Source organism: Mya arenaria, chromosome 17, assembly GCF_026914265.1.
Source record: "Mya arenaria isolate MELC-2E11 chromosome 17, ASM2691426v1".
NCBI classification, from domain to species: domain Eukaryota; kingdom Metazoa; phylum Mollusca; class Bivalvia; order Myida; family Myidae; genus Mya; species Mya arenaria.
Genome location: NC_069138.1, coordinates 24,640,425 through 24,712,513, shown reverse-complemented (window position 1 = coordinate 24,712,513; position 72,089 = coordinate 24,640,425). Strand labels below are relative to the sequence as shown.

Below are 72,089 nucleotides of genomic sequence, written 5' to 3'. Positions count from 1 at the left end.
CTACATTGTTCCTTTTTGTCCTGATCCAGCTCAGTTTGTAAAGAGAGTTCTATAGACGATACATTACCAACATTTTAGCATTATATTTTTTAATACACATTTTTTCCAAACCTATCAAAACGTATTATTGTAGTCAGGATTTGTCCCATCCCGGGCCTCCATATTCTATATCCAACTCTTCTGTTGACTGAAGCCAGACGGCACAGAAGTCTAAGGTAGTTTGTGTATTGTTTCCGCTCTTCTTTCAAAAGAAGGGATAGCCATACTTTTTTTTTTTTTTTTTTTTTTTTTTTTTTAGTGTGTTAAAGGGTCCCCGTACATTTATGTTATGCGTGGTTCGGGGCACACCACAGGAACATACCTCACAACACATTTCATAAAGATAGGGAATTTTATACATACTAGTGTATTAAATTTTAGTTATATCAATAATGATACCATCTTAAACAAAACATCATCTATAATTTGAATTTATATATTACATCCTTGTCTTTTTATTTCTATTTCAGATGTTAAAACAAGTATGACATAACTAAAAGGGTGAACACACATCTAAGTATATATATATATATACATATATATATATATATATATATATACATATATATATATATATATATATATATATATATATATATATATATATATATATATATATATATATATATATATATATATATATATATATATATATATATATACATACATATACATACACATACACATACATACACAAACACATATATACATATACACATATACATACATATATATACATACACATACACACACATAAACATATATCTATATATATATAAACAAAGCAAAGAGGTGAAAAAAGTAAAGAAAATATAAACACTATGCTCTTGTACAAAGTATATAAGTTTTTACTGTTTTTAAAACGTATGTGGTCTAGATAAACAATTTTACAACTGACCAATTTTTAAGTTCTGTTTCATTAATATTTGATTTTTCATAAATATTCCAAGCAAATTTTAAACTACTCTTTAAACCAATAAAGGATGGTCTTATTTTTCTCCTTTTACAGAGATATATGTATTTTTTAATTTCATAACTAAGTATATTATATTTAATTGATTTTTTACAAGTGGTTCCCAACAAAAATGTCTGGCAATTTAATGGGAAAAAAACATTTATGGCTGATAAAAACTCTTTAACACAGTTTATTAAGGTTTGAATAATCTCACAATTCCAGAATATATGAATCAAGGTTTCCTCTTCAGACAAACAAAATGTACATAATCTATCATTAACAATATTCATTTTAAACAAAAGTTAGTTTGTAGCTAAAATCCTATGTATGATTCTTGTTTGAAACCATTGAATATATGTATCTCTTGTAATACTAAATACCAATCCATAGATCTTTTTCCAATTTACATCCTGGAAAACAATGTCCCATTTAGCCTGACATGTTGGAGTATCCTTATTTTTTATCAATTCATTATAAACTTTTTTTACTTCCTTTGGTTTCAAGCAAAATATCCTTAACATAACATGACATTGATGGGTTTTGAGTTCTATCATTATTACTAAATGTAATTTTACATGTTTTAATGTAGTTCTTAACAACTCTAATTAAACCTTCAAACAATATGAAATTTATATTTGTCCCTGTACAATTCTCTAAGTATCTCTTTGTTACAAATTTGCCTGTATCATCAACAATATTTTTAATAAAACGTATTCCTCTATTATAAAGACTTTTGACAAAAATACCTTTATTACCAATCTTCAAATGATGGTTGTAAAACAAAGGTGTATCTAGTATATTCTCAACAGTATCAGTGGATAATTTATCAATGTAGCTATTAAATATGTTTAGTACATCAATCCAAAAATTATTTTTTAATTTCTTTATTATACTTTCAGCAAACAATTTTCCTGTATTAAATACTTTACAGACATCAAACAATGAGTTCATTAGCACATAACATTTTCCTTCACTATTCACAAATTTTCTAAGCCAACAGAGTTTTAAGCTATTACAATATGCTACGACATCTATCATATTTAGACCTCCATTACTGTACTCTTTTACTAAAACAGAGTTTTTTATCTTATGGGGTCCATCCCAAATGAAATCATAGAACATATTTATGATTTTATTGAACACATGTGTACTAGGGTTTGGCAATGACATAAAAATATGTGTAAAAATGGGTAATAACAATGATTTTACAACAGTGATCTTTCCAATTGGAGTTAACTTCCTTCTTTTCCAATAACTGATACATATCTTCACCTTTTCTAGTTTGCTAGTAAAATTTAATTCTATCATTTTTCTAAGATCTACATCAAAAATCAAACCTAATAATTTAAACTGTGTAGCTCCCCAGATCAATTTATATTTTGTTTTAATTGACCTTGTGCTATATTTTAGGGAACCAATCCATATTAAATGTGTCTTATCAAAGTTAATTTTCAAGCCAGAATATAAAGAAAAATCATGTAATAATTTTAAGGTAGCATTCAATGATAAATCTGATCCATCAAGTAACAGAGATGTATCATCTGCAAATTGAGATATTTTGTATTCAACACCGTCCACTGAAATGCCCTTGATAGATTTACAATTTCTTATTTTTATTGATAAAATTTCAGCACACAAAATAAAAATATAAGGGCTTATCGGGTCTCCCTGTCTACACCCTCTCCCAATTTTAAAGAAATTTGACAGAAAACCATTCATTTGAACAGCAGTTTCAGTATTATTCAGAAACAAAGAAATCCACTGTATAAACATTGGTCCAAAATTAAAGAAAGAAAAAGTTTTTTTAATAAAACTAAAAGACAAAGTATCGAACGCTTTCTCAAAATCTATCATCATTAACAGACCAGGTATATTATTATCCTCAGTGAATTTCATCAAGTCATATAGTAGCCTAGTATTTTCACCAATGTGTCTTCCTTTTATAAAACCAGTTTGGTCTTTTGCAACTAAAAAATCTAATACAGTCTTTAATCTGTTTGCAATGGAACCAGATGCAATTTTATAAACTGTATTGAGCAAGGTAATAGGTCTAAGGTTTTTAAGAAACTTCCTTGGTTTATTATCTTTTGGGATACATGTAATGATACCTTGTTTTTGTGTAATAGACATTGATCCATTTTCTAAAGCAAAATTTACAGCTCTAACTACAAAATATCCAATACGAGACCAAAAAGCCTTAAATTTTTTTGCAGTGAATCCATCCGAACCCGGGCTTTTATCATTTTTCATATTTTTTAAGGAAGAAGAGGCTTCTTCAAAAGTTATAAGACCTTCTAAAGACTGTGCCTGATCAATTGACAGTTTAGGAACAGAACATTCATTCAAGACATTTTCAATATTATAGTCAACTTCTGAAGTACTCTTAGAGTATAATTTTTCATAAAACAAGGATGTTTCTTTTAAAATATCATTTTGCTCATATACAAAACAGCCATCTTCCTTCTCAATAAAAGGAATGCATTTACTGATAGAGTAATTTTTTTCAAGCCGACAAAAAAACCTGTTGGCTTTTCACCATTATTAATAAATTCTGCTCTTGATCGGATAATATGTCCTCTTATTTTCTCTGTTCTTAATGTACTTAATTCATTCTGTAAAGCCTCTAATCTATCCTTATTTTCATCATTCATTTTTTTTCTATATTTATATATATTTGTTAAAATATCATTTTCCTGAGTATTTTTACTTTTAGCTTTATAACTTGAATAGGAAATACTTTTACCCCTAATTTCCATTAACAATGTTTCTAAAAAAAGCTGATCATTTATCACAAATTGAATTTCATTATTATTGATTTCGGACAATTTATCCAAGCGATATACAGGTAAACAGTACTGTTGTTTGATTCCTTCAATCTTTTGGTTAATACTATTTAAATATTCTATATCACTTAACAACGAATTATTAAATTTCCAGAGGCCCTTCCCATGCTTAACTTCTTGTAGTTTTAAATCAAGACTAACTATAGAATGATCAGATCTGTAACTTATATGTATATCACAATTTCTAATATTTGGCAATAAAGCATCAGAAACAAGAAAAAAATCCAGTCTGGCCTGCTGTAGAGGGGTAGGTCGTCTCCATGTAAACTGACTAATATCTCCTTTCAATGCTCTAAAACAATCAGTAAGATGCCTATCCGAAATAATTGTTTGTAGTGTCTGACATGCATGTTTATTATTATGCCCCCCTTCGAAGAAGAGGGGTATATTGCTTTGCACAGGCATGTCGGTATGTCGGTCGGTCGGTCGGTCGGTCGGTCCGTCGGTAGACCAAAGCTTGTCCAAGGGATAACTCAACAATCCCTGGATGTATGGTCATCAAACTTCACATGAAGGTTGGGGCTGACCAGTAGATGACCCCTATTGATTTTGGGGGTCATCGGGTCAAAGGTCAAGGTCACAGTGACCTTTAATGGTAAAATAATTTTAAAGCTTGTCCGAGTGATAACTCAACAATGCCTGCACCAATGGCCCTCAAACTTGACATGGAGGTTGGGCCTGACCAGTAGTTGACCCCTATTGTTTTTGGGGGTCATCATGCCAAAGGTCAAGGTCACAGTGACCTTGAATGGTAAAAGGTTGTCCGAGTGATAACGTGACAATGCCTGCACCCATGGCCCTCAAACTTGACATGGAGGTTGGGCCTGACCAGTAGTTGACCCCTATTGTTTTTGGGGGTCATCAGGCCAAAGGTCAAGGTCACAGTGACCTTGAATGGTAAAAGGTTGTCCGAGTGATAACGTGACAATGCCTGCACCCATGGCCCTCAAACTTGACTTGGAGGTTGGGACTGACCAGTAGTTGACCCCTATTGATTTGGGGGTCATCAGGCCAAAGGTCAAGGTCACAGTGACCTTGAATGGTAAAAGGTTGTCCGAGTGATAACGTGACAATGCCTGCACCCATGGCCCTCAAACTTGACTTGGAGGTTGGGCCTGACCAGTATTTGACCCCTATTGTTTTTTGGCTCAATGGGTCAAAGGTCAAGGTCACAGTGACCTTTAATGGTAAAAGGTTGTTCATGTGATAACTCAACAATGCCTGCACCCATGGCCCTCAAACTTGACTTGGAGGTTGGGCCTGACCAGTAGATGACCCCTATTGTTTTTGGGGGTCATTGGGCCAAAGGTCAAGGTCACAGTGACCTTGAATGGTAAAAGGTTGTCCGAGTGATAACTCAACAATGCTGGCACCCATGGCCCTCAAACTTGACTTGGAGGTTGGGCCTGACCAGTAGATGACCCCTATTGTTTTTGGGGGTCATTGGGCCAAAGGTCAAGGTCACAGTGACCTTGAATGGTAAAAGGTTGTCCGAGTGATAACGTGACAATGCCTGCACCCATGGCCCTCAAACTTGACTTGGAGGTTGGGCCTGACCAGTATTTGACCCCTATTGTTTTTTGGCTCAATGGGTCAAAGGTCAAGGTCACAGTGACCTTTAATGGTAAAAGGTTGTTCATGTGATAACTCAACAATGCCTGCACCCATGGCCCTCAAACTTGACTTGGAGGTTGGGCCTGACCAGTAGATGACCCCTATTGTTTTTGGGGGTCATTGGGCCAAAGGTCAAGGTCACAGTGACCTTGAATGGTAAAAGGTTGTCCGATTGATAACTCAACAATGCCTGCACCCATGGCCCTCAAATTTGACTTGGAGAATTGGCCTGAGCAGGAGATGACACCTATGGTTTTTGGGGGTAATCTGGCCAAAGGTCAAGGTCACAGTGACCTGGAATGGTAGAAGGTTGTCCAAGTGATAACTCAACAATGCCTTCACCCATGGCCCTCAAACTTGATTTGGAGATTGAGCCTGGCCAGAAGATTATCCCTATTAATTTTAGGGGTCATTGGGCCAAAGGTCAAGGTCACAGTGACCTTGAATGATAAAAGGTTGTCCAAGTGATAACTCAACAATGCCTGCACCCATGACCCTCAAACTTGACATGGAGGTTGGGCCTGACCAGTAGATGACCCCTATTGATTTTAGGGGTCAAAGGTCAAGGTCACAGTGACCTTGAAAGCAAACTCGACAATTCTTGGACCTATGGTCATCAAACTTGACATGAAGGTTGGGCCTGCCCAGTAGATGACCCCTATCGACTTTGGGGGTCATCAGGCCAAGGTCAATGTCACAGTAACCTTTAACGCAAAAAAGTTAACAAATCTTCCCCCACTGATTTCTCAACAATGCCTGAACCTATGATCATTAAACTTGACATGGATGTTAAGCCTGACCAGTAGATCACCCTTATTGATTTTAGGATTCATAGAGCCAAAGGTCAAGGTCACAGTGATTTTGAATGGTAAAAGGTGGTCCGAGTGATAACTCAACAATGCCTGAACCCATGGTCTTCAAACTTGACTTGGAGTTGCATCTGACTTGTAGATGACCCCTTATGATTTAATGGGTCATCAGGTCAAAGGTCAAGGTCACAGTGACCTTGAACGAAAAAAAACTTGTCTTGTGATAACTTGACAATGCCTGCACCCATGGCCCTCAAACTTGACATTTAGGTTTCTGGTGACCAGCTGATGACTCTGGATTTTGAGTTCATAGAGTCAAAGGTCATGACGGTCATAACACACTTTATCCTCACACTTTAATGGTCATAATCTTAAAACAGTAACAAATCAGCTGTCATTTCGGTCCATGCATATTTCATTCAATTGTCCATTTAATCCTGACAACATGGCGCTCAGGGGGTCATAATGTTTGACAAACATCTCTTGTTATCATAAGTTTTATAATTTTTGTAATCTAACTGAACATCAAGTACTAGGTTAAAATCACCACAAACAATATAAGAATCATTTTCAAACTTGTCAATTAATTTGAAAATATCTGTATAAAAACTTGGCCTATCTGAATTTGGGCCATAAAGCGCACACAATGTAAACCTTTTTAATCCATAGGTCAAATCAAGCACTACATAATTTCCATGTGGATCACATTCAATCCTATGTACTTTACAGTCAATATTTTTTGTAAATAAAATAGAAACTCCTCTGGAGTTTGACGTACCAAAACTATGATAACAGGATTGACCATCCCACTGTGAGTAAATTTGTTTTTCCATATTTGGTATAAAATGACAGTCTTGTAAGCAATAAATATGTGCCTTTTGGGCTTTTAGAAAATTAAAAACCATTTCTTTTATTGTTGTCTTTTAGACCTCGACAGTTGTAAGTAATAATTTTTAAATCAGTCATTACAAATATCGCCCACAGAAACTTTATTATTTATCATTTTCCTAACAGTGAATGACCACAGTTTAATGTTACATACATCAGAGTAAAAGGTAAATACTGAGTATAGACAAAAATGCATGAACAACTTATACCTCAATATACAAGAACATAAAAATAAGTGCAAAGAGAAAATGAACATGTCGAAAAGACAGAAAAAAATGCAATTTTTCCAAAAACACAATCCCAAGTATAATAAAATCTTATTACAATAATTGATAAGATAAAACTCTCTTATCAGCGAAATAACCTGAATAGATATTAAGTAAAGCTTAACAGCAAAGGTTTAGTAGTACCTGTATGACTACAATTATTGATCAATGAAGCATTTATATAACAGTGAATGACATATTGATATAATCATATTGACAGATCAGTGAGCACATAATAATTGTAACTTGACATGACCAATGACCTCTGCCGCTCTATTTTTATCACTAGTAAAAACCCATAATTATGTAGTATACAGTCCAATGAGTACATACTAACAGTGACTTATAGGTGGCGCTCTTGTGAAAATACAAACATAAGGAGCACATGGTTACTCTTTATGCACATGTAAACTTGTTTCAAATACTATGCAAATAAAATAAAAAAAATAAAAAATATATGACTTTAACATGAATTGAAGTCAATTTAGTTTAAAAAACAGGTTTCAAAGGAAATGCAAATGCTAATTGCTTACTGGTTAAATTTTAAATCCATGCACATATTAGGTAATTTATCCAGTCACATTGAATGTAAATAGTTTATGATGTCACTGTTTTCCGTTCTCGGTGAGCTCTCATAACAGCATCAATATTGTCATACACATCAAACTTTATTCTTTCCTTCCTGCCAGTAAGTCCGTAAACTGCACCATTAAAATACCAGGCACTGTCAATGGCTGGATGAAGGGTTAGTCTGCTAATCAGACCCGTGTTCATCTTGGTCACGTCGTCAACGAGGCGATGACCCGCAGTCTTCATTTCCCGTCTCTTCCTCATCACCATGGCCTTGTCATTGTTGTTACGGAGCTTCATCAAAACAGGTTTGGCATGCCCACGTCCGCCCGGAATTCGGTGGATAGCAACAAACTGATGGCTCTCAAGTTTGATACCCTGGTCCCCGAGAATGTAAATCACCTTCGTTGACAATAATGCTTCCGTCTCATTACCATCTTCTTTAATGTCCATGATTTTGATAATATATTTTCTTGAATACTGTTCATTATAATTTGCTTTCTTACTGGCTTCCCGACTGATACGTCCATTTTCATTTGCCTTGTCTTTTAGCCTGTCAATTTCTTTAGTGTAATAACTCTTAGACCTGTCCAGCTTTTCCTTAAGAGCATTATTGTCAAATTCCAAACTATTAATTTTGTCCTCCAGGCCCTTGGTTTTTAAATTAACCAGTTTCTCAATGTCTGTATCAATCTTTGCCTTCATATCCTCTTCAATATCCTTCTTCATCCTCATGATCCTATCTTCAGTCTTTTGTTTCAACTCTTTTAAAATGTTTGATATAGTACTGGTGATTAAGTTTTCTACCTCATCTTTTTTAAGCATATGTTTGAGATCACCCCTAAGTTCTAATAGGTTTTCATTCACCACATCTAACTGTCTCTGTATTGCCCCATTGTCCATGCTATCATTGCTGACTTCAGAATTTGTCCGTTTGGCAGTTGGTTTTTCATCACCTTTTGCTGATATTTTGCCCGGGGGCTAATATTTTGAATTGGTCTTTTTGTCCCTTTGTTCTTTTGAACTCATGATTTATATATTTTAGGGTAAGTGTCAACAGTGTCAGAATTTAATCCAATAAATAGATAATATCCAATATTCAATATCCAGGTTAAATCCAGACAACAAAGAAAAATCTTTTCATTCCTATTTTCTTCAAAAGTATTTTAGTAATTCCAAAATTAAATCCATCATCCTGTTCGTCTTAAGTTAATGAACATCCTGATACTAAAATTTCATTTTTTCACCCCTAATTTGATTGTGAATTTGTCAAAAAAGCTAGAGATGATCTTAAGCACAACATTTCAGCTAAAATGCCCTCCTAGCCATACTTGACCCAGCATCTGCAAAAATGACAATATGAGCTTAAATGAACGTTTCATCCCGTATGGACTCTTGACATAGCAAAGATCACTATATGGGCTTTACTGAACAATTCCTCTCGTTTGGAGTCTTAATTCAGCATCTACATAGAGCACTACATGGGCTATACCGAACAATTCCTATCGTTTGGACTCTTGACACAGAGCATCTGCAAAGAGAACTATATGGGCTTAACAGACCAATTCCTCTCGTTCGGACTCTTGGCAAACGTGGACACCCGTACAATGAAACAAGCAAACGCCATTCTTACTCATCATATTAGATCCATACATTCGTAGTAACAATATGATACAATAATATTTGAAACATCATATTATTCTGATTGAAATATTGTGCTCTTATTAACTTACACACACAGGCGATTGAAACATGACAACGTAATGATAACTTTCACAATATACGGTTTATCTAAAACGGATCCATTTCTCCTGTCATTTAATTTCAGCCCGACAGCTTTTTAGAAGATTAAGACTTTAATAGTGAGATGTTTATTCATGGCTTTTATTGTTTTCATTTAATTATAATCAACTATCAGATGCAAAGAGGGATACGTATTTTCTACAACACAAACAGGTACTATGTGTAAGTTTATACAAGTTTCGTCCTTGGTAGACAAGGCCTTTCATACTGATACAGAAATTCATGATATAATCTCAAACTTGTACATCAGAGCATTTTAAAATCAATTGTCCCGAAACAATCATGATCTACAACGCTTTTATAATCGGGTTCTTTATCGAGTGCGTCTTTGTTGATATAATGATACGAAAATTACGTGAGGTGTCAAGTGTCAGTTTGACATCAAGTTTCGAATATCCTTGAATACGTTTTTGTACTTTTATTGCCGCCAATTCAAACCATTATCAATACAGTTGACCTGATTTGGTAATTATAAAGAAAATCGCATGATATCATTGAAAATCAGAGTAGAACTTTTTGCTAAATCGATACATTCAAACACGTTTATTTCATTCAATGAAATGTATTCGTATATTATGAAAACACATGAAACTTAAGAGACAAGTTCAGAAGCCTAAACGTAGCCAACGTCCTGTTATCAAAGCAAAGCAAACATCAAACTAGAAGACATATAACGATACAACTATTGAACTATCGTCATTAAGACATCACATTTCTCTTGATATGTAGCCAAAAATGCAGCAGGTAACTTTGACATCCAATCTTTGTAAAGATAAGGTTTCTTTTTTCCCTTTGAGCAAGACTACTTAATAAATTAAATATACCACATTTAAACGGATAAGCCAAATCATCTCTGCACTCCAGTAAAACGTTACCTCAACTAATCTGCTTTGTATCTTTGTACAAGTAAGTATATCGGCTCCTTACTTTAATCATATCAATCTAAAAGGTATTATAAACGATGATAGATAGTTTGTACCTCTTTCTTCAACCTAAATTGTGACAAAAGTGGATAGCTTTAAGAAGCTTCTGAGGTTAGAAGCGTACTCCCTTACAACTATATCTCTTTACGAAAATGATTAAACACTACGTGATGTTTTGTTTGATATGTCTCAACAATGGAGTAGAAGCGTCGTGAGTGATAGTCGGGAAGCTTAGATTGTTGGGATATAATATCAAGGTTCATGGCAAATTGTTCGCACGGACTCAAACAAATATTTTGCTTATTGCTAATGTTAGGTTAATGAACGGTATTTTTTAAAATACATAAGTTCACCTTAGATCATTTATGTCAATTAATATTGATAAGGAGCCAATTTTAAATTGTGTATGTGAAGTGATGTTCAGGGCTTTACAACTGAATGTTTCAGTGATTTAAAACGCGGAATGAATTTTGCTGTACCAGGACAATTTCGTTCTGCTGGTAATATCGCAGGAATGTTCACCCACAAACATCTTCATAGTATTGTCGAAGTTTTGTCAACATCAAACATCGACTACAACGTTGACGTAGAAGTTATTCATATTACCTGGAGATGAAAAAGGAGCGATCTTCTACGATGGGAAACGAAAACACTAACGAAGAATGTGTAAATTATACTCTATTCTAGAATTTCTTCTGAAGATATAGCCTTATCCCAGATCTCACTTTATTATGTTTGCATAAACATATTTGACCTTTTTCTACATTTTAAGAAACAAACAAACAAAAAACCGCATTTATTCTTGCCTTTTATCATGATCGTTGTGATCATGATGGCTGCGTGGCTTGTCCGTTTTGTTTCCATTTTCGTTTTGAAGACATCTTGATGTAATGCAATATATATTAAACCTTTGTTTAACTTACCGATCTTTAATTGAAGGGTCATAAACGTTTAGTTTAAACACTATATATGTAATACGTACATTTTATAACAATTTGAAAAAGTTAAATTATAACTTAAGCTAAGTCACTCGTTTTGGCACGATGTTGAGCGAGAGGTTGATCTTCAGATGAGGGAAAACCGGAGTACCCGGAGAAAACTCACTTTTTCGGCTTGGTGACCACTTACCAAAATCACATGCGCCCAGGCCGGGAATCGAACCCTGGTCTCCACTGCGCTATCCGGACAACTAATCATCAACGTGTCTGTTCTTATTAAGATATAATAAATCCAAAATTTAGATTTTGCTTTTTATCATCCACTTTATTTCTTGCAAACCTCTGAAAGTGTCTCATCAACTATATAGTATTATTTATAGACACACACGCAATAATATGCAATATGCCAGTACATAGTTAGCCTAAGGAATAACGTGAGTGCATTATAAACATCGTCTTTCCGACCGGAAATTACTGAAAATCCGTGATGGGTTGTGTTAAGAAACTAAATTACCACAACGATGTTGTCAAAATATTCTAAAATCTGAGGTTGTGGTCTTGAAGTTAAGCACAGTATACAAGCGAACACACGATATATGAAATGATAAAGTAAACTGGCTTGTGTTTCTATCATTGATAGCAAAGAAGTCTTGTATTTTGTCCACATGAAAATATCCAGATTTTAAAATTTGATAATCTCTCTGATTGGAAATTCTCAAGAAAAACTATAAAAAGTAAAATTTGGGCTAAATATATGAAATAATGATCGTAGATGCATGGAATAATTAGGAAATATTACGACCATAATTAAATTTTACGAAAGGAAAAGGCAATCTGATTTAAGTCCTAGATCGTGATAAAAGCTTTATATCATGATCAAAGCTTTTAACTATTAAGATAAGATCCTAATTAGATTGGAACTAGATTGGTACAATGGTGGAAGAATTTGACAGGCGTGAAAAACAGCAATCATTTGTAAAGCAAATGATTACGTTTATGATAATAACAATGTAAAATAGAAGAAAAAAAACTTTCAAACTAAACCCACCAATGCGCTATTATGCGTTTTATTGTTAAACTGTAACATGAGTATTAGAATGCACCAATAGCATGAATACGATCTATGAAATTAAGACGATAGCGTTATTTGCCAGTCCATTTTCGTGGTTAAACTTCAAACATTTAGTGTTCAAATCTCCGTATTCTTTAAAAATATTGAACTGTGTGTGATTTAACATCATTCAGTAAGTATTAGATATTTATATATTACAAATATATTAATCCAATTGCTATACCCTTGTTCATTTTATGTAGGTTTTGTTCAATGACAAACGTTTAAATATATGTTCATAGTTCAAAGTAGGGCAATAGGAAAGAGAAATGCACGTAATGGTAACTATTCACCCGGCGGAACAATCATACCATGCCCATATAGCAAATATATAGCAAATAAATCTAAGCGCGTTATTGTATTACAGAAAATTAAGTTGTAAAAATTGCTGTTTGGAATTATAAAAGGAAGGGTGAGGTCACACCAAATGGATATTGCATTCCTCGGATATACCGTAACTAATTTTCAGAATTAGCCAATAAAGTATGTTTTCCCTTTGATCAAACGAAACCTCATATCTTATTCAAAATCATTAGAAGCAATTAAATCGGAATACTTTGACGGCCTCAAATGCCTAATAATAATTATAAAGAAAATTATATTAATGTTGGCCAATGCAAAAAATGTTGTCTATGAACATTTCAGAACGACTGATATAGATATATACTTCAACACTTTACATTTAACATTTTTACTTTCGTGTTCGGTTATGTTTAGCAAACATTAGTTGTCCCTCACCTATTGTATGTATGGAATTCATACCAGAGAGACTATACATCGACCTGTTTTTATATTTTTGGATGACGAATTCCTGATTTGTTGGCTTATTTGATATGTACGTGTGATTATTAGCTCTTATGCACCAGTCAATTGTAACCACGGCCCCACCAGGTCCGGGGAATAGCGGGGACTTTGCCTTTCCGTCCAGCCAAGCCCGGGTAAAATCCCCGTCCTGCTATGACGAACTGCTGGTAAAATTCCCGCAAAATGCCCCCGCACCTCAGGGACCCTAGGTAAGGCCCATCAACCGCTATTTTTGGCGCGATGACAAAACCACCGCATTCACCCGGCACTGCGGGGCCACCTGGAAGGTTAAAACACGGCCCATTTCAACGGCTATACCCGGTATACCCCCGGACCTGGGGGACCGTGGTTACAATTGACTGGTACATTAGTTACTTGGAATTAAATTTCGTTTCCTGTTGTTCCGAATTATATTTTTGAAATTTTTCGGATGCTTCCTTAAAATGACGGTATCGTTATAGTAAACTTAAATATTTCAATACTAATATTATTCACCAGAACAACAGTCGTGTTTATAACCACACCAATACATGACGTCTGCTGTAACTTGTGTATTGCATGCACACTGTTATTCAATGGGTTCAGAGTGTAAGGTGTTTATTTACAATTAATACACGAGAAATACACTTTTTATCTTAATTTAAACTTAACTTAAATTCGCGACTATCCGAGAACATACTCCTTCAAAGCGTTTCTTGGCCTTGCAATCGGGGCATTCCAAATGTTATTCAATTCAAGCAATATAATGTACCAGTGCTATCAGTAACTCTTCCAAATTTAAGAAATGCTATTCGAGGGATTATTCCAATTTTTTAAGAAAAATAACTGAGTAATGGTCGTATTAAAATTGATTTTCAGAAACTTGACAAGGACATCAGAGCAAAGCCATTTAAAACCTGGACTTTTGTTACAATTTCTTCAACTCGATGCTTAAAAGTACTGGAATTTGCGCCTTTCATAGCCGACCCCACCCGAGGCCCAAATGTTAAAAACTATCGTAAGCTCCTTTTTTCAACCGTTTGCTACATCACCAAAACCTCTGAGTGTATTATATACAGAAAAGGTGGGAACATGGGATGATAAAATAAATTTGAATGAAGCGTTTGGTATTTATGAAAAGTTATTCAAACTTATCACGAACATTCATCAAGGCATAGATGATGTAAAGCCTGCAGACGCCACTCAATTAAAAAGAGGACAACACATTTCCGTTCCAGGAGGAGTTAGATTGTGTGGCCGTTGCCCTTATAGACACCATGCTATAATCGTAGAGGTAAAGAAAAACCCCAGTCCCGGAAAAGCAACACTTGTTGTAATACACACTCCTGATAAGCACCACGATCATGGGGAACGTATTCAACGAGAAGAACAGGTATACGATCTGGACACGATTTTGATCAGACAATATGCTACTTCTGAATATACATTGGAAGACGTTGCTGAAAACGCGGAAAAGCAACGTAAAACAAACCGTGAGGCGCAATATAACTTGTGTCATTTAAACTGTGAACATTTTTGTACCGAATGTGCCATTGGTATACTGAGGAGCTGTCAGGTTCTCACCGCCACAGTGCTGATACAAATATATCAAAGCTTGGTTGTAGACATATATAAAATAGTAAAATTGTGTACTTCTTACGAAGAAGAACATGGATGGAAGATGGCTGCTATTATGTGGGCATTCTTCTTATTTCCTTTTCTGTTAATCAAAAAGCTGGGTGGATCACTAAGCAACCTTCTCTGGGACGTTTTTGCAGAAGCTGGCCGTCACACAGCAATTACTATGCTTTAATAAAAACCTCAATCAAAACCACTAGATAAATAAATCAAACGATCAAGGCAATAAACCGGGACCGAGAATAAAATGAGAATATCCATCCAATCACACTCACACAAGAACGATTGGTGTCACCAAAATTCTTACTACAAAGATGGAAACTACAGAGACAAGCCTTGTAGTAAACACCTTCACGAATATGTTTTGAGGCACATGGTTAAGGCCTCAGACTGAACGAGAAAACATCACTGCACATTCATCAAAATGTCTTCATATATGGATGTAGCTTCTGACTTGGAACAGTCGGCAACTAAATTAATGTGTCTTAGATACCTTTTATTACGGAAGATTGATTGAAATATAACCCCCGCCACATGGAACAGTATATAATTACATAATAATTCATTGTTCAGACGGGTTCTTGTATCATTATTAAATTCTCTGTATGATTTAATGCCTTTACAAAAACTTAGTTATTTCAAAAGTGTTGACACAAAAGTTGTACCTATATTACTGTACGGGTCTGAAATTTGGGGATTACATAGACATGAAGGTGTCGAAAGAGTGCACAACTATGCCTGTAAAAGGTTTCTTTCTGTACCTCTTTTCACATGTGATGCTCCAATTTTAGGAAACTGTGGTCGATTCCCGTTGTATATTTTTTTCTTGTAAGCGTGTTATATGCTATTGGTTAATTTTTTTAAGTATGCCAAAACATAGATATGTGTACAAATGTTATACGATGTTGAAATCTTTGGATACTGTTGGTTAAGTGAATTTGGTAACCCACTTAAGAAAAAAATAATTTTCAAATGGCTTTGGTTATGTTTTGGAAGCCCAGTGTATTACCAATAAAATGCTTTATAGCAACATACTTACAACGACTTAAAGATCAATATGTTCAGTCATGGCGTAGCAGTTGTATAAATAGTGCCAAATTACAAGCTTATATCGGCTTTAAATCCAATTTTGAGACTGAAGCGTATGTAAATTGTCTTTGTGTGTATGCTCGTTTTCGAGCTTCAGCTCATACGCTAGCAATTGAACGTGGCCGTTATACGAATGTTGAAAGATGGTTAAGGTTTTGTCCTCATTGTTAAGATGTATAGACAGAATATCATTTTCTTTTGGTGTGTACTTTATTTGATACTACTAGACAAGAATATATATAAAAAAAATATTATGAGAACCCAAATATAATTAAGTTCAATATATTGATGTCTTGTAATATTGATAAAGTTGTGAAAAAAACTGCACACTATTTATACTCAGCTTTTGAAAAGAGAAATTCACTTTTCCAGGAATAAACATTACATACTTGTTACAAGTTTCGACTGTTAGTATATCGTATTGTATATATAAGTTATCAATGCCTTTGTATCAAAATGTACTTTATCTATGTTTTGACAGATGCTTTTATTTAATCCATGCTCACTAATTTGCATAAGTAGTTTTCGTGTATGTATTGTGTGACGTTTGCATGGGCTGGTGGCTTTATAGCAAATAAACTGTTAGTTTGTTTGTTCATTTGTTTCACATGATACGAGTTTTTTTATTTAACACAAGCCAATTTCATCGAATAGTACTGGTAAGACACTCTCTTAATTCTTATATTTGTCGCTAACCGTGCAAAGGCTTTAATCTTGTTTTGTTTCTTGTGCCATATATGATATAGTGATTTGTTGTTGTTTTTTGCATTCGTTCAGTAACTCTCATGAAAGAACTGTAAACATTTGCTAAGCTCTTCTCACTGTAATAAGTACCTTGCGGATGAATAAGAAGACTTTGTCAATTTAAGATATAAGTATGCCGTATTTAAATTTGTACTCATTCGAATGCTTTATACTTTTATATTGTTGTAATAGTTTGCTTAGGCCAATAAACTCGTTTAGTATAAACAGTAAAAACGTTATATCGATATTTTAAACTATGCTTTGTACCATAGTGAAATGTTTGTCGATTGGTTATGTTGACCTTAAACAAAAATGCTCTTCTTCTTGTTCTAACTAAATAGTACGGGATAATATAATTGTCCAATTGGAAACACCTGATCCTGAACTTTAGACATGAATAAATCATTGAACAAATGACAAATTCGTGAGATACGTGCATTCTCGGTTACTTTTGAGGCATGTATTGTAATGGTCCTCGCTGTTCAATTATTCAATATATTTGTTCCATGATAAACACACACAAAAAGAACCCCATTGTTCTACGAACTACCACACTTAAAGGTGCATGCTTGATTATTGAATATTTGTTTTCGTTCTTCCGTTCCCGTTTATAAAACACATTGCCAATTTTAACATTATACCCAATGACCGGAGCTAATATATTTTGTCTATATATATTCATAATTAGTATATAAAATCTTAATTATATATAAATATAAACAAGCTGTTACTTTAAAAAAATGTTTTTCAACAATGATTGTAAATATCGATATCAGTTAAATGATTAAAGAAAACATAATCGTGTATTCACTTGATCCATTGATATATTTTGAGAAAATGGGAAAAAATACAGTCTTGTCAAACGAGCCAATTAGCCTTAGTTTTGTATTGAACTAGTGTTAATCGATCATCGATTGTCAGTATCGGTATCAATTACCTATTTTTGAAAACATACTCGATAGTTTGCCCACTATTTTCAGGAAATGATATTCAGCTTTGTTGAAAACGTGGGAGTAGTTTGAATACCAAGAAAGTCATTGTATTTTGTAACCGTGTCATGACTTTCGCAAAATGCTATTGTTCTCAGACCATTCGGATATATTTCTTCATATAGATGACTTTATTTAGCCTTTTTTTTAAACCAACTGAATTGAAAAATCATGTTTTCTATTTGGCTTTTAAATACGAAAATATGTTTATTAGTTTACAGACAATGCTACATATCAATTGATTGATTGATTGGTTGATTGATTTATTGATTGATTGATTGATTGATTGATCGGATGAGGTTTTTATGGAGTAATGTATTGATAAATTATTCAATTATCAAATAATCATTAATAATCAATTTAACAGACAAGAACAGGTATCTTCAGTTTATTTCACTGAAATATATTTTTCTACAATGATCGAACTTGTGTTATATTTGATCAAACTACAAAACTTATTAAAAGAAAAATTATATTGTATAATCTCAACTCACGGATAATGGTAGACAGCACTGGCATTTCGTTACGTCAGAACTTCTCAGCTTCGCTTCTAGCAGCGGTATTCCACGTCTTGTCAGCTTCCAGGATAACAGAAATAAGACATCCCACTGACACGCATGCACAAAGGTTATTAGAGTACTAAATCCAAAGATAATCGGCTAGGTTGTTCTTATTGATTTACCACTCTCCTCCTCACTCTATAAAAAGCGCTTAAACTTGGAAAATAATAATTCAGACAACTTTGTTTGAACCTTACTTTAAGGATGTAGATTGGATGTGTGGACTTCCCACTAAAATGTTAGCCGATCTTGATTTTATGAAAACTAATTTAGATATACCCGATCTAAGTAATAATTAGCACATGCAATTGTGACTTGCAAGGTTTCACAATTACCTCTTGTTGTTGTTTCATGTGCTGCAAGCTTGACTTTGTTTGTTTGCCCCATTCTGTTCATTTCCTGCCCTCAATCGTATTAGTTTAGGATTCATAAAACTAACACTATCACTATTTCGGTAAGGAAATTAGTTTTATGAAGGTTCTATTAAAACTAATACTATCACTATCCAATAATCTGTTATTAGTTTTACTACGTAATACGGAATAACACAGAAGTCATATCATAAGATGAACGCAAGCACTGAAGTCGTATCATAAGATGAAGCGTCAAGCACAGAAGTCGTATCATAAGATGAAGCGTCAAGCACTTAACCCATATTATAAGATGAAGCGCCAAGCACTTAAGTCATATCATATGATAAAGCGTCAAGCACTGAAGCCGTATCATAAGATGAAGCGTCAAGCACTGAAGTCATATCATAAAATTAAATGTCAAACACTAAAGTCATATCATATAATTAAGCGTCAGTATTCACTTTACACACTTGTTGTTCTTCACTTTCCTCTCAAATCACTGAACTCTTCTTACTTTCCAGGCACTTCTGGCTTTTTATGTAAGTTGTATGTTTCAGTTATCCGTATTTGCTAGTATTGCTTTGGTTTGACTACTTGGTATGATATTCATATTTTTGCTGGTAAAGCTTGTTAGTAGTTGGAGATAGCTACGATTTCTACTGCCCTTTTGTCAGGCGTCGAAGGATGTGGCAGACAAGGGATTATGCTGCGGAAAAAAGCGATAAAATGACAGACATGGAGGATGTGGCATCTTCAAAGATATATAAGGGCTTAACTGAGCAAGTACTCATTTGGTTAAATTATATTCTGATTTGAATTATTCTGATCTTTGTTAAATAAACACCTTTAATGCATCCAGGAGGGCACATGCAGCGCCCGCCAACTAATATCGTCCAAGTTCATTTATTATTTCAATAGATTAAATACAAGTAATTAAATAATCAATGTAAGACCAATCAAATTTCGGTTCCGAGGGAAGGGATCAAGTCAAACGATTACTTAACAATATATATTTTTTTTCTCTAAAATTTGCTAAACATGCAATATATATATTTGAAAATCAATCGTTTGCAACCCAATTACTAAATACTGTGAATAGTATGGTGATATTCGACTTAAGACAGAGAAAATGTCATAAGGTCACTAAATGGACACATTTGAAAATATTCATAGTAGTTTGGGTAGTAGCCGTTGTTACCAATATAACTTAATTTAGGAGTGGGCCCGGGTGCAGGGGTTTATCTTTGTTATATTACCGAAATGGTATGTAAAAGGAATTAAGGTTTGGTAGCTGTTTTGGTTTTGTATACAAAACACATGGTTACATCACTTTGAGTTGAGTAAATTGAGCAGTGCTTAACCTGTTTAGTGCATACTTTTCAGTGCACACTTACAACCCAAATCCTAGGTTAGCAATGTTTCTGTTTTGGAAAAGGCTAAAGTTTCCTCTTTTTTTAAAATAATGACTGTAACCATTGGCAAGATTCAGTTACCGGATACTTAAATTAGAGGACTTGCAGTAATTATAGGGTATCGTATTTATATGGAAAAAACTACACAAGTGTTCTAGATCGGCGCTCAGTTGCGTGAAGTCAGCGGCGCAAAATAAATTACTGCTAGATCGATTGATTGCATACATATTATCAAATGATATCGGACGCTGATGAAAAATATATACGACTAGTATATTGGGAATAAGTTGTAATAAATAGTACGTTATATTTATGTAAAAAAAATAGGATATAAAGCATGTTTTTGCGCGTTTAACCATGTCTTTAATTTAATTTGTTTAATTAATAAAGATCACCGTACTAATTAAATCTTCTATATAATAAGATGGACAATTTATGTTTTTTTGTAAATTTCTCAAGTAGATCTATTTCTCCAAAAAATACAAATCTATACCATCCTTATCAGTGGGAAAATTAATTAATTCAACAAAGCATACAACTATTTGAGTCATGGTGGGCAATTAACCGGGATTATGATTTGAGTCAGTTTTATATAAAAATAGACATTTAGACCTGTTGAGATCTATTTTGATATAACTAGTCGTAAATATCAAAAACGGATTGATATTTCAATGCCTTAAAACTTATCGCCGCGAAAAACTTCATCTACGATTAAATGCGGGTGCTTCTTCTTGGACAGCATCACTAATTGACATCAATGATTTGTAATGATTCAACGTCTGTCCGAATGATAATCTGTTGGAGGTGATGGTGGCTGGAGACCATTATGCACAGTTGTCGCTCAGATCATCCCTGACAATTGATTTTTTTTTTTTACTTTGATTATCATTGAAGTTATCAAGAAAACGCCCTCTGGAGACAATAATAAATTTAAGGACGTTTGCGGAGATTTTTACAAACATCGTTCTCTTTAAAAAAAACAACATGTTATGACCCTACCAAATTCTCGTTTAACTCATTCTTTTGCTAAACTTAACTAGAGTCGACAGTAGAACGTTAGAGTCACCGGTACAAACATATAAATTTTACGCCTTACTGAGCATATGCTTAAGAATGTTTAACAATGAAGCAAACCATATAAAAAATGGACACCAAATACACACGAAAATTTAAGCAAGCTTTTTTGCAACGATGATTTGACATTGTCAACGTTCTTGATTGACTTAACTGCTACCTGTTGCATTATTGAAAACTGTTTACTGTTGTATATAGAACAGGATTTAGTACACTACGGATCGCATAAACTTACGACACACATTAGTTGATGTTTTTATATGGTGGCATGAATAATATTTCCATGGGATAACTATGCCCTTTCGGCTCTATTATCTTTACTACATTTTTACGTTGTGTGTCTCTCATTAAGTAACTGCTAGGCATATATTTGTATGGCTCTTAATAAGGTCATCGTTAAATTGTTGGCTATTGGGTTCGTCAATGTATATTCTGTTGTATTATTTCAATCGAGTATATGTATTACTGTGTCCGTCATCTTTGGTTGCAGACTCCAAATCCTCACAAAAGCTATGTAGGCTCATATGACGTGAACTAACTGAAATGTACAGAATTAGACAAATGGAGCACAAAATAATGCTATTATATGCATTATTTATATGAATGGGGCGCACCCGGCGTTCTCACCCTAAAATTGTCAAAGGAAAGATTTAATTTCAACATAGTGGAGGAAACATGCATGGTTTACACAATCATACATTATTTGAAACTACAAGTCGCTAAAATGTACTTTGGGAGTGCCTTCAAACCTGCATACCTTTTTTTAAAATCCTAATTTGAATGCTTCCTCTCAGTTGGACTTACGTTATTTTTCACAACCACAACCATAACCACAACAGCGTGAAATCGACAACACACCCACCATAATCTCTATCAGAACAGCCTTATTTCCATGACAAAAACACCTCAACCTTACGTCTACAACCACTTCCACCACAACCCTGTTTCCACAACCACTACATTTATAACGACTACCACTACCACCAAAACATCACTTCCACAACCACTACCAACATTACCACTAAAAAAACCCACCAATCTTCCACAGCCTTTCCTCTACAACCAACACCACTACAGCCTAACTTTCAAAATCACTACCACCCTCTACTTAAACCACTTTCACCTCCGAAATATTCCAACAATCACTACAAACATAACCACTATCACCAAAATCTTAATTCAACTACAGCGATAACCACGTCATCAACCACTACCACCATAACCACTACCACAATAGTCTTACTTCTACACAAACCGTCAACATCAGCTAACTTCCACAACAACTTTCATCATGACAATTATCGCAAAAGTTTTACTTCCACAACAGTTACAACTATATGTTTACTTTCACAACGACTAGAACCATAACCTTTTATAATCACCCCCCCCCCAAAAAAAAAGCTTCTACCATAACCAAACTTCCACAGCTACTTCCATCATAACTTCTGCAACAACATCATTATTTTGAAAACCACTACAAGCATTACCATACATACGCAACCATAAGCACCATAACCGCTTTCACCACTGCCCCACATTCAACATCACATTAACCGCTACCACAACATCCTTACTACAACATCCACTACCACCGCAACCATTATTCTGAAACAACCACTTTCACCGAAACCTCATTACATAACCACTAACACCATAACCTTACTTCCACAACAACTACCATCATAACCTTACTTCCACAACAACTACAACCGTAACATCACACTCACAATCACTAAAACACAGCCTTACTTCCATAACCATTACCAAAATAATAACTAACACAACCACCTTACCTTAACAGCCTCGACCACCATAAGCCAACCTCAACATTCAAAACTGTCACAACATTTTCCACCGTAACCACTTTATGTTTACTAACACCACAACCTTACATCAACACATGTACCAACTTAACTTTACTTTCACAACCACTATATACTTACTTCCACAGCCACTACCACAATAACCTCAACTCCATATCCTCTACCACCATAACATTATATCCCAAACATTTAACAAAACGGCCGCACTTCAATAACTACTACCATCATTATCTCACTTCCACTCCACCACAACCTAGATTTCACAAGAACAACAACCACAGCATTACTTCAACCACCACTACCAGTACAGTCTCAATTCCAAAACCACTACCACCGCAGCAAATACCACCACAGCCTTATTTCAGAAACCACTACCACCACAGCCTTGTAACAACAACAACAACAACCACAACCCTACTTCCACAACCACTACTACTTCAAAATACTTCAACAGAAATTACCAACACACCCTTACTTCCACAACCATTTCCATCACAGCCTTAATTCCACAACCATTTCCACCACAGCCACTTCCATTACTATTTACACGGTAATCTTACTTCCATAACATCTACAGCCACAGCCTCATATCCACAACCTCTTCCACTACAGCTTTACTACTACTGACACTACCGCCACAGCCTTAATTCCACAACTACTTCAACCACAACCGTTTTTCCACACCCACCTTCACCACAATCATTCTCTCCACAGCCTTACTTTCATAATCACTTCCAACACAGCCTTACTTCAAAAACCACTACCACCACAGCTTTACTTCCAAAAACACTACCACCACAGCCTTACTTACACAATCACTACAACCACAGCCTTACTTCATAAACCACTACCACCACAGCCTTCCTTTCACAACCACTACCACTACCACCACAGCCTTCCTTACAAAACCACTACCACCACACCCTTCCTTACACAACCACTACCACCACAGCATTTCTTCCAAAAACACTACCAACACAGACTTACTTCCCCAACCACTACCAAAACAGCTTTCCTTATACAACCACTACCACCACAGCCTCAATTCCAAAAACACTACCACCACCGCCTTACTTACACAACCACTACCACCACAGCCTTCCTTACACATCCACTACCATTACAGCATTCCTTCCACAACCACTACCACCACCTCCTTACTTCCACAACCACTACCACCACAACCTTCCTTTCACAACCACTACCACCACGGCCTTACTTCCACAACCACTACCACCACAGCCTTACTTCCACAACCACTACCACCACAGCCTTACTTCTACAACCACTACCACCACAGCCTTACTTCTACAACCACTACCACCACAGCCTTCCTTACACAACAACTACCATCACAGCCTTCCTTCCACAACAACTACCACCACAGCCTTCCTTCCACAACCACTACCACCACAGCCTTACTTCCACAACCATTACCACCACAGCCTTACTTCCACAACCACTACCACCACAGCCTTTCTTCCACAACCACTACCACCACAGCCTTACTCCCACAACCACTACCACCACAGCCTTCCTTACACAACAACTACCACCACAGCCTTCCATCCACAACCACTACCACCACAGCCTTCCTTCCACAACCACTACCACCACAGCCTTACTTCCACAACCATTACCACCACAGCCTTACTTCCACAACCACTACCACCACAGCCTTTCTTCCACAACCACTACCACCACAGCCTTACTCCCACAACCACTACCACCACAGCCTTCCTTACACAACAACTACCACCACAGCCTTCCTTCCACAACCACTACCACCACAGCCTTACTTCCACAACCATTACCACCACAGCCTTACTTCCACAACCACTACCACCACAGCCTTTCTTCCACAACCACTACCACCACAGCCTTACTCTCACAACCACTACCATCACAGCCTTCCTCACACAATCACTACCACCACATCCTTCCTTCCACAACCACTACCATCACAACCTTACTTCCACAACCACTACCACCACAACCTTACTTCCACAACCACTACCACCACAGCCTTACTTCAACAACCAATACCACCACCGCCTTACTTCCACAACCACTACCACCACAGCCTTACTTCCACAACCACTACCACCACATCCTTCCTTTCACAACCACTACCACCACAACCTTCCTCCCACTACCATTACCACCACAGCCTTCCTTTCACAACCATTACCACCACAGCCCTACTTCCACAACCATTACCACCACATCCTTCCTTTCACAACCACTACCACCACAACCTTCCTCCCACTACCATTACCACCACAGCCTTCCTTCCACAACCACTACCACCACAGCCTTCCTTTCACAACCATTACCACCACAGCCCTACTTCCACAACCACTACCACCACAGCCTTCCTTCCACAACCATTACCACCACAGCCCTACTTCCACAACCATTACCACCACATCCCTACTTCCACAACCATTACCACCACAGCCTTACTTCCACAACCACCACAGCTTTCCTCACACAACCACTACCATCACAGCCTTCCTTACACAACCACTACCACCACAGCCTTCATTGCATAATCACTACCACCACAGCCTTACTTCCACAACCACTACAACCACAACTTTACTTCCTCAACCACTACCACCACAGCCTTCCTTACACAACCAATATCACAACAGCCTTCCTTACACAACCACTACCACCACAGCCTTCCTTACACAACCACTACCACCACCGCCTTACTTCCACAACCACTACCACCACAGCCTTACTTTCACAACCACTACCACCACAGCCTTACTTCCACAACCACTACCACCACAGCCTTCCTTTCACAATCACTACCACGACAACATTACTTCCACAACCACTACCACTACAGCCTTCCTTTCACAACCACTACCACCACAACCTTCCTTACACAACCATTACCACCACAGCCTTCCTTACACAACCACTACCACCACATCCTTCCTTACACAACCACTACCACCTTCCTTACACAACCACTACCACCACAACCTTCCTTACACAACCACTACCACCACCGCCTTACTTCCACAACCACTACCACCACAGCCTTACTTTCACAACCACTACCACCACAGCCTTACTTCCACAACCACTACCACCACATCCTTCCTTACACAACCACTACCACCACAGCCTTCCTTTCACAATCACTACCACGACAACCTTCCTTCCACAACCACTACCACTACAGCCTTCCTTTCACAACCACTACCACCACAGCCTTCATTACACAACCACTACCACCACAGCCTTACTTCCACAACCACAAAAACCACATATTTCCTTACTCAACCATTACCACCATAGCCTTACGTCCACAACCACTACCACCACAGCTTTCCTTACACAACCACTACCACCACAGTCTTAATTCCAAAAACACTACCACCACAGCCTTCCTTACACAACCACTACCAACACAGCCTTCCTCACACAACCGCTACCACCACAGCCTTCCTTACACAACAAATACCACCACATCCTTACTTCCACAACCACTACAATAAAGCTTTACTTCCACAACCACTACCACCACAGCCTTCCTTACACAACCAATACCACCACAGCCCTAATTCCAAAACACAACCACCACAGCCTTCCTTACACAACCACTACCACCACAGCTTTCCTTCCACAACCACTACCACCACAGCCTTCCTTTCACAACAACTACCACCACAGCCTTCCTTACACAACCACTACCACCACAGCCTTCCTTACACAACCACTACCACCACAGCCTTTCTTACAAAACCACTACCACCACAGCCTTACTTCCACAACCACTACAATCACAGCCTTCCTTACACAACCACTACCACCGTAGCCTTACTTCCACAACCACTACCACCACAGCCTTCCTTTCACAACCACTACCACCACAGCCTTCCTTCCACAACCATTACCACCATAGCTATCTTTACACAACCACTACCACCACAGCCTTCCTTACACAACCACTACCACCACAGCTTTCCTTCCACAACCACTATTACCACAGCCTTTCTTCCACAGCCACTACCACCACAGCCTTCCTTACACAACCACTACCACCACAGCTTTCCTTACACAACCACTACCACCACAGCCTTAATTCAAAAACACTACCACCACAGCCTTCCTTACACAACCACTACCACCACAGCCTTCCTTACACAACCACTACCACCACAGCCTTTCTTCCACAACCACTACCACCACAGCCTTACTTCCACAACCACTGCAATCACAGCCTTCCTTACACAACCACTACCACCGCAGCCTTACTTCCACAGCCACTACCACCACAGCCTTCCTTTCACAACCACTACCACCACAGTCTTCCTTCCACAACCATTACCACCATAGCTATCTTTACACAACCACTACCACCACAGCCTTCCTTACACAACCACTACAACCCCAGCTTTCCTTCCACAACCACTATTACCACAGCCTTTCTTCCACAACCACTACCATCACAGCCTTCCTTACACAACCACTACCACCACAGCCTTCCTTCCACAACCACTACCACCACAGCCTTCCTTCCACAACCACTACCACCACAGCCTTCCTTCCACAACCACTACCACCACAGCCTTCCTTACACAACCACTACCACCACAGCCTTCCTTCCACAACCACTACCACCACAGCCTTCCTTCCACAACCACTACCACCACAGCCTTCCTTTCACAACCACTACCACCACAGCCTTCCTTATACAACCACTACCATCACAGCCTTCCTTCCACAACCACTACCACCACAGCCTTCATTACACAACCACTACCACCACAGCCTTACTTCCACAACCACTACCACCACAGCCTTCTTTACACAACCACTACCACCATAAGTTATTTTTTGCAACCCAAAATAACCTTACTTCTACAACCACAACCACATCACCCTTACTTAAGAAATTACCGCCACCATTACCGCTTCCACCATAACCTTACCTTAACAACGACTATCACCCTAACCTTACTTCTGCAACCAATCACTACTTTGCTTCAAAAACCAATACCAGCACAACTATCTCCACTTCCAAACCTACTACTTCATATTCTACATTTCAGATATAATAAGGTATGTTATTTAATTTTAACTTAAAGGTCATTACCTTGATCAATATCCAGTACAAACCGAAACTGGTCCCGTTGCATATATCATGCCTTAAATGCATTTGAAATTATGATTGCAGCCCTCTTGCATAGTCTGTTCTAATTTCTAATCTGTTTATATCATTGAACCGCAAGTTGTATCATGCATTGAACCACAAATTTACATAGACCTTAACCGACAATACTTTCCTGAACAAAATCAATTTTCAAATCGCAAAAATAGTAAACAGTTTTATCTTTAGTAGATGATATGCGATTTAACTCCTGCTGAACGAAGTCCTTTTAGCTATTTGTAACCCATGGGTTTATTTGTCATTAACTATATTTTTTCTCAAAATTACCATCGTGCCCATCGTTACAATGTGAAGTAATTAAAGTAACGTTGGCTTATGATGGAATCACTTTTGCTGTGAAAAACATAAACAGAGCTCAGCGATGCGCAAGCTTACAATGATATGTTCAGGTGGTATAGAAGTGTTTACCGTATATACTGATGCTAAGATCATGTAAAATTGAAGCGTATACCGTATATAGTGATGATGTGGTCATGTAGTATGGAAGCGTATACAGTATTTACTGATGATGTGACCATTGACCATGTAGCATGGAAGCGTATAGCGTATACACTGATGATGGGATGGTGTAAAATGGAAGCCTATGCCGTATATACTGATGATGTGATCATGTAATATGGAAGCGCATACCGTATATACTGATGATATGATCATATAATATTGAAGCGATCATGCAGCGTGCTAGTGTATACTGTATTTAACAATAATCCCTTAAAATTAAGAGATTGAAATGCTAAACTGTAGTGATGAAACGATTATCGAGTACAATTGATTAATCGTCGCTGACAATGATATGTCGGCGACAATCGATAGTGGTTTTCCAAAATCGATATCGCTAATGGTACTTCCGGTATCTACGTATTTTTTGTTTTGTGGTAAAAGTCGAGTAAATGTCACTTTTTCCTTCCGGTGAATTCCCGTTAAGTTCATTTTAACAAGGATGATTACTCTCTTACACAACTGCGGTGAGTGCAAACACTTTTGCTTAAAAAAGTACAAACCCGCCAAAAATTACAAATGGTTTTTAATTGTTTATATAGTTTATAAATCTTCATTAATAACCTGTATCTATGATGTAGTTGGTCTGGTCTTACCTGCAAATACCGGGGATCCCGGCTCGATGCATTCTGTATTTGAAACCTTTTTTTGGTACCGTTTGTAATAAACGTATTTACTTTTTGTGAAAGAATTAATAAATTAAGATATTCTTATGAAATGTTTAATATAACAGGTTATTGAATGTTAAGCTGATTCACAAAAATTTAATATGCTTTACAAGTAGAAAATGCTAAGGTAACTTGCTTGATGCGATGAGCATCATTTTGAAATTGATGTGTACTTATAAAGTATGTGTTATTATGTGTTTTCGTTAAATTATTTAGGACAGAAAAGGGTAATGGAAGTGTGTAGTTACTATTGCAAAATGCATGACTGTAGCATCACACATACTCATTCCAGGTTTAACCATGTAAATGATCATGAATACACTTTGTATAAAGAATGTATTCCTTACTCATATTATGAGCTATCGATTATTGTCCGATAGTAAATCGAAATGCTTCGTCCGATTCGATTCGATTATCGATAGCAAATGGAGTCCGATTTTCAAACACTACTAAACTGTATGTGATGTTTTCTTTACCGGTCAATTTTACAAGAAAAACACGTTTTGTTTCGTAATTTTTGTATGAGATACAAACAATTTAAGTTTTACGAGTTTGCATATTAAAATGTACCTTTTCGATTATAATTTAATATTGTTTATGAATGACATATCGAATAAGATATCGATTTAAGCATGTGTATTAATACCATTATATACATATAAATACTTAAGATATTTTATAAGAATAGAGTGAACACATATCTCTTTACTTAAATAACTACTATCACCACAATCTAAATTCCATAAACACTACCACAACAGCCTCACTTCTTTAACCACTGCCAGCACTACCTTACTTCGACAACCACTGCAACCACAGCATCACTTCAGCAACCACAGCCAGCAAAGCCTTTCTTCAATGACTTCTGCCAGCACAGCTTTACTTCAACTACTAGAACTACAACAACCTTACTTCCTCAACCACAATCAGCACAGTCTGACTTCCACAACAGTCTTACTTCCAATTTCATTACCACCACAACCTTTCTTCATTAAGCACTGTGGGCCCAGCCATACTTCAACAACCTCTACCATCACAGTCAACCTTCCACTTCCACTACCACCACAACCACTACCACTGCAGCCTTACTTCCACAATATTTTACACCGCAGAGTTACTTCCAAAAAAACAACCACCACAGCCTAACTTCAACAACCACTACAACCACAGCTTACCTTCCAGAACCATTTACACCACAGCCTTACTTCCACAACAACTACAACCACAGCCTTACTTCCAGAACAACTACAACCACAGCCTTACTTTCACAACCATTTACACCACAGCCTTACTTCCACAATAACTACCACCACAACCATATTTTCACAACAACTCCCACAACAGCCTCACTTCCGCAACCACTACCATCACAGCCTTCCTTACACAATTACTATCACCACAGCCTAACTTCCACAACAACTACCATCACAGCATTAATTCCACAACCACTACAAGCACAGCCTTACTTCCACAACCACTACCACAACAGCCTTACTTCCACAAACACTACCACCACAGTCTTACTTCTACAACCACTCCCACCACAGCCTTACTTCTACAACCACTACCACAACAACCTTAATTCCACAACCACTACCACCACAGTCTTACTTCTACAACCACTACCACCAGAGCCTTACTTCCTCAAACACTACAACCATCGCCTTACTTCTACAACCACTACCACCACAACCTTACTTCTACAACCACTCCCATGACAGCCTTCTTATACAACCACTACCACCATAACCTAACTTCCACAACCACTACCTCCATAGCCTAACTTCCAGAACCACAACCACCACAGCCTTACTTCCAGAACAACTACTACCACAGCCTTACTTCCACAACCACTACCTCCAGAGCCTTTTTTCCACCTCAACTACCACCACAACCTAACTTAATAACCACTTCCTCCATAACCTTACTTCCACATCCTCTTTCACCATAACCTTACTTCCATAACTACTACCAGCACAGCCTTACTTCCACAACCACTACCACCACAGCCATACTTCCACAACCACTGCCAGCACAGCCTTACTTCGACAACTAGTACGATCACAACTTTACTTTCTAAACAAAAACTATCAAAGCCTCACTTCCACAACCACCTCCGCCCCAGCCTGACTTCCACATGCACTACCACCACAGCATTACTTCCACAACCAATACCAGCACAGAAATACTTCCACAACCATTAGCATCACAGCCATTCTTCCAATTCCACTAAAACCACCGCCTTACTTCCTCAAACACTACCACTACAGCCTCACTTCTTCAAACACTGCCACTATAACCTTATTTCCACAACCACTACCACTACAGTCTTACTTCCACAACCACTTTGACCACAACATTTCTTCCACATCCATTTCCACCACAGCCTTACTTAAACAACAACTACCAACACAGCCTTTTTTCCATAACCATTACCACTTCTTTTCCTCTTTCACAACCACCATCACTATAAATTCTTCCACAATCACTATCATTACAACCCTACTTCCATAACAATTATAACCATAACCGTACTTCCATAACCACTTCCACCTTTACATATATTACCACAGTCTTAACTCCACAAACACTAAGACTTAACATAATACCACAACAACCTTACTTCCACGACCACTACCAATATAACGGCTACCAAAGCAGTCTCGCTTCTATGACTTCTTCCTCAATTATTTCTACCTTAACATATCAACTTTCCAAACCACTACAAGAAAAACAATACATACAAAACCACTTCCACTATATCCGCTTTCATAACAGCCTTACGACCACAACTACAAAACCCCCATTATAACTCCCACTACTATAATAACAGGTACAGCAGCAGCCTTACTTGCACAACCACAGCCACTTTCACGATAGTCTTACTTCCACAACCACTACCTCCTCATCCTTACTTCAACATTTACTTCCACCACACCCGTACTTCCACAACCACTTCCACCACAACCTAATTTCCACAACAACATCCACCACAGCCAATACCGCCTTTCCACCACAACCACTGCCAGTACCAGAACTGCCTTACTTCCGCAACCTCTTTCCCAACAACCACTTCGACAACAGCTATACTTTCTCAACCACTTCAACCAGTACCACTTCAACAATAGCCTTACTTCAACAACTACTTCCACCACAGCCCTACCTCAACAAACACTTCAACCACAGTATTACTTCAGCAACCACTTCCACAACAACCTTAATTCAACGAACATTACCACCAAAGCCTTACTTCAACCACCACTACCTTCACAACCTTACATCAACAACCACTTCCATCACAGTCTTACTTCCTCAACCACTTTCACCGCAGCCAATGTCAGCAGAGCCTCACTTCCAAAACCACTTCATCCACAAACACTGCCAGCAAAGCATAACTTCTACAAGTACTCCAAGCATAACCTTACATCAAAAACCACAACTACTACAGCCTTACTTAAGCATTTTTTACCACCATAACTGCTACGACCATAACCTTACTTCTACAAAAACTATCACCATAATTTTTCTTCCATACCACAACCACCACAACCTTACTGAAGCAATTACTTCCACCTTAACCTTACCTCCACAACCACTATCAACGTAACTTAACTTCTACAATCCAACACCACTTTAAATCCACAACCATTAACAACACAGCTATCTGCAATACCAAAACTACTACTAAATATTCTTCATTTCAGATATAGTAACTGTATGTCATACAATTCTAAGTTAAAGGAAAAAACCTTGATCAATATCCAGTACAAACCGAAACTGGTCCACCTGCCTATATCATATCTTAAATGTATTTGAGATTTTTTTTTCAGCCCTCTTGCATAGTTCGTTGCTATTTGTTATCTGTTTATATCCTTGAAACACAAGTAAATTCATGTGTCAGTTAAAAATAGTATTGTTGCGGAATTAACAGCCTTTTGCGTTGGAAAACATTAAAAGAGCTTAGCGGTGTGTGAGCCGATGATGATGTGTTCGTGTGGTATAGAAGCGATACCGTATATACTGATAATATGATTATGTGTTATAGATGCCTATACCGTATATAATGATGATGTGTTCATGTACTATTGAAGCGAATACCGTATATACTGATGATATTATCATGTAAAATGGAAGCCTATCCCGTATAAACTGATGATATGATCATGGCATATTAAAGTGTATACCGTATATATTGATGACATATATAAGTCGATCAATTGAATTCAGAATATATTTTCACATATTAAGTTACTGATTGATGATCATATTTGGAAAACATTTGTTTAAGATAATGGTAAATTTCATAAAGGTTTGTCAATCACAAAATTAGAACATAAATATGTTTATTTTCTTGCAATGCTGCTGTGTTGAAGTCCATATGCACAATCATCTGTTAAGACACTGCTAAATGTCAAAGTAAATGACTACAATCTACAATTTGATGATGTACACAATTAGAGAATAGTATTGAATTTTAAAATTTGAAAATGCGAAGTTGGTATATATTCATTTTCATGGCTAAATTATTAGAAGATTGTGTTATGTTTATTATTAATGCAAGCAAACATATTTTGCCCGTGAAAGTGATTATTTGTACTTTTATCTTTCCAAAATAGGGAAGGAAGTTATACGATGCAAGAACTCGTAGCTTCTATTATAATTGAGATCAACATTATTATCACTTTAGATCAATACATCAATATGAAATGGTATATCAATAAAGTTCATCAATTGGTGTCACAATAACGCGGGAAAAATGTATCACCGCTTCAAATCAGGATAAAACATAAAATTCAAGCACTTATGACAACACTACATTGAACAAATTATAAATTTTGCATTTTATAATATGTTGACACAACACGAACAATAACAAGATAAACAATGTTCAATTAATATGTATATTGTTATGCGATGGGTCGCGAACTGAACATATCATAATATGTTGCGTTCATCAGAAAATATTCGCAATTGCCGAAAGCAGTACATTTAAGGACTGCAAGTTGAGGTGTAACTATTTAGTTAGTTCATGGAGCTACCAAAGTGAACATTTTTGCAATAAATCGTCTAAAGGTCGCGACAGTGAGTCCACTTAAAGGTCAAAACGTCAAGGTTAGCTTAAATATCTAAGATATTAGTCGTGTCGTGCACATGTTTCAAGCTGGTAAGTAAATTACTGGTTGAAACCCAGTAACACTTCGGATAACTGACAAAACAAATAAACCATTTTAAAATGCTTTCAACACAACTCCAACAATATCTCTTACTATTTGGTGATTACGCAGTACAACGGCTTCTTTGTAAAAACCCAAAAGAAGCCTCACGGAAAGACTAAATGATTTTGCTGTTACATACAGTAAGGCAAGGTACCCCCCACATAATCGATAAGAAAACGAAGTTTGCAATGTCCTACATTACACATTTGTGTTGAATACACTTTCATGTAACACATAAAACTTGGTTCAATTATATGTCAATATTGATTTAACCAAAGCGCACTTTACGCCAATAAATATAAGTCGACAGGGAGATATCTGAGTAATGTTTTTATTAAAAAATGCAAGAGTTACCCTTAATTTACGAACCCAAAGTGTATGTATTATTTCTGTCGTAACGATGTTAATCAAAATCTTGGTGAAAAGGGGCATAAATGTACAAACGTTTAGATAATCTCTTAACAACTAAATATATTTGCATGTGCTGATATCGTTAATTAAACGTGTCGTTTATCAGACGTGATCACAGTAACAGTATGCTCAATCAACTGGCACATATTTTATTTATATTCTCATGAACTTGATTGACGCTTTGTTTCATGCATGCTAATATATTTATATGCAGAGGAGAATTATAATTCAGTTTCCTATCAGTTGATAATTAAACAAGTAAGTTTTATGTTTGATGTAAAAAAGTTTTTGTCTTTATTGCTTATGTTATAAAACGAGACAAATGTTGTTCAGGAAAAAAAAAATCGCTAATTTCAAGAAAAAAAAACGCCTTCTTGCTAAGAAAGGCAATAACAATTCAAACAGCGGCGGAGTCATGTTAAGGGTGTCGTGATAGATATATACTAGAAAATCCTGGTAATATAAGAAGTGGAATGCATATTGCAGTACCCGGACATAATGTTTCTGCTAGTGTGAGCTCAGGAGTATCCCTGTTAGAACACCATGCTGCGGTTTACAGATTCGTGTCAACAGATGAAACATCCGTTACGGTAAAAGTAATTAATGTTAATTGAGTGATAGACAATCAGGGGAAATTATACGGATGATAGAGTGACCGTTTCAAACACGTGATGTTACAGTTGTATGACATCAAGAGATATCCGGGTATAAATGAGAATCGTATGCCAGAGGAACGTCTTCAGCTCTGAATAGGTGTGTCGCCAGAAGTGAGCTTGAGCGGGGTTCAACCGGGTTGTGTCTTGAGGCGGATGTCCCTGTTTGGCTTTGGATGAGACACGGGGCATGGTGGAGCCTTCTTTTTCTTGAAGTGACAGATATTTAAAACAGAACAACCATGTTAACCTTGAATGATCTGTTCTAGCAATGGATGGTCGGCCAAGCAAGTAGTATCTGTCTTGTCGCTTGAGACACGCAACACACAATAATTCCTTTCGGGTGGTACAGTAATTTTTTATTCTTTTGTTAAAACTGCCATATGAGATTATAAGTACCTTCCATGGCCGCCAGTGTGCATCAGCGTACAGGCTGTGCCCAACGTTCCCGCAGGGCCTTATATCTCTGTGTGAAAACAATATTCTTACGTCTCTACTGTATTTCGACGAGAGTTTGCAGTCTTATTGCAGCCTTTTCAATTACTTTTGTAGTCTGAATCATATAATGAAAGGCTTTATACACAATCTTTAACAAATCACTTCTACAATGATTGAACATTCATGTGTGTGGTTTTCGAATGGAATACGTGAATATTTCATTAAACAATTTGTCATTTCAAAAAATGTTTAAGTGAGTTATTAAAATGAAAAAACCCATATCCGATTGGTCAGTGAATCATTTCATGTTTGAAATAATCATGACACTGTAGCAAAATGAATCATGGTATTTAAACTTCTAAAACCGATATTGGTAATCAATGTTCAATAGTTATTAGTTCAATACCAAAAACAAGGTCATTTGGCTCGTTCGACAAATTGTCTTATGTTCATTTTCTGAAAATAATACTAGTCGATCAATTGAATTCAGAATATATTTTCACATATTAAGTTAACTGATTGATGATCATATTTGGAAAACATTTGTTTAAGATTAAATGGCTAGTTATGAAAGACAGTTATATAAGTCCAATTATATTTATGCTATGTTTTTAGTTAAAGATGCTAGCAAAGAAATATTGAAAGAAGACAGAGGTAAAGAAAAAGGTTTCTGCTCCTGATGTACCTAAAAACGATTCATATAAGTGTTTATAAAACAGTGAACCTCTCTGAAGAAACAGACATTTTGACCGTCGGAAAAGCTGTTAAAATCGAAAAAAAAATTTAGGAGTCAGAGCTAAATGGGTGAAATTGTCTTGTGTTTCGAAAATGATTTATTCGTTGCTCTGTGAATAGTGCAAAACGGAAGAAGCAAAGTTCACCATCCTGAACTACTTAACAATATGTACATTACGGCGAGTCTCCAACGTGATTATATAACAAGTCGCAATTAAAATCATTCCAGTTATCTTAGTTTCGCATAATATACAGATAAGTAACGTTCACCGCAAAAATAAAAAAAAACAACGGTACAGCGGTTTGTTTGAATATAATTTACTTACTTATTTAAATTAACACTTGAAGCTCAAAGGTCGGAAATGTTCTGATTAATACGAAGGACATTCACCATGAGAATGCTTTGAAACGAAAATTAACTCTGCTTTCGGACAATGAAACCCATACTACTTTCGTAATTCCTAGCAATTGATACTGAGCGCGTGAGTCCGGTTGGATTTAGTGCAGCTTTGTATTCAAGTTTTTCTTATGTCACCTTTTCATATTTTGAACAATTATCTCACACTAAGCGTATTCAACTACTGTTCTTAGGTATGATACATGTTCAGGGCTTTACGATGCAATTTATATTTTAGCCCATGAATAGAACGAAGAATTTTTCTAACAGAACTGATAATATTGTTTATATGATGATGTGACGTGCCCACCGAACTAGAGGGGTGTAATCGAACAAAAATGAATGTTGTTGCTGGCTTTTAAGTGTGTAGATGACTCTGTTTTTGAAGGGTTGAATTATATCAGTCACTGCACGCGAGCTATCATCTGCAAATAAGCACAGTTGAAGATGCTAGTGTATCAGCAAGAGAAAGAAGTACCAATAAAGTCCCTCTGAGACCAATTTAGAAGATATACAGATAACCACTTTAGCAAATTACCTGAAGTAATGGAAGTTAAATATGAGACCACAATGTCAAACTCTGTCAAAGACTTTTGAATTGTCACATTATACAATACTGATTGATTGTTTGTCATTGAATGATTTACAAAATCGTAACATACATCTATTAGATGATAAACGGTCGAGTGACCAGGAAAAAATCCCGACATGTGATTGTAAATAAGGTGTTTGATGCATATAAGTGTTGAAGTGTTAACAGATGATTCATTCCATTACGTTTCCAACTCAACGATTGCGGCAAATAATTGGACACAGAGGTGTGGAAACCCTTTTTAAAAAGAGGCATTACATGTTCAAGTGTCCGCTTTGTCGGATATAATCATATCTAAATAGATCTGTGTAAAAACTCAGCAGTGGAATACAAATTATGAATTAAGTATGTTTAAGCATTCTATCACTTATGTCGTCCATCGAAGACGTCTTTTTGTATTTCATTCTCAGTTATATTCCTTTGAACTAATTCCCTATTCGTCTACCTGGATGGCTATAAGCATATTATCACCTTCAATACTTGATATAGAAACAAAAAAGTCATTGAGGGCATTTTCCTTTTCTGAATAAGTTAATGAATAAAAAGCATCCGTGTTTTGCAGTGGAGGTATTGCATTGCCTTTGCTGATGTTCTGATTTACAAACATTCTTACTGAAATTATTCAGTATTTCTCTAGTAATTTATCCAGTCTTTTCCGGCAAATGCTGAGATACTGTTTGCTAAGCGCTGTGCTCCGGCCACTTGTCTACCTCATTAGCACATATAGAGTCAGTGACCTAGTTTGGAACTTCGTTGGTATTCCCAAAACAATTTGCTCTTACTTAAGCATCATATGGACCTCGGGAATTTATCAGACAATATATAAGACTATTATTGTTATATACTCAGTTGATATTTTTCACTCATTATTTAATCCTTAGTGACACTGAAGGTTTAACTTCTATGACAATTGCATGTGTTTTACACGTTCTGAACATACATTGGCAAAATGAGTAAGCTCATGTGACCTTTTAGTTAATTCAAGTTGTTGTCGTGTTTTATTAATGGAAACACTAGGTCTCCCGAAAAACTATTGAATTATTTAACAAGGACGTTCAATAAAAAGTCGTAAAACTATTTTTTTTGTATTTAAAAAAAAAATTAAATCCATTGTTTAATTTGACAGATTTTATCATTAAAAAGAATGCATCAAGTAACCGAGAATGTACGAACCACTTCATAAAAGATATGTATTTTTCTGTATTTCAGGAATGATAGATCATGTTCAAGGTCAGGATCGGATAAACCTATTCCGACAATAATTTTGTTTGATACTATTTAGTTCGAACAAGACGAAGAACACTTTTATTTAGAGTATATATATGCTATTATTTCAAGTTAACAGTCGATAGAGAAATGTTTTAATTAAAAAAAATGCATATTAATATACAAAATGGATATGACATTTTTACAAAACAAATACATTTAAGTATACAAATTGTTTATACCATGTGATTTTACGGGCACAAACAAAATATTTCACCAATACAATCGTATACATGTATATCATTCGAACAATTACACATTTAAATATTGCATACCTCACCATTGTGCAATGAAAAAAGGGGTTGTTATTCACAGCAAGCGGAAAAGCTCAGCCAAAAGACTGCCGTTTTTTATGAGAGTTATAAAATGAGTGATAACACAGAGTTTTTATGGTACAAATTATAAATCAGGATTAGAGCCGTTGCACTGCAAGCGATGATGATAGGAGTGTCTCACCATAGCTATGAGACGAAAATGGTCTGTTTGAAACATATTTATAACTGTTATGTATTTCAATCAATATTCCGTTAATGAGGAAGCTAAAAACATATTACTGAAATGCGGACCGTTCCAACACACTAGTGAGTACATTCATACATAAAGAAATGGTGATTCATTTACAGTTTTTTTTGTGTTGGTATTTGTTTCTCTTTCAATGTGTCGTAAACGTGTGCCTAACCTTACTACTAGTGTTTATACACGACTTCCATTTGTATGGGTCATTTCATTAGCGATAACTTTGTTGACATTTTGCCTGCCTGTTGGTTCTGGCTTGTTGCATTGGTCGTTTTATTTTCTCCTGTTGTGGGTTCGATTTAGATTTTGATTGATTCATGGTTGCTTTTTTCGTAGCAACACTTCTTACAATGTTCATTAAAATCCTTTCTAGCAATCCGCCAGTAATTCTATTCAACATAGTCGGTATTAATAACAATCCGAAAATTATCAGAAACCGTATAACGACATCCCATAGCTGTATAGTTGTATTTTCTTGAGTGCGAACGAATTTAAGTTCTCGTAGAAGGACGCTCTGATATTTGTGAATTCGCTCTATAATATTCAGAACTTGACTGCTCACCGATATGCCATTGACACATTTGGTACAGAAATGCTCACAGTTTAGATACATCAAGTTATATTGCGTATATCCGTCTGATTTCAATAGACGTTCTGCTTCTTGCGCAACTTCTTCGTATGGACGTTCACCTAAAGCATATTTTCTGATCCAAATTTTGTCCATGTCGTATTCTAATTCGTCCTCTTGTATACGTTGCCCTATACCGTGGAACTTATTATGAGTGTGAATTACAACAAGTGTCGGTTTTTTGGCATTTGAATTTTGCTTTACCTTTACGATTATAGCATGGTGTCTATAAGGGTAGCAGCCAGGCAATCCAAATCTTCCTGGGACGGAAATGTGCTGTCCCCTTTCAAGTTCTGCGGCATCAGCAGGCTTAACATCACGTATTTCTTTATCAAGTGCCTCGTTTAGTTCACAAAGCTGACCAATACAATCCCACGGTATTTTATAATCCATAGTTCTGGCCTTCTCTATACATAATTCTTTCAGAGATTTTGGTGATGTACGATCGGCTTTCAACGAATGATCCATTTTGAAATTTCGTTTCGGTGTTTCTGAAATGTTCAGAAAGAACATATTTTGCATTGTTTCACGGAACATTGCATCACAATAATGGGTGTTTTTTCATTTTTACTACTGTTATTATTTTAAAAGTATTATGATCTATTTGTTTCGAATATATTTGTGAAAAAATAAGAGCTTTCGCTAAAATAAAAACAAAACTTTATCAATTCCGTATTCATTGCCTTTTTTGAAAGTATTTGTACATAATGATTTTCTTTAATAAAATAACATGAGTTATTAGTTTGCTGCATGGTATGATTGTTCAGCCCGGAGAATCTTGAAGATTACGTGCAATTCTCTTTCGTAGTAACAACTCACATGTGTTTACATAAGTACTCTAATTGCCATACGGTATGTATATATTAAATTATTATTATTATATCATAGTTTTGATATATATATATATATATATATATAAATATTTGTCATACATGCCAACGAACAAAACCAACATAAAATGGGCAATTGTATAACAATTGGATTGAAATCATTATATTTATTATATAAATTTTTAATACTTACTGAATAACTTAAGTCACACTGTCGAATATCTAACAAGCGCGAAGAGATTTAAAACACAATTATATTAAAGTTTAACCACAAATATGGATAAGCAAATAAAGCATTCGTCTTAATTTCAAAGACCGTATTCATTGCATTGGTGCATTCAAATACTCCTGATAATATTGAATAATAAACCGGCAAATTCTACATTGATTAGTTTATTTGGGGTTTTTGTCTTCCATTGTATTGTTAACCTTTAATTTTTGCTTTACAAAACATTGCTGTTTTGCACGCCTGCCAAATTTATTCACCATTGTAAAATGTCAAATATACCTCTAGTTCCAAATTAAAATGAAATCAGATCTGATAAGCGTTTTGACATAAGGCTTTAAGCAAGATTTAGAACATGATTAGAATGCCTTGCACCGTCGTAAGACTTAATTATGGAAGTAATACTAAGCACAACTTCTAGCCCAACAGATTATATTTGAAATATATTGGCATTATCTTTAAGATATATTGTCTGAATTAAACACATCGAACGCATATTGCATGTTAATGTTTGTGTGTCTATAAATAGTGACATATAGTAACATATACCTTTGCAGTGATTGTGCAAGAAATATTGTGGCTGATTTACAGTTACGCCTAGTGTTATTTACTGTATTTAAATAAGAACAGTTCATAAACAATCCACTAAAGTTAGGTACGTCGAGCTAGTTTAGTATATTTATATATATATTTTAACACATGAAGCTATATCTATAATAAGTGCAAGAAAAACAATAGAAAGAAGCCCCGCAGCCCGACATTTAACCAATATCATGCTTAAAGGTCAATGGGCCAGGGAATATGAGTAAGATTAAAACATGGTATGCAGAAATAGCTCAAAGGCTACTCTGACAAAAGCAAACATTTTGAATGACAAAACGGATCATAATGTATTAACATAACTCGATTGGGACGAGTGTTGGGTATCGCGCACAGCAACAACCCCATTGATATATTGTTTCACTGATCTTTCAGGGTAAAGTCTTCTTACATTTAAAATGGGAATGACTAAATAATAATGGAAAGTACAGGCACCAGACCAATAGCCAATATGGATTTAAATCAATGTGAACAAGGCCAAACACACAAACAAAAGACCCAAAACTTTACGAAACAAAACCGATCGAATAATGCTCACAACGTGGTAAGGTATGGAGGTTTTAAGGCCTTCCAAAGTATATCTTGGTAAACTTTAGCTTCAAAAGGTAAACACACATGTTCTATGGTGTTATTCATCCATATTGACATAAAATGTTCTTTGGACAATTTTATCAGGGCGCCGGTTGCGTCCCCTTGTCTCCCTTGGCCATTTAGAAATGTAATTGTCAAGATGAAAAGCTATGATCGTTAAGTGTCATACTCTTTACTAGGCCTAGTAAGGTTCAGTACAAGCAAGGTCAGCAATCCCTTTTCATGAGTATTGCTTGCTTATTACATTTATGTAAAATAAATGACCAAAACGTAAATAAACATAAGCATTATTGTATGTTTGCAGTTTATTTTAACTGATTACATAGCTGTTTCATTGCATACATTATGCATACAAAGCCTTTTCAAATTAAACCAAAATAAGATGGAGTCACCATTATCCAAAATCAAATTTATATGTGTTGTTCGGATACCTTAAACAGACAAAAACCTACCAAGCAGTAATATATTTATTAATCAAAACAGAAAAAAAAATCCCAGTGACAACCTTAATTAGTGCTTAATAACAAACAGACATTTTTAAAAATCGTCAACTATCTGAAGAAGACATGAAAACGTACAATGAAGCTTATATTTACAGACACAAAAATAATATGATTTAATAAAAATTGACCCACATTCTCAAAAATACGGTAAGATAAATAAATAAAATAATAAAAAAATGTTTGTAATCCTATGCAAATACGTTTGACATAAAACACACATCGGCTGTCATTGTGTTTTATCAAATACTTGTATATTTACTTCTCAATCTGCCACATTCTTAAAACAACTAATTCGTTTTTTGTAATTAGCTGGCTGAATGTTTCCAAACTTAAGTAATTGACGATCGGATCTATTTACACTAGTTCAATTAAAAAACAGGTTTATTTTGCTGGTTTGACAAACTCGAAAAAGATTATATGAATAAAATACATGTTTCTAAATATTTATAAATGATATTAAAATATCTTATATCTTGTGTCTACATCGTGAATATATGCATCTTATTGTGATGCTAAAGAAAAAAAATGAAATGAATGGTCAAAACATTTACTAAGATCGTGTTAAGTGATAAATAGACTTAGTTAAGGCTGATTAATTTCAGACAAACCAAAAAAAACCAGCAATACAGAACATAAACCTTGGTAAAATCATATATGATGTGTCTCAAGTACCCATGAATAACTACTTGACGAATGTATCATCTGCTGACACGACGAATACGAGGGATGTCCGGAAAGTTTTGAGACTGTGTCTATATTTCAAATTGTTTGTTATAAAATTAGCAAACAATATATAGAGCTGTGTACAGGTATATGGACAAATCAGGAAAGTTCTGAAATAGACTGAATATCGTACTTATCCGTCTTCCCCAAAATGGACTTTCACGTATATAAACTATATCCATATTTTGATGTTTGGCTTATATAGCAAGGGCTATTTATCCTTTGCAGATTACGGTTTGTATTTATTTCTCCTCGTTGCGATGTTCGCTTGTAGATATGGCGGACATAGTCTGATATGTATAATAGGAATACTAGTTTATATGTTGTATGATATTGTCATATAGCTTACAAATATCTCCGCAACTACTTACTCGAAATGCACCACCGAGAACAAAGGTCATATATTTATTGGTTGTCTTGTTTTTCGAGTAAATACAAATATTTATGATCCAAAAGTTCATGTGCTTGACTGTTTATTGTATTTCCCATAACGTTTACTAGTACTTAGGTTTGCACTGTATTCGTAATAAAACGTTTCCTATTTTTTAATAAAATATATTGAACACTGTTTCTAACACATCACTTGAGGTTTGGTTTATGGTGGATAAATATTTTTTTTTTATTATGTCGGATGCTGAAGAAAAAAAATTGAAACGTATTCCGCTCATCAAAAAACCCTATTTATTTCCGAACTTTCCACATTTTAACATCCTTACTTGAAACCGCATTGTCAATCTCAATTTCCAGTTTTAACTCGACCGGATGCTGGTCATTTATCTTGTTGCCAGATATACCCTTTGAGAAACAAAATAGTTTATTTTAAGTTTAATATGAACAGGGTTTATAGAGTTATTTCCGTCAAAGACTTATCTGGTTTCAGTCTTGCCAGACGGCGTTATGCAGCCCTCGTTCGATACCACGTTGACAAAGTGAATGAGGGAGCCGAGAGAAAGTGGTTTAATCACGCAATAAGTGAGAAAATAATTATTTGCGTGTGCATACACCTTTGCTACTCGTGGGACGTACCTCACGCATATTTTAAATTGACGATGATGTAGACATTCATTTCTACGCCGGATTGTAGAAAATATATTTATGCAAGATTGTATTTCAAATATATTAATTATTCTTGCTGACATGTATCAACAAAAGTTGATTTTTTATGTTCCAAATGAAAACAGGTTTATATGAAACAAATGAAGAGCACATGAATAAAGATGAAATATTTCAAAGGTCAAAAGTATGAACAAATCAAATTAGCAATATAAAAACTCTTTCAGTGTTTGTTTAGCATTCAATGATTCTTACTGCCAGGGATCATTCTGATTGGCTTGCAGATGTGCGGTATTCTAGCTTAACTGTTGAGGACCACTCTCTATTTAATCAAGGAACGTTTTGGGTTTCTGGCCGTCATGACAAAACTAATAAACCATATAAAAAAATCCACACAACTCTAATAGTATCTACCAAGTATTTTCGCAGTACAACGGCTTCCTTTTTTTAAAAGCCGGGAGACTGACTGAACGTCCTGGTGGTCTCGCTATAACACACAGTAAGGCAAGAAGCGGCGTATGTAGCAAAAAGGTTTTAGTCTTCTATATATATAACTTAGCACAAAATATATTTGGAAATTCAGTACAACTCGGTTTTGGTTTGATTCTGAGGCATTAACATATTTTATTGTGTAAAACGTATGTGTTCGAAAATGTCTACTTTCTCATAATCGATAAGAACACGAAGTTGCCAATTTCATACACTACACGTTATTCGCTCCTGGCCGGATTAATTTGTTTTTACAGCGTTTGATAAAAATGCTTAAATATCCATATTAAAATAATATAATGAAATAACCTTAATGTATAGGCCACAATATGACATTAAAGTATTGTTTAACCAAATATAACAGTATTTTTTCATTCATAATAATGACTATAGCTTGGTCATAAAAAAGTAGTGTTTAAAGGCTTAGTTAGTCTGTAGCAACTATTACCAATAACATGTGTTGATAGCGTTTACCAGGCGTGATCACAGTGTGCTCAGTCAGCTGTGAGATTTAACAGAAAACAGTAAACTCATTCATTTGCAGGCAAAGGAGGTTTGCGATAACACAAGTAAGTTTCATGCTACTTTTTCTTTCAAGTTACACTCGTGTATACACATATATCTTTATTTCTAGCAGTGTATCATATCTCTCTTTTCTAATTATGTTTATAAAAATTTTTAACCTAATACAATCATTTCTATGCTGTATAGCTTTTTTAAGTTTTTGGCTTTATTGAAAATATAATAGTACAAACGATATTACGTCTTTCGAAAATACTATGTCGCTTTATATGCATATTGCTAATTGGAAGAAAAATACGCTTTCTGGATAAAATAAAAAATAACAATGACAAGATCGTGTCCCGAGAAGATATGTTCGATACATTCGTGCATTGTTTACCCCGTCTTAAAGTTTTAAAACATACTAAATTATTATACAAAGTGTCTCGTTGTCAACATAATTGACTCATGAAAACTTAACATCTGATTAAATGTTTAAAGAGGATTGTAATTATACGTACTGGCTTATTTTGGTGTGTCTGAGCTCACATACAACAATCTAAGTATATAATCTTGACCATGAATTATATTTCTGATATAAAGTCACATCATAAGGAACATCTACGGTAGACTTAAATTTAAAGATATTTTCAAATATTGATCCATTGATAAAGCTATAAATAAATCTCTTTTTAATTAAAATAGTGTAAATAGGTCTGATCTCAATATCGTTTATGTTTTAAAAACGTGCAGACAGTTTGCCAACTATTTTCAGAAAACGATATTCAGCTTTTAAAAATGGCGCAGATTGACAAGGAAGTATACAAATATTTGATACAAAACGAAATACTATGACAGCCTTTGTATCTATGCCAAATATGTTTGAATAGGTTTTCAAACAATCTTAAATATGTATTCATTTATTAAATCGTATTATTTTAATTGTAAGTAAACCAAAATTTAAATAAAAAACAATTAAGCGTCATTGTACATATTTATGTCCCCGTCAGAGGTTTTACAATTTTTGAACATTGTTTGTTTATAATTTAACAGATATTAAGGTTTTTACTGATATCATGGACAGTGTACTGCTTAGAAGTGTTTTGTGTGTTTATGTCATTTGATCCACTCGATTTTTGTTATATGTTTATATCGACTAAGAAAATACTATTCAGCTACATAGATGAATAACAAAAATGCTTACCTTGTGCAAGAGCTATTGATGGCAATATTAGTCGGGTTTGCAAAAGAAATACCTAAAAAAACTCCGATATATATGAACCTTGCAATTTGTTTGAACATAAGAATTGCGTATGTTAAAATATATTACAGATGTAGTCCGACTTAGACATCAAGTATGTTAAGAATTTATAACACATTTATCACCGTTTCTGTAACATCTGATTTATACTAATGTTTAAAGAAAAATTAATTGAACGAATGCTGGCCTGTTTGGTTTGTTTGACGTTTGCTGAACCTTCTAATATATATATATATATATATATATATATATATATATATATATATTATATATCTAAAAAATAAAGTTGTAAAAACGGTATATATGTGAAAGTGCAGCTTTAAGCGTAATACATTTAATCTATTTTTTTTTATTTTACTTTAATTGAAGGTATGAATGAAAATAATAAATAATTTATCTCGCATATCTTAAGTACCCCTCAAAAGTCTTCCAACTCTTAAAAGTAGAAAATTACACAAAGCCTAGCTGGATTTAATCAATTGGGGATATAGTGGAATAAGAAATGTAGTTTTAGGTTTGTTGGACAATAACATTCACAAATTGTGAATACGGTAAAATAGAGGGTGACATACTTCACATCACATTTCCATTGACTGATCTTCAGTCGAGAAAAAAGCATAAGTCAACATATCTTATTATTGGTCTTCGAATGCATTTTGTCTCTGGCATCATCTTAACACAAATCAATTTGGTTTAAATAGCTTGAACAACGACGACGACGAAACCGACGACGATATGACAATACCTCAACCTGTTTCCTCTTATTTGTTCGTGCTTTTTCTTTGGAATTACCAAATGGCAATTTGTTTATTGTATAAAAATCACATAATTACACTTATTTTTAACATGAATCAAGCATAAACAAATACACGGAAAGATAACATTTATGTCTGATGATAGAGACTTTGCAAGTTTCGGGCATTGAGGAAACTATCGATGGTGTATAGTCAGTTTAGTTTCAGCTTATAGCTCATCAAGTAAAAGTCAGCAAGACATGGAGAAATCTAAACAGCAGTAGTTATCACTCAATTCCGGCTCAAACAACTCAAAACTACCAAAATGATCTGTAAACAAGTCGAAACAGATCATCCGCCATGTTTACTCTGTGCCGCATACGACCTTTTAGCTTCTAGTTCTCGGCAATCAATTTATTGTTATTAGTAATAAAATAAAACAAGATCAATACTTTTAAAAGGTTTATTGTTCAAATGTCGGTGTATGTTAACCCCAAACTACTTTTAAAAAGCAAAATACACATATTAAATGCGGTAACTAGTGTAAACAACTTTCTACTATGACGTGACGTCATCGGTTGTAAAAATATTGAATATTAATTAACTGATTTGCAAACATAATGACATTAAGAATTTAGTTTAAGATTGGGCAGTTTGGAGTATGGTGTGGGTAAGAACCGGTTACATCACTTTATCGGCCTACTGGTGAAAATATGCATATACGCACATGGTGCGTTCCGTTCAAGACCAAGAGTCATACCAAATTCAATATATGTTAAGCTTCATCGGGCCACATGTAATCAAGGTATTCCATGGACTTGAACAATTGTGTTGTATACGCTAATTATAGTAAAAAGGACAACAAGACATTCAATGGATACTCAAATTCAACCATATTTGTATTTCATATTTTACATTTTCTTTCTAAACGTGTAACATTACTCAACTTCTATTTATGTTCGCTGACAAATATTAAGTGTTCGTCACTGATTGTTAAACACTTTGTACATACCAGGAGGATAATAAATATCCGACATGTTTATGCTTATTTGCAGTGCACCTTCCTGATTTGTTGGGTAATCTGAGGTGTGTTTGCAAACATAAGCTCATCTTCTGTTAAAAAAATGGTACAATTCAGTGAAAATAAATGACGTGCCTTTGTTTTTAAGTATCCAAAAGTTTTTTCGGAGGCCTCCTGAACTTGACATTTTCACAATCGTTTATATTGTTTATTATTTGGATAATGTTCTTAAACAGAACAACACTCGTGTTTTTAACAAACGCCATCACATGACATTAGTTGTACTTTACGTATTGCATACATATTGTTTTAAATGAATTTAAATAAAGTCTTCAGTTAAATTGTTTATAACAAGGCAAGAATCGCGAATGTCGCTGACCATATTCTCTCAATATGATACCTTTCATGTTCTTGCAAAGAGGGCGTTACAAATATAGTCCGATTTAAGCAAAACAACGGTCCAGTGTTTCTTCATAGTCAAGGCTTGTTAATCAGATTAATCAATGATCCGTCTGGATTTAAATACAAAAATCGAAGGATATTTAGTTTTGTGTTGATGAGGTTTTCTGTTATTGTCCCATATTTCTTGTTTGTGATTTTTTTATTTTTATGTTATATGTCTTTGGCCATTGTGCAATTAAAGAGGGGTTATGTTTAAATTGTTTGCTACTGAGCTTATCTCTGTCCTTTTTCATTTAAATATTGTCAAATGAAATAACTGATTAATGAACAAAATAAAATTGTTTTTCAGAAACATGAGAAGGACTTCAGAGTCAAAACGTCTGCGGAATATTAACACCAGTTATCATGTCAAAGTGATGATAACATTTTGATGAGTGTATACTGTAGAGAATGCCAGAACTTGGGATAATAGCATGAATTGGTTAGAAACGTTTATTCCTTTAGTTCAGTTAGATCAAGTTATCAGGGAAGCTAACAAATTAATAGTTGATGTTAAGCCTAAAGATGCCACACAACTTAAAAGAGGACACCACATTTCCGTTCCAGGAAGAAAACCATTATTCCGTTATAGACACCATGCCATAATTGTTGAAGTGAAGGAAAATACCAATTCAAGAAAAGCAACAGTTGTTGTAATTCACACTCCTAATCCCAAACACAAAAAAGGGAGACGTATTGTACGAGAAGAAAAAGAATATGACGTGAACGAGATTTTGATTAGGGAGTATACATTTTCTAAATATACATTGGAAGAAGTTGCTCAAAACGCGGAACAGCATTGTAATTCAAACTGCGACAGGCGGTACAATCTATGTAACATGAACTGTGAACATTTTTGTACCGAATGTGCCATTGGCATACATATGAGCCACCAGGTTCTCAACGCACCAATGGTTGTAGCCAAATGTCCGAAGCATTTTTTACACCAAAAAATAGTACGTGTTTATGCATTTTACGTAAAAGAAAATGGATGTTGGAATGTCTACATTGGATTTGCTCTGATAATATTGGTATTAACCGTGTTTCCCTTCCTGTTTATGAAACTGACAGGTATATCGAGATCTTTATACGGAACCCATGACAAAACACCGGAACAAAGAACGGGATGACAGTACCAATGCAATCACACAAGAGTGATTTGTGTCACCAAAGTTTATACTAAAACCTAGAAACTACAATGACAAGTTTTGTAATAAACCCTTTACTTACTTTAATGAGGGTATTAAGTACACAAAAGAGAGACAAATCACATCATAAAACCAAAACAGACTGCACATGCAAAAAAATGTACTTTTTGTTTTATGTTGTTGGTATTGCCTAAGAACGGTCAAAATTCAATTAAATTGTCTTCGCTTGACTTATCTATAAAAACCCCGTTTAGATGGAACATGGTATATCTACACATTAACTGATTGTACATGTGTCCCATAGTAAGACCCATTTTCATCTAATAGTACTGGTTACAGGCACTAGCTTAATTTATATATATCTAGCATACCGTGCAAAGGCGGTAATCCTGTTTTAAATCTTGTTTACTATTCGGTTTGCACAATCATCGTGACAAAATGGTACAAATCCGTAAAACAAATTCTAGCAAAACAGGGAACTGTGACAGATGGAATTTGTCTATAATGATAATTAATTTTCGAAAATCACGTTTACTTTAGTTTAATTATTAAACATAACAATCCAAGTCTTACACAGAAGGGTACTACCTTATTAAGACAATAAAAAAGCAGGGAGAAGCCAGGTTTGTCAAGTGACAAATTTAAGAATATACTTCTGATAATTTCTGGATTTATGTATGAACAATCAAGTTAGACCATGCGGGTTTCTTTATTTCGCTTATCTATCACTCGTTGTGCAAAAACAGTTATGATTATTTTGTTATTACAATATTCTGAAAACAATTACAACATCTACAAATTTCAATCTCGCATACTTAAACATCGAAAATACAAACCTTGTGGCAACATTAGGTTCTTTCAAATAAACAAAAATACATTGATATTTCACCGCGTATAACAAGTGTTATGGAGTGAAACATTGTCTGAAAAAATATTGTTTCATTTGTAGCTATTTAAGTATATCACCTAAACACATAAACCCGCACGGGGCTGTTGGTAAACATGAGCAATTGGACACGTGCAATGCTTGTTTCATTTTACTTCTGCTTAAGAGTTATCCCCCTTTTGACAGTAAAAATGGTCTGAACAACATAATGTCGTCTGTAGCTACAAGGGTATTGCATATTGCACTCGTGAAATACATAAAGTTTGGTCGACAGGAGCCTATTGTGTGTCTCTACTGGCTTTCACATTGACGTTTTAAACAATGTCCGTCGAAATTAAGTACGAATTGTTTTGGGCGACATATAACAATCAAATATTTAAAGCATGTTCTTCACCTCTGAACTCACAACTATTGATTGAGAATGAAAGATACCAATTGTGATGGAATGTGTAAATATATTTCGTTTGCTGCAAATGCATTCATTAGGGAGTATTTCTCGAATTTGCTCAGTTGTACGGTCAATGCTCTATGCTCAGAGTGATTAATAGTTACAACCTTTGGAATTTAGTTATGATTGATACTTCCCTTTTACACCTTGTAACAACGACTGATTTTAACAGTGACAATCACGCTCGTGAAAAAGGAACTTTGGCTGGACATACTCAGTCCTCATGAGTTTCATAACAACAAATATCTTTCCTTAAGGTTAGAAAATGAGGACTGGAATAACAGTGGCAGTGAGACAATTTGACGTGTTATTATAAGGAACAAAGATAAAAACGAACAAATTCGTTCCAAATAAGGACATTTATGATACTAAGAAGAGAGATAACGTCGTCGGCGTTGAAGTAAAGATGACTTGATTACCTACTCGAGAACATGAATATGTCTCGTTCTATACAACCGTTTTCTGAATAGTGCAAGGACTCAGGTGTTGGAAATGAATCCGACCGCATAGAACCTTTTCATCTAAAAAGCATTACTGGAAGGGCGTTTGGTCTAATGTTGGGCATGACTTAGTGTGTGTTGGTGATGTGGATGTGGTGGTGTTTAAGCAAAGAATTGTATTACGAAACACTATGGCGCAAGAACCATAAGTTCAGAAAAGAAATATGGATTTGGTGTAGGTTTAAGCCTCTAGCCGTAGAGGCAATGAGTTCCAGCCTCACAAAATGCACTTTGACATGGTATCTTTAAATGGACAATTAGTAAAACTAATACCTGTTTCTAATAGATCGGACTTACCTAAATGCTCAATATATCAGAGTATTACTGCATTAAACATCAAGATTATTTTAAGTAGTACAAATGTAAGAAATATTCTGATAAAAGCTCTAAGTTCTAATAAAAAATGGAAGAAGAAAGCCTTTTGTAACAAAACGGCTTTTACCTTCATCTTTCACCCCGAATTGAAACGCTGGTAAACAAAAATAAACGTAAGTGTGTGTAGTGAATCGACGTTATTGAAGTTTCTGATTAATAACAAACAAATATATTAAAATGTGTTTGTTAATAAGTTTGTTTCTATCAATTGCACTTGAAAAGGGCTAAAGCATCATCTTTTTAAAAGAGCCTAAGCACAACAAGCAATAACTTCCATTATCAAATACTTCAAGAATAAAAACAAAACAACTTTATTGATACAGGGTCCTGTTTACCTTGTTATTTTTTTTATTTATATACAGAATTGTTCCTGTTAGATTGAGCAACGGTTCAAGTCATAACACGAATGTGTCTGTTTTATTTTAGAAGTTCACGTCATTGCTACAATTTAAATATTTTCCACTGAAAGCCAGAGGACAAAACGTCTAGTTCATGCAGCAATCACCAGACCACGAGTCTTGGGCCGGATGATCTTCCTTTGAAATTGCCGGCCATTTAATCGTCTTATCTTATGTAATTAAATATTAAATTATTGTTTTTAACAAGTTGTTTTTGACCAAAGTCTTGTTCAAGAACCTCATTTTCGTAGCATGCATACATCAAACAAATAATGTATGCTGCTTTTATTAGTCGATTCTTTCGCAAAGTGCCTATGAATAATGCATTACAAGCACTTAAGTTAAAACCTTGATATGTCAAAGTCTGTTTCAATAGCACAGGGATGAAAGGACAAACATTATTATATTTATATTATATATAAATATTACATTTATTTATTTTCTAGTCTGTTTTGTATTTTAATACGTTTTGAGGTTCTACACGGAAATTTGTGTTTAACGAACCATAAGTGGACCCTCTTAAATAAATGCAGTGTAATGTTTATGTAAACGTTGTATTCTTTAGCATATGACAATATATCTTAATAAGATAGAATGAATCTATACTATTTATTCATATTGAACATACACACAATAAACATCATGTTACTGACATAAAGCATCTAGTAACACACTACATACAAAACATATTAAACGACTTACATGGCTACTCGACGATACGAATTCTTGTAAGGGACTTAAGGAGGACGATTTCTAAAACACCACTGACAATTATTACACTATGTTTTATCAATAACGGTGGCTTAATGAACACAATTACATGTACATAAAACTGTAATAAGCAATCCCATGAACATTAACTTTGCACATGTTCGAAGATAAACAATGCATTTTATACACATATAGTTAAAACTATAAAAAGTCTTATGTCAGTTAATGATTATCTGACTTTGCCTTGTTAATAGAAATTAGTTACAGGTAAATAGGTAAAGTTTTCCAATATAAAATGATTAGAATATAGGATGGTCATCCAATACCTGTTTAGTATCCTTTCAAAAGGTTAAATGATTGAAACATAGAATCCAAATTGTATTGGAAACAATCGATTTTCGTTTTTGAATATTAAAAAATAGGCCGATTTCAGTTGGAAAAAGAATAAAAGTTCAAACTACAATCACTTGATAAATAATGCTTTTCGGTCATTTACTTCATATATTAGTCATCAGCAAGCAGTCCTTTTGAACTAGTATCAAACTTTTATCGGGTTACCAGGTCAATCATTTAGCATTATTAAGAATAAATCAAAGAAACACTACAGAAACAAGATCAGTAGCAAAAATATTAAACATAAACCTGGTTTAATGGCACTGGGTAAACGCCAAAGACATAGAACATAAACACAAAAAATCTCAAACAAAATACATGGAAGAAACGCACAAAACTCCCAAAACAGCACATTGCATACATAATATATATATATAAAATAAACTAGGTACGTTTATTAAGGATTGTTAGGTACCCCCTTGAAACGGTCAGTAAAATGTAAATTTAATGAGGGTTTAAACCACTTGTGCACAAACCTCACTCTTATCCCAACAATCCTAAAGAAAGAAAAAAACCGTTAAAGGTTAATCTTGTTAAAGTATGCATTAACTTGAGGAAACTAGATAATAAAACAAATAATAATAAACTTATAGGTAAACCACGATTACTTCTATGATAAGAGATCCCAACTCTTTCTGCAGACGGAGGAATACAATTCAGAGCACATAATGCAAACACTTTTCAAAGATACGATGCAGTCATTGTTTGAAACTACGAGCATCACACACTTTCTGCCTTATAAAATAAAAGGTTTAAAAATGTGTGATCATAGAGTTTCATAGTAAAAAGCATCATTGTACTAAAACTGAGAACAAATAAAGAAATCATTATTAAAAATAAAAGCGACATATATTAGCTAATCTTTTTCTTCCAAATGATTACCTATGTAAAATATGTGAAGAAAATGACGACACATGCCTAAACACTCCCAAGTCAGCCAAAAAAGGTTTTAAAGAAAACACGAATTAGCAAAATATTGAAAATATGTATTCGACCCACAAGTATTTGATTGATTTTGGTTGATTGGTTACCCGATAATGTTTTGGTATACTTGGAAAGAATGGGCACACTGACTGAAAAATGTTTTAAGTTGACATAAGGAGCAAAGATACAAACTAGGTCAACTTTATATCTAATTTAGCTTTTGTTATTTCATATATCAGCAATCAATACTCGTTTAGTTCATACTGAAATGACATGGGGTATCCAGACATCAACATTTAACTTATGCGAACTAGCCTTTTTGTAGATCGGGTTTCTTAATATGTTTCTTTCGGTAACCAAAACGCATTTTAGCTATAAGATTTTAACACTTTACATAAATGCTTTCTTTATCCAGGATAATACTATAAAATACTAAAAGCATGTTTGTATAAAACTGAAGCTGTATTTGTTATTAGTACACACATCTAGTAAGGATTAAGACAGATGTCGATATCAATCTGTTAAAACATAATGGACACGTTGTCTCTTTTCAATAGGACCTTGACCTTTTTGTGATGTCTTTACACCTAGTTAATACCGATGTTTACAGAGGTTGTAATTTAAAAGTACCTTTTTGGTCTGTCCGAAGGTTACAAAGCCTTATGAAACGAATGACCAGAAAAAACCCTACTAGGTCACCATGACCATAATCTCCTTTAATGTACTGGATGATGAAGGGAGAGGGGCACACCCGGCGCTCTCACCCTAAAATTGTCCAAGGAAAGATTTAATTTCTACATAGTAGAAGAAACGTGCACGAGTTACACCATAATACACTATTTGAAACTACAAGTCGCTAAAATGTACTTTGGGCGTGCCTTCAAACCTCTATTCTCTTTAAAATTATAATTCGAATGCTTCCTTTCAGTTGGACTCACGTACTTTCACAACCACCACAGTGTGACCTCCACCAACCGCACCCACATTAACCGCTACCAAAACAGCCTTACTTCCATGACAAAAACACCTCAACCTCACGTCTACAACCACTCTCACCACAACCCTGTTTTCACAACCACTACATCCCGAACGATTACCACTGCCACCAAAACCTCACTTCCCATCCACTACCAACTTTACCGCTACCAAAAAAGCCGAACTTCCAATGCCTTTCTTCTACAACCAACACCACTACAGCCTAACTTTCAAAACCACCACCTCACCGTTTCTTCTAAAACCATATTCACCTCAGTATTATTCAAACAGTCTCTTCAAACATAACCATTATCACCAAAATCTTATTTTAACTACAGCGATAACCACAATTCATCAAACACTTCCACCATAACCACTACCACAATAGTCTTCTATACAAACTGTCACCATGAGCTTACTTCCACGACAACTTTCATCATGACAATTATCGCAAAAGCTTTACTTCCAAAACAGTTACAACTATATGTCTACTTCCACAACGACTATAGCCATAACCTAACTTTTATACCACAAAACAGCTTCTAACATAATTAAACTTCCACAGCTACTTCCAACATAACTTCTACAACAACATTATTATTTCGAAAACCACTACACCACTACATTACTGTCAAAACCATTTCCACAATGACCAATCTACGTCTACTAACACCACAGCCTTACAAAAACTCAACTACCATCATAACCTTACTTGAAGAGATTGGAAGCTACTGCAATGCTGCCACCTGATCCGGCCTCTAGCTTAAATGCTCCATATATTGCAGACGTATTTCGTTTGTTTCTAGTATCCACCGCTTCAGCCATGAATGCCCCTTTGGCAATAATTAGAACGCTAATTAATTATTTCTCGCTTCAAATATCACCATAAAACATATTTTATGAACCTTTTAAGAAATAATGCTTCACTCTCCTATTTACAAACCGATTTGACTATTAACATAATCTGAATCACTGCGAGCATATCCATGACAACCACGAATTACCGCATATCCATACCGCAGTTATTTACACTAAGAACAAACAAGTTCCAGCAAAAAATCCATTGTTACTTAATTTTGTTAAACTCGGGTTGGAGAAAAAACATCTACCATAGTCGCTCGTGTAAGATAGGTTCAACCCGACCCTCGCGAAGGGTGTTTTCGGAAATTTGGTAAACCTCGTTTCCTCAAAACACCCTTACGCTCGGATCGGAATTAATCTACGTTAGACTCTCGGCCATGGAAGATACTTATAATCCTCAGGGCTATTTTAAAGGATCAATACAGGGATCTTGATGATAATCCACAGACTATAAACTGGGTCTCTACAGTAAGAAGTATATTTCAGTCAGCGGGTTATGCGGATGTGTGGTTATTCCCTGAGTCTGTTAATATAAACAAAATTGTCCCCATGTTTAGAAATAGATAAAGAGATGTATACATAACTAGTTGGAGAGCTACCATAGAGACACATTCATCATTGTATTTATATAAGGAAGTTAATCATACATTCCATTTGTCTAACTACATGGTATTACTGGATAATGTAAATAAACTTTTAGCTACGTATATGTTTAGCTAAACTCATATTGTCCTCGCATAATTTGTATATTGAACCAGGTAGACATAAGATAACCCCAGACTAGATAGAAAATGCACACTTTGCCATTTAATCGATATAGAAGACGAGTTCCATTTTGATCTTGTCTGCCCATTGTATAATGATATCCGACAGACGTATATTCCTAGATACTATGTTAGAAATCCTAGTATGATTAAATGTATATCATTACTAAATTCTGTTAATAGAATTAGCTATTTTCTGCTTTAAGGCCTTTAAGATAAGATACATAAATATATGATGCTTTATAAGACTTTCTTACATTCTATTGCTGTTAAATGTGCTAGTTTTGTGAATACCATATGCATTGTTGGTATAGTTACCTTAATATCCATATGCATTACTTATTTGTTACATGAATTACTTATGTATCACATGCATGCTATTGTTTTCATTTTTTTCAATCTGTGTTTATAACGATGAGCTGTATATGCTTAAATTAAATAAACATTCTGTTCTGTTCTGTTCTATATTTTCGGAAAAAACAACAACATGAATTTTCTTTCTTAAAATCAATGACAATTTTTGTCAAATCAGACTTTTACTTGAAATAGTGTTAATAGGTATGATCGTCAATCACGGATACGTATTACTTAAGATGTGGAAACATTCAGATAGTTTGACAGCTCTTTAAATAAAACGATATTTGATTCAGCCTTTTTGAAAATGAGCCAAGTGTACAAGGAAGTATTCAAGTAATTCATTTAAACTGAATAAAATGTCAGTCTTTGTATTTGAAAGATATTTAAATAGGTTAACAAACAGTATTTAGTATCTATTCATTTATTGTATTGTATTCATTTAAAGTGTAAATTAAATAGACACTTATTTAAAAAAAAGCCATGATGTGAAGCATTTAGAATAAAGAAGCTTTATACTACATGTTCAGGTCACCTTTAGATATATGACGATTTGTATTAATTTTCTGTTCATAATAAAACACATATTAACGATTGCACTAACAGGGGCGTAGCGTGGGCAGAATTGAGTTTACTCGAAATATGGTATTTGTTTGCGGGGGGTCCGGGGGTCCTCCCCCGGATTTTATTTTTTAGAAGAACGCAATATCAGGGGTTTAGGGGCTTAAATTGATATCAACTGTATTGTTTTTTAAGCTGATTTTTTGTCTAGTTTTTCAAAATAAAATGAAGGAGATCATAATTATATATGACTTGCCAGACTTTTAATAAGACACGTTTTCTTACGATCTAATATATCGCGGTTCAAAGTCATGGTCTACTTCAAATGTATCAGTCGTCATAGTTTGATAAGTATAAATGACTACAGACGTTATATAATGATTTCAGGTTAAGAATTGATATATTGTTCCTTTTCATTGTTTAAACACGAAATATAAGAGCTAGTCTTCTGTTCTTGCGCCTAGCAAAGATGTCGACCACTCTCACGGAACTGATCTCCCTTTCTCTGTAAATGTTCATCAAACCTAACCCAGAGAGCCGCTCTGTTGTCATGGTGTTTCTCAGATACGTTTTAACGCGCTTCATCGTCGAAAACGACCTTTCTGCTGTTGCCGTAGAAACTGGCATAGCCAGTAAAATTGACAGGCACATTCTTATGTTTGGATACAATTCCAACGGTGCTCTTTTTATATCTGTTTCAAGTGAGTTGGGGACATCTTCCGGCGTCACTGCTGTCCATCTAGTTTTCCAACGTCGAATTTCGTTGCAGAATTGATCATTATCGCCGTTGATATCAGCCTCAAATTCGGTAAAGATTTGCTGCACCGTCTCATTTTCCAGCTCACCAACCTGGTTTGGAATGAGGTACTGCGCCCTAAAACGCCCATGTGGAACGAGAGAGAAGACGATCCCTCAATTCTGTAATGAGATGGTCTACGAATGTATTATACATGTTTCGTCTCTAGAAGTCTGATGGTGTTGCTGCTGGAGCATTAGGCCTGTTTTCCTGCCTTTTAGCGTTACGAGGAATCAAAGGCTCCACTCCAGCTTGCTGCGCCAAAACAACCGCTTTAGTAAACAAATTGTCCCAAGTAATATCATCGTTCCTATCAGTATCTAGTTGGGCTGTTAAAACCCTCGTCTCTAACGATGCTTGATCAAGATCGCAATTTTCTTTCTGCAACGTCTTGGACAGAGGAACGACGCCACTGAGAATGTACTCGACAGCTACAAGAGTGACGATAAAGTCGAAGCTTAAGATCCCGCTTCTGTATGATGCAGCCTTTGTATCTCCATGTTCAGTTGCGATCTCATTCAGTGCTAATTCAACGGCTGTAAATGCGGACACAAACATGAATAGAGCGTCAGCCCTGGCAGCACATCGCGTTGCACAGAGAGATTGAAGTTTTGTTCTTTTCTCCATCTCTTGCTTGCTAGCATGATCTCCTGCCAGCTGCTCTTTAAACTTTAAAGCATAGCATTCGCTTAGCAGAATAGTTAAACGCAAATGCGATGGTTTGCACATGATCCATCATATTCCTTCCGTAGGTCTCAGTTGATGCGTGGACAATGGCAAGATTCAAACAGTGTGTCTTACAGTGCGTGTATACAGCTCCTGGATACTGTTCTCTTATCCTTGCTTGAACGCCTCTGAACCTGTATATCAAAGATGAAATAGAGTAGGATTGGCAATAAACAAATCATATATTGTCTATGTGTGTCAGTGCATTTTAAAGCCCTATATTACAATAAACAACATCTTCCCCAAGAGATTTTCGTAAACTTAGCAAAAACTATCTATACTTTTACTAATACTAGCTATAATTAGCTTTTTCGAAAATCACCGAACAGTTCATGTGCAGAAGCTATTGCCTTTATTTATATACCAAGTTTAATTAACCTACCTAGGGTATTTTTAAGTATTGCATTATCCAGTTTGTTTGCGTTTTCTAAGTATGTGTGCTGCCATAGCAACCCCAATATTTTTGTGACGCTTTTGTCATGCTAGATGCATACTTGCCATCATGCCCCCTATACACAGACAAAATTTCATAAATCAAGCTCGTTTACTTTGTAAATGCAAAACCAACTGGTATTTTCAGCGTTACTGTTTCTATAGCAACCAAAATATTTGTCGTACAAAATAATAAACTAACGTGCATAAGCCCCAAAATACTCAATGGTTTTAGTATAAGTGTACATAAGTTACCTATATTCTTGGTGATGTTGCTCCAGTCTGTGAGAGGTGCCGATACCAAGACCTTGACTTTTTCTTCGGAGTTGCCAAACAAGTAGCACGGCCCGCAATATATACCATCTTTGGATACGGAATAGCGAAGCCAACTGTTTTCTGTCAACCACTTATGGTTTAGTTTTCGAATGCACCCTGCTTGATATCTAAGAATAAATCATATGTAACTATAAGCAAGTGTAAAATAAATTTTCGGCAGTTTATTAAAAAAAGAATTGTTAAAGGTTCATGATAAGGGATATTATTTCATTCATTTTTCATATACAGTATAGCAATAATTGCAAGGTGTTTGGATATATGTGAATAATATGCATTATTACTTATTTATTTGTATTGTATAGGTTAAGTAAAATATCACTGCTTTAAGAGAAATGTTTATTCTCTTTTCGTGTAGCTTAGCTAGTCATTTGGATGAATCATAGGTTTACTAATTAAAAAAAAATATGATAAAGAAACCGCTAAAAATGAGGCGTGTTCGGGATTTGAACACGGGTCGTCGGGATTTGAACCCGGGTCGCTCGGGCAGCGCTCCACTCGCATAACCACTACGCCACCGACTCTTACTCTACTTCGACAGTTTATTTAAAGTATATCCGAGTATCTCATAGTTAAGTAGATCATGAAGGTGGAAAAGTATTTCGACCCGATAGAAAAGTATTTGGCAAGGTTTCCAAAAAAAGGTTTCGTATACTGTTGCATAGGCAACTTGGTATACAGTACAGATATATTTTAAAGCAAAAAATCAACTTTGTATAGATATATTTTAAAGCAAAAAATCAGCTTTGTATATCTTAAAATATTATCTACAAAAACATTAAATTTAACGATTCAATGAATGTATATCTAGTATGTTTACCTGGATGGAAAGGCATATTTGTGCGCCATATCCCACTTCGATGTCAATATCTTTAATTTAAAGTTATTGTCTGCGTTCTTTTTTCCTTCAAAAACATCTGGATACGGAGGATAGAAGGTCATGTTTACTGCAGACGAAACGACCACAAGAAAACGGCGATGTAGACGATAAGGGAAGTAACACCGTTAAACATAATAGATGCTCGAGCTAGGTTACCGGTCGTTAACAATATTGACACATTGCTAGCTCTACTAGGCAACTATTGGCGTATTTAAATATAAGAGTTGTAACACTAGTATATTTTATCCGTTTGATAATTAAAGTAAGTAAGAGTTCATCTATGTTAGCCCCCCTTACATCCATTCGAAATACTTTTATTGTCTTTTTCGCATTTAAAAGTGATTTTTCTTTTTACTTTCAATTCAAAAGTTTACTCGAACGAGTAAACGAGTATGCCACGCTACGCGCCTGACTAATATATGTTTGTTTTGACTTGCACTGAATAGAAGTTATTTTGTGTTTAAGGTATCCAACCCACAAAAATGTGATTCAGTTGCGATGATTGGTAAGCCATTATGTTGTTGGTGTAATTCTAAAGCCTTTGCATGCAGAATGTATGTAATATCGCAGCTATATATTCAGTTGTTATAAAAAGCAAATAAAAACAAAAACAAAAAATAGCAACAATAATTTTAGATTTGGTGGAGTTTTGGTCATCGGTATTGAAGCTTTACCAGCAGATAACAACGACAAAAGCATCGAGTAATAACTTATTCATGTTATCACAAAGAACAGAAACGGGTGAGATCATGTATGTGAAGCCCATGGCCATCATTAGGGGGATAAACAACGAGTGTTTTACTTGCTAGTAGTAGTAGTTTAATTGAAGTGTTGTTTCAAAATGATTTGGCAAAATGTTCACAGTATTCAGACAATGTATAGAGCGAAGGTTCAAGCTATCAGTCTTCAAGCTACGTCTCACTTACAGGTCGAAAGGTAGAATTTCAGAAGTACAACAGTTATTACCGAGCTGGTCCTCATAGTGCAAATGCCTTCATCCGAGGTCAATGTCACACTTAAGGGTCAAAGATCAAACTCCAGGACTTGGAATAACTTGGCACAAATAAAGCTGACGTACATAGCGCATGATCCAGAAACCTATATCAGCCCACCTACTCGCGGAATGGAAAATGTAAATGCAATTTTTGATTCGCCATTTAAAAGTAATTCATCTTCCTTACCCATTGTGAACATTGAGACACTATCTACATGCTTTTGCGACACAGCTCATCAGTCAACAATTTATCGTGTGAATACTAACCCTCACCCCGTGATAGAGATAAAGCAAACATGACATTGTATACTAAAACGCTCGATTGAGACGAGATCTTATACTTTATAGAATGACGCACGAGATCGTTTCTTCACAAAGGTAAAAGAGGGTATAATTTGTTTTCAAATTTAATCAGAAGAAACCAATACTAGTGCTTATTGTTTGATGCAATGAACACGTTATCACTAGAGCAATCTTAATGTGACCTTTGACGTAATCAAGTCCCCCGCATTTAAAGTCCCTTCAATCAATAAAGGAGGATTGTTAATGTTAATGGCCACCATTACTGCTTTTAAAAAGTAAACTGACCTGAGCGTGTTTCTTCAAAGTTTAAACTAAACAGAGGCAGCACTTCTGCGAGTCCACCAAGACATAGCGGCCGCACTTGACAATAACTCATGTGTGGTTTTGATAATGTTAGATCTATCTGCCGCCTTTGATGTCATCGACCATCCTATTCTACTTAAACGTTTGGAACATGCCTATGGAATATCTGGCTCTGCCCTGCTGTGGTTTCACTCTTATCTGAGTAATAGGTCTCAACGCGTTGCAGTTCGGTCGGCTGTTTCTGACGAAACTTCTTTACATTTTGGCGTTCCTCAGGGCTCGGTACTGGGACCGAGAAAGTACTGTATGTTCTCTAGACCAATAGGGGATATATGTAAGAACCACAACATGCTACACCATGGTTATGCTGATGATACGCAATGCTACCTTGTCATTAAACCAAAAGACAGTTGGACTAGTGTAGTACCAGCAATTGAAGCGTGCTAGTCGGACATCAGTTCCTGGATGCACCTGAACATGCTTAAGATCAACCAGGACAAAACTGAACTCATCATCTTTGCACCAAAACATCAAGTAAAGAATTTTTCTGGCTGCAAATTACAATTTGACGGAACAATTGTTCATGAATCATCATTTGTGAAAAACTTAGGTGCCTTCTTTGATAAAACTTTAAGCATGGACAAACAGGCTAATGCAATTTCAAAATCCTGTTTTTTCCATCTGCGTAATATTGGGCGGATTAGCCCATTCATTACCATAAATGCCTGTAAAACACTTGTGAATTCTCTCGTGACCTCTCGGCTGGACTATGCCAATGTTTTGCTATGTGGTGCAAACTGCAAAGTAATCGACAAACTGCAGCGCATCCAGAACACTGCCGCTCGTTTAATCACGCTTACAAAGAAGCGTGACCACATAACCCCGGTTCAATATTCTCTACACTGGCTCCCGGTTCCGTACAGAGTACAGTACAAAGTCATACTGTACTCTTTCAAAATCAGACATGAACTTGCTCCTGTATACATGAACAATCTAATTAGTGAATACCAGCCAATACGACTTCTGAGATCAGACTCTGCTAAGCTACTGAACGTTCCACGTACAAAAACTAAAACATATGGTGAAAGGAGATTTGATAAATGTGCAGCCAATCTTTGGAACAGCCTGCCAGTAGAAATTAAACACATTGACTCCCTGACAGTTTTCAAAAAGGCTTTAAAAACTCACCTATTTAAATGGGCGTATCAGTGAAATGATGTGGACTTTTTAACCTTTTAATTCGCGTGTGCAGCGCTTAGAGACTTGTTTTATAATGCGCTGTACAAATATTTACATTCATTCATTCATTCATTCATAAACTGAAATATTTCAACATTGAATTTATCATTTTTTGTTTATATATTTCGCGATCGAAATAATGTAATGTGTGTAAGTGAATATGATTACCTTTATTTATCATATCTTTTTTTATACAATTAGACACACCCTGGGCAGCCTATTTATATTTCGTCCGGGATAGGCACGGCCATCTTTACTATGGCACAATTTTGAGATAACATCTCAAACATGTACTTGAAAGCATAATTGTCCCCAAAACATCCAAGATCTATGACGCTGTCCGCATACCTCCAATTTAAACGGGTGGTTTATACTGAATACTGGCTTTGTTGATACAATTAAACCAATATTACGTGAGATGTCAGGTTGACACTCAGTTTTGAATATCCTATTTGAACACGATACTGTAGTTGTAATAGCAGCCTATTGAAATCTTTGTAACTACCGCCGTCTTCAATTACATAGTTGTTTAGATAAAATCGATTTATACTCAGATATGAATAAGACTTTGCAATAGGATATTTCGAAATCCATACATTCATATATTTCTTATCTAAATATACACCCTTTGTGCATCCATCAGGGCGCACGCGGCGCCCGCCAACTAATATCGTCCGAGTTTATCTTTTTATTTTAATAAAGGAGATACAAGTGATAAAATAAAATATTCCCCACAAATTGCACTATTTCGGACTTGGAATTGTGAACACTTTTTTTTAAACCACCCTGTCAACTCTTTAAGCCAATTTAATTTCGGCTCCAAGGGAGGGGCACAGGTCAAAAGGTTACGCCCCTTCGTTACCCTCACTCCCACGTCAAATCCTGGAACCACCCCTATGTTCGTGTGTAACGAGAACAAATGAAACTACATTTCGATTCAATTATTGACATATCGTTCATGATTTTCTCTAAAATTTGTTGCCAATCACGCTATAGATGTATTGACAATAAGTATAATGAAAACGTATGAAACCCAATTACTAAATACTGTAAATAATATGGTGATGTATGACTTAAGACAAAGAAAAAGTCATAAGATCGCTAAGTGGGCTTGGATGCAGGGATTTAGCCTTGTTATATGCTTGAAATGGTATGTAAACGGAATAAAGGTTCAGCAGCATTGTGTGGGTTTGTATCATTTTTAACGTTAAAGCAATACACTACCGAAAAGAATATATGTACGATTAATGGCGGGTGCATTTTCTCGGATAACGTCACCAATTGACAGTACAGTGTTTGATCTGAATGACTGATTCAACGTCTGTCTGATTGTTAATCCAGTGGAGGCATGGTTGTGTGCTTTTATGCACAGTTCGGAGCATCCCTGGATATTTTACTGACTGATTCTTATTAAAGCTATACAGAAAATCGCCCTTGGGGATCAATGATTATCTGGTGTTTTTTAGATGTTTTTCCAAAATTCGTTCGCTCTAAAAAACCCGTCTTATAATCCTACCAAATTCTTTGTTTAACTCATTTTTTCGCCAAACTAAATTAGAGTCGGCGGAGAAACGTTAAAGTCGTTCGTTTCTCCGGTACAAACATTTTAATATTACGCCTTACTGAGTATGAACTTTAAAATGTCTGACAAATGAAGCAAACTACATAGAGACAAATTTGACAGCAAGTACAGACGCACATTTAAACAAGCTTTTTGCAACGATGATTTGACATTGTCAACTTACTTGACTGAATTAACTGCTACCTATTGCATTATGGAAAACTGTTTATTGTTGTATATCAAACAGAGTTTGATATACTACGAATCGCATAAACCTACGACACACATTAGTTGATATTTTTATTTGGTAAGTGGCATATACTTGTGGCATGAATAATTTTCCATCACATAACTATGCCCTTTCGGCCCTAATATGTTTGTTCCATTTTGTCGTTTTGTGTCTCTCCTTCAGTGACCGTGATGCCTAGATCAGTATACCTCTTAATAAGGTAATCTTTAATTCTTGGCTACTGGGTTCGTCTAAGTATTTTCTACTGTTTTATTTCAATAATGTATATGTAATACTGTGTTCTTCATCTTTGGTCGCAGACTCAAAATCATAACTTAATCCAAGGTGGACTCACATTACGTTTTCGTTCTGAAATGTTCTGAATTAGACAAACAGAACACAAAACAATTACGACAATAATAACTAAACAAGTGCGTTTTTAGCTCGACTATTCACCCTGGCGTCGGCGTCGGCGTCGGCGTTGGCGTCACACCTTGGTTAAGGTTTTGCATGTAAGCACCTTTAAGTCATTATCTCAGTAAATACATCAGTTATTGCATTGAAACTTTGGATATGTATTCCCAACTATCTTATATACTGAATTAATGAAGTTAGATAACAATTATTTGAATATAATGCAAATAATAGACCTTTATTATTCGACTTAGAAATTCTGGTTAAGGTTTTGCGTGTAAGCACACATAGGTTAATATCTCAGCAACTACATGAGGTATTGCATTGATATTTGAAACAATGGTACTCAACCATCCAACCTACTAAATTACCCAAGTTAAATAACTCTAGTTTGCATTATATGCAAATAATTTCCCTTTATTATTCGACTTAGAAATTCTTGTTAAGGTTTTGCGGGTAAGCTCACATAGGCTAATATCTCAGCAACTACTTGAGGCATTACATTGAGACTTTATACAATGGTAGTCAACCATCCAACCTACTTAATTAACCAAGTAAGATAACTCTAGTTTGCATTTAATACAAAATAATTGCCCTTTAATATTCGACTTAGAAATTCTGGTTAAGGTTTTGCATGTAACCACATTTAAGTCAATATTCCAGCAAATATATCATGTATTGCATTGAAACATTAGATATATATTCCCAGATAAAACCTTTTTGAATATAATGCCAATTATGGGCCTTTATCATTTGACTTAGAAATTCTGGTTAAGGTTTTGCATGTAAGCACACATAGGTTAATATCTCAGCAATTACTTGATGGATTGCATTGAGACTTTATACAATGGTACCCAACCATCAAATCTACTTAAATAACTAAGTAAGATAACTTCAGTTTGCATTAAATCAAAATAATGGCTCCTTTTTATTCGACATAGAAATTCTTGTTAAGGTTTTGCATGTAACCACTTTTAAGTCAATACCTCAGCAAATGCATCATGTATTGCATTGAAACTTTACACACAGGCTCCCATCTTTTTGCCCCTTAATTATGCGACTTAGAAATTCTGGTTAAGGTCTTGCATGTTAGCACACATAGGATAATATCTCAGCAACTATTTGATGTATTGCATTGAGACTTTATACAATGTTATTCAACCACCCAACTTAGTTGAATAATCAAGTTAGATAACTGTATTTTGCAAATAATGGCCCTTTATTATTTTACTTAAAAAATATCGTTTAAAGTTTGCATGGAACCATATTTATGTTAATATCTCAACACACCATGTATTGCATTGAAATCTAATCTAACAGTGATCCATGCATATTTCGCCAAAACTTTTCAATCCTTACATTGGAAAGCGGCGGAATAGTCGAGCGCGCTGTCTCTGTGACAGCTCTTGTTCTTGTCTGTCCGGGTAACCTTTTAAAGCATCGGTAAGAACAACTTACCCATTTAAGTAATTTAACCTAAATGTACACGTCGCAGTATGCAACAAGAGTATTGTTTTACAAAATATGTTTGTATTATTTCCGTTGTTAGAGGTGATCTAAATCTTGGTCATAAACTTAGACTTTAGTAGTGGTGCCTAGTTAATTAGTTTAAACGCTTAGTTAGTTTCTAACAATCATGAACAATTGCATATGCTGATTGCGTTCACCAGTCATGATCACAGTGACAGCTCATTCAACTGTGATAATTACCTCTTATCTATAATCCATTTTATTTGGCTGACACTTTACTTTAAGCATGCAAATTGTATTTGAAGGCAGAAGAAAATTATGACTGCACAATTAAGTTTGATATTGTTTTTTTCACTTCGTACCTTTAATACATTTATTTCTAAAAGCAATATTACATTATTTAGCTTAATATTGTCATAAGAGAAATGTTAAAAAGACTATCATTTCTATGTCGTTCAACATTTTTCGCTTTTGTTATTATTCCGAATATAAAAGATCGAAATATTTGACTTTCAGACGGGCTAGGTCGCTGTAGATACTCACTGCTTATTTCAAGAAAAATACTCATTCTGTTCAAAAAAGGATAAAAGAATGTCAAGACATCAAACCACATCGTGTCCAGTGGAGTCATGCTCAATGTGTCGCGATGGATATACTTTAGACGGTAATGGTAAAATTAAATGTGGAATGCATATTGAAGTTTCCGGACAAAGTCAGTGTGCTATTGTGGGCTCAGGGGTGCCTTCAAGGGTGCCTTCGTTTAAACATCATGCTGTGGTTAAAAGTGTCGTGTCAGCGGATGATAACTACGTCACGGTAGAAATAATTCATGTAACTGGACGGAGGGACACACACGGAAATATAATACGGAAGGAAAGGGTAACGATTCAAAAAAGTGACTTGGCAATCATACGACATCCAGATATTGCTAGGGACGAAGTAGTTGAAAACGCACTTGATAACTTCTTCAGTCAAACGGATGAACAAAAATACGATGCTCGCACTAACAACTGTGAACATTTTGTTCATAAATGGATAAAAAGTAAAAAGGAAAGTCATCAGTCTTCATCGTGGAAACAAGTTGGCATAGGATTAGGAATCATGAGTGGTATCGTAATTCTGTGTTTTAAATTGGGAAACCGTCGTGTACCATAACGCCGTGATACATTGGTTCCCTTTTGAATTGATTGCCCGTCGTGCATTTTTTTAACTTTTAAAGGTTTGTTTGCATACAATTTGGTTTAAACCAATGTTTAAAAATATTGTATTTAAACGTATTCCTATTTATTTGTGATTTGTCTTAAATTTACTCAGCCTTTCAATCTTTTTGTCACTTTAACGATAGTTGAATAATATTTTGACTCTTATTTTTATTTTTTGAACTACTGTTTCAACATAAGCTGCATCTATCTATGATACATACTTGATATATACGCTATTTATAACATATTAATCCATTGATATATCTTAAAAAAATAAACATGTATTTCTTTCTTAAAATCATTGACGATCTTACGCAAACCTGGCAATAAACCTCCTTTTGAAATGATCTAGTTTGAATAGGTATGGTTGTCAATATCGATAAGGTAACAATTACTTTTTGTAGAACATTCAAATCGTTTGCCGGCTGTTTAAGAAAAACGATATTCAGCTATTATTACAAATATTTGATTTTAACAAAACCCATTGCAGCCTATGTATCTTAATTCCAAACGTATTAGAATACGATACACTCTATTTGATATTTATATATTCATCCTTTTATTTAATTAAAGTTATTGAAAGAGTGAATGTACCAAATCTTTATTTAAAAAAAATATGTTGAGCAATTAGAATAAAGAATATTTTACGTTATGATGATTACTTCAGAAAGCTGACGATTATTACAGATTGTCTGTTTATCGTACAGGTTTTCACTTTTATGTTTATGTTTTGATGAATACAATTTACACTTCTTGCGTTCCTGTATTTTTCCATATGAATAGTGTTATTTGATTTGGTGTTAAATGTAATCGACCAACAAATATCTGATTGTTTTTTGATAATTGGTGACCAAAATAGTTTTGGTAGAATTTGAAAGAATGCTTGCAATGACACAGCTATTTATTCAGTTGAAATGAAGAGTAAATAGACGGACTAGAATAGCTTGATTATAAAACTAGTTTAAATATTAAAGAAATATTCATCAACATACTAGTTTTCAGCAAGCAATACTCTTTCAAGGAATATTAAAATGACATGGGTCACCAGACAGGAGAAAAGGATGGCAACAATAGTAGCGTTTGTAAAAGAAAATACTAAAACCATGTTTGTATAAAACTGAAGCTGTACGTGTTATTAGTTCACACGTCAAGCAAAGATATAGACCGATGTCAATGCAAATATGTAAAAACATAATAACACATTGAACACGATGCCTCTTAGTCAACATGACCATGACCTTTTCGTGATGACTTCACATCTGATTAATATGGGTGTTTAAAGGGGTAATCATTTAAAAATACTCCTGACCTTTTGGTCTGTCTGATGGTTACAAAGCCTTATAAATGAATGACCAGAAAAAAACTACTATCTCCTGTAATGCACTAGAAAATGAAGAGACAGGTGCGCACCCGGCGCTCTCACCCTAAAATTGTCCAACGGATCATTCAATTTCAACATAGTAGAAGAAACATGCATATGAGGTACACCATAATACACTATTTGAAACTTCAAGTCGCTAAAATGTACTTTGGGAGTGTCTTTAAACCTCCATGCTATTTTATAATCCTAATTCAAATGCTTCCTCTCAGTTGGACTACATATAGTAGCAACGAATAACCAGTTATTATGACTTCCATGTCTTAATCGTGGCCATGAACAAAATCAATCTCACTAGAATATTAGATCTTGATGAAAGTCAACTGTCAAAGCGTATAATTTTAATTATATTGGAACGAAAGTTATACAGATTGTTTACAACATTGTACGACAAAAACACACTGAAGGTTTAACTAATAAGGTGTTTGTGCCCATTAACACGTTTAGTATAAACATTTTTGTTTGTGGAGTTTTGGGTTGTTCCATGTTTCTTGTTTGTGATTTTGTTTCATTTTTGTGTTCTATGTCTTTGCCGTTTACCATGTGCCATTAAGCGGGATTTATATTCAAACTTTTGGCTACTGAGCTTGTTTCTGCATTTTTCATAAATATTGATGCTAAGCCAATGAGGTACCTAACTCTTTTCAATAATCACCAAAGCTTCGATCCCATATGACTCCTTAATTTTGTTTTGTTTTGTTTCGAAGCGAAAAGAAAACGATAATCAATAATATATTGGATGGCATTAATAGTTCCACCTATTCTTTTTGTCTAGCCCCGATTTCTAGAAATATCTTAAGTGTCACATGTTTCAGAATAACTTCCTTAAACATGATTTGTAGAACTAAACTAAAACATTATTCCCTTATACTTTCAGAAAATGTAAATAAAACTTGTACGTTTTGTAAAAGGTATTGATTTTGATAGACGAGCCATTCAATCCTGAACAAATGTTTTCCAACTAAGTAACACGATACTCAAAAGCTTGCCAATTGGTTTCAGAAAACGATATTCAGCTTTTTTGAAAACGCTTAGAATAGTATGAATACAAAATACATAATATTTTGCAACTGTGTCATGATTTTCGTAAAATGCATTTGTTTGCAGACTGATCGGAATTCT

The 72,089-nt window shown here is 35.3% G+C and overlaps 1 protein-coding gene and 1 long non-coding RNA gene across 2 annotated transcripts; both read left to right on the top strand.

Annotated features, from left to right (window-relative positions):
• The first annotated feature begins 19,599 nt into the window (after positions 1-19,599).
• Positions 19,600-28,173, top strand: LOC128223294 (uncharacterized). The gene is made up of 4 exons (XM_052932577.1): positions 19,600-19,698; positions 23,802-25,132; positions 25,424-26,599; positions 26,889-28,173. Exons 1-4 carry the CDS (start codon positions 19,600-19,602, stop codon positions 28,171-28,173), a joined length of 3,891 nt encoding a protein of 1,296 aa, XP_052788537.1.
• A 17,807-nt stretch (positions 28,174-45,980) lies between these two features.
• Positions 45,981-50,778, top strand: LOC128224941 (uncharacterized). Its single transcript, XR_008259573.1, has 2 exons — positions 45,981-46,020; positions 49,720-50,778. It is a non-coding gene; the product is annotated as an uncharacterized LOC128224941 (long non-coding RNA).
• The last annotated feature ends 21,311 nt before the right edge of the window (positions 50,779-72,089 follow it).

Coding starts and splice junctions, on each gene's coding strand:
- LOC128223294 (XM_052932577.1), top strand. CDS start 19,600: ATGTGGCAGACAAGGGATTATGCTGCGGAAAAAAGCGATAAAATGACA. Junction 19,699..23,801: donor ATAAGGGCTTAACTGAGCAA/GTACTCATTTGG, acceptor TAACATCTACAG/CCACAGCCTCATATCCACAA. Junction 26,600..26,888: donor ACACAACCACTACCACCACA/GTCTTAATTCCA, acceptor CTACCACCACAG/CCTTCCTTTCACAACAACTA.